Source organism: Nothobranchius furzeri, chromosome 9 (assembly GCF_043380555.1).
Source record: "Nothobranchius furzeri strain GRZ-AD chromosome 9, NfurGRZ-RIMD1, whole genome shotgun sequence".
Taxonomy (NCBI): Eukaryota; Metazoa; Chordata; class Actinopteri; order Cyprinodontiformes; family Nothobranchiidae; genus Nothobranchius; species Nothobranchius furzeri.
The window spans coordinates 48975522-49047610 of NC_091749.1; the positions used below are offsets into that span (position 1 = coordinate 48975522).

Here is a 72089-nt window from a genome sequence, read left to right on the forward strand (position 1 = left end):
GATATGGTCCTGCAGCCACGTCTCACTGAAACACATAACACTGCACTGCCGATACTCTGGCTGAGTCCTTGAAAGGGCTTGGAGTTCATCCATCTTGTTGGCCAGTGATCTCACATTGCCCATTATGATCGATGGAAGGGATGGTTTGAATTTCCTCTTTCTCTGTCTCCGTTTTGCTCCCGCTCTGCACCCACGCTTCTTGCGTTTTAGCTCATTTGGGATTTGTGGCTTCGGTTGAGGTACTATTTCAGCCTTCCCAATGTTAAGCAGCTGCTCCCGATTGTAAACCAGCTTGTTGCCATGGTTACGCATCATAACAAATGCTCAAAAAGTGAAAAATGAGCAGTAAAAATCCTCCAAGCTTCACAGCACCAGAAACAGAAAAGTAAAATGTCCAAAAGAATACCGTTTTTCTTACCATACCATGACATTTTCCCCGACAGCTAATCTGACATCACTACGGGTACTAATGCAACTTGCTGCACAACATAATCTTACACTAAATCAGATGGATGTCAAGGCAGCATATTTACATGCACCAGTCAACTGTGAGATCTATATGGATAACCTGAAGGTTTTCAGCTCGATTCAAAGGAGGGGGTGCAACTTGTGTGTAAATTAAACAAATCTATTTATGGTCTCAAGCAGTCAGGCAGGAATTGGAATATGGTACTCCATGAATTCCTGATTGAAAATGATTTTGAACAGAGCCAAGCTGACCACTGTATCTATACCAAACTGACAAAGAGAAGATCATTCTGCTAATGTGGGTAGATGATATAGTTGTGGCTGCCGGCGATGAGGTGTGTAAGGTAGACCTACACCCAGTGAGATAAAATGTGACCTAGCACCAGATGGCAACAAAACTGATCAAAGAAATTACAGAGAGATGTTGGGCAGCGTCATCTATATCATGACCTGTACTAGACCAGACATCATAAACCAGACATGTATAAACCCTTGCGGTCTCTGCGCTCCTCTGGCAGCCGTCTCCTAGTTATCCCTAAAGTTAAGACTCACACCCACGGCGAGGCGTCCTTCAAGTACTACGGCCCTCGCCTTTGGAACGGGCTGCCGGAGGACCTCAGGTCCGAATGGAACATCCAGGCTTTTAAGAATAGGCTCAAGACCCACCTTTTTAGGTTAGCTTTTAACTGATTACTATTTATCTATAAATACATATTTATCTCTTTTATTATTTTTATCATTTTATCTACATCTTAGTGTTTTTACATGATTATGTTTTCTTTTACTATCTTTATAATCACTTTTTATCAGTTACTTTTTATCATTATTAGCTTTTATTATTTTATATGTTATATATCTTAAATCCTCCAGTGTTTCCTCTGCGGAGCCCTCTGCCTTGGGGCCGGTGGTCAGGGGCGGCGGCGGCCGGAGCGCTCCTCGGGTAGTGCCCGGGTGCTGGTGGGGGTTTCTGCCCCACGCCACTGGGCGTCATGGGCCGGTGTCTTGGCTGCTGCCGTGGATCTGTTGCTGCCAGGGCAGATGGCTCCGCTGATGATGTGTCGTTCATTACCTGACCCATCTGCAGTGTTGCCAACTCGGCGACTTTGTCACTGTTCCTAACGACTTTTTGGCCCCCCTGAACGACTTTTTTTCCAAAAAGCGCCTAGCGACAAACTTAGCGACATTTCTCAGGACCCGTTGCTACTTTCTGTAGAACTTTCATGTAGATATTCCCTACAGATTAGCAACAAAGAAACCGTTTGCACTCTGAACCGTTCTTCCGGGAGTAAGGAAAGAGAACGATAATCTGCGCATGTGCACGAGGACTGACCAATCATAAACCGTTTTCGGTCGGTCTGATTCACTGAAGCTGCAGAGCTGGAGACCGCCGATTTACGTCTGCTGCTTTCATATTGCTGCAGGCTCACGCTTCTACTAGAGACGGCGCGGGCGTCAACCTGCCATCTCTGGTTCTGCAGCCGTCAGACACTTTGGTTTTTCCTGCATTTGGCAAATAAAGTCATCGGGAGTTTCAACTACCGTCCCGTTTACACACGCAGCTCTGTGGCTCATCTGAATTTCCTTCAGTGACACAGGGATGGTTATACTATGAGACACCCGCTCCCTTTTGCTCGGAGCGCCGTTATTATCACGATGGAGAGAATACACAACAGAGAAGTTGAGAAACTATGAGGTGTAAAAAAACAGCTTTTTAGGAAAATGTCTGTGAGAATGAGGAGAGCAGGAGGTCTGAGTTATATCCTACAACAGAACTGTTTGGATCACCACACCATATCTGTTTTAATGCCACTTTATTGGTAGTTTTGGAATTTATTGTACATATCAAAGCAATTTGGGCCATTTTAATCATACTAAATAATAACTTTAACATATAACATAGTATTTATTTTCCTCCCTTTTAGTCCTATTATATATATATATATATATATATATATATATATATATATATATATATATATATATATATATATATAATAGATGCCATAGGGAAAACGAACGCTAATGTGGCGTGATGACGTCATCAATATGTAAATAAGCACGTGACGTCATCTGGCGACATCTAGTGACTTTTGGGGGGAACTTCAGCTACTTTCAGTCAAAAACAGTTGGCAACACTGCCCATCTGAACTCAGCCTATTGTTTCCTCTGGTGTTCACAAGTGTGTGTGTGTGCGTGTGTGTGTGTGTGCATGGACGAGTGTGCGGGTGATTGTATGTCCACTTTGGAAGTTGGGTGCAGGAGGGGAACTGTAATTTTTAATTGTTTTATACTTGGGGAGGGGGGCTGGGATGGGAATGTGGGATCTATGGGGCCATTTTAATCTGTAAAGCACTTTGAGTTACATTTTTTGTATGAAAAGTGCTATATAAATAAAGTTGATTTGATTTGATTTGATTTGATCATTTGGATTGTAAGTAAACTGTCTCAGTACATGTCAGATCCCAGAGAAAAACACATGACCACTTTGAAGCATGTGTACAGGTACTTACAGAGGACCATGGACTATGAACTGTGTTACAACGAATGTTCATCTGATTTGGAACTGGTTGGATACTCGTACGCGGACTGGGCAAATGATGTCGAGGACAGGAAGAGCACTCAGCCTCAGTCAAGAAAGTGTTGTTTCTTTGTTTTCCATGAAATAATGGCAAACAGTGGCACTGTCGACATGTGAAGTGGAGTATGTGGCCTTAGCAGCTACTGTTCAGGAAGCGCTCCATCTGACTCAACTGTTAAAGGACACTGGCTGCAGTTCAAAACAGGCAGCAAAAGTCTTTGAAGATAACCAAGGGACTATATGCCTTGCAAAAACCCTGCGAACCATTAGAGGAACAAACATGTGGACATTACATATCACTTCATTGGGTCTAATGTGTTTCAGGGGAAAGTTGTTTTGGTGTATTGTCCAACTGAGAATATGGTCGCAGATGTATTCACAAAGTCTGCTTCTAGAGTCAAGGTTGAAAAGTTCAAGCCCAATATGTTTGGAAAATAAGGACTGAAGTAAATGACAGTGGCATCATCGAGTGGGGGTGTTAGAATACGATGCTTCTGCCACAATGTCTTGGGCTCTATTGTGTTCAGCGTAAGATTACACGCGATGTGAGTTCTGCGTTATTCAATAAAAGCGGGGCCTCCCCTTTTGCTGAGCTAAGTGGGCATTGGGGCAGTGTGGCTTCTAGAGAGCGCTAAGTATGACTCCTGTGGTTTTGTATAGCTAGTGGGTAACACAAGATCAGCATGACCGATACCGAGACCAGAGATGGTGGTTTGACTCCTGTGATAGGTGGGCAACCTGAAGCTGCAATGTCAACAGGATGTTACTGCATCATCACTCCAGCCACTATTGTGATGGTCTGTGTTCAACAAGACTGTCTTATTAGTTTAGATAATTGTCCTAAAAGAAAGGCAGCTGCAGGACCATGTGTGCACAGAGGACAGAAAAACAGCCTGAAAGGCAGCATGAAAACTGATTTTATGCTTTATTCGTAGGATTTACTCAGTGACCTCTCAAGTGCACAAAAAGAAATGACACATATGGCTCCTACAATGAGTGTCTGGCCTGAGACTGAGAGATCGTGGGACACTGGGAGATCCACGGTTGGGTCATACCAAAGACGCTTGACACTCAGCATTAAGGAGTTCAATTTGGGGGGTTAGATCACCAAATAGTTCCCGAGCGTGGACATGTCTGCAGCTCATCAAGATGTAATTTCACCACACATTGGTGTGTGTGATGACTTATGGGACTTGAACTTTTTGCTCCTTAGTCTCTAAATGTGATCAACAGGCGTAATTTTAACCTGTAAATTAACTGCTTTATAACATACCTTTATATGTGCAACAAGGAGTCAAGTCAAATCTTTTTACACTTGTATTTAAACAGTAAAACAAGAGCACACAAAAGATTAAATACCGGTAGTTATTTTCATCTGTATTTGATAGCAACTTAAGGACATGGACCTGAAAATATACTGGAAAATGCTATGCAAATAAATCAAAGAAAACAAAGGAGACAAAGTAAATACAATTAATAAATAGAAAACATTAATTTTTAGAAAATATTTTCAGTCTACTAATAATCTGGCTTTGGCTCTGAAAGTATTGAGATACTATTATAACTGGGTAGAGTCATTTGTGTCGGTGGGCCCCAGGGCAGCTGTGGCTACAATGTAGCTCATCATCACCATCTGTGTGTGAATGGATTAATGATTCACTGTAGAGTAAAGTGCTTTGGAGTCCTCTGACTCTGAAAGGCACCATACATATACTGTATAGGTGTATCGTGACTATTCCATTCTCTCACAAAGTTGTTGCTTTCTTGCGGTTTTCTTTCCAGACATGTGCAAAAGGAAATTAAATCTTGATTAGTTCTAATGACACCGCCAAAAATATAGGACTGTAAGTTTAAGTTGGAAATTTATCAAAGTATTGCATGTGACTGTAATATAAATCAACAGATAAACATCAAATAGAACATCAAACAATGAGAACCAAAATTTTTGATACAATCTATGTGCTGAGATGCCCCACAACAGTCAAGTTTCAATATGTTTGAATGAATATGAGTTCACCAGTTTCGCTTTAATGAGTCATGCACTAAAGGAAGATAAAAGGAACTATTCAAGATGTCCTTGCTTCCAAGATCAGCCAACTTCGTCTTCAGGTTTTCTCTGCCTTAGGATAAAACTATATCCACACCCTAGTGTAGGTATAAACAAGTGTTTCTTGCTAACAGGTGAATAGTGGGAAAAAATCTATCTGACTTGAGACTAAAGTGAGATTTCAACACTAAATGTAGGGAAACTGGAGCCAAACAGCAAGCAATACAGAGAGAATAAGAGAAATGCCTATATGTCATGTTGATTATAAAATTTGTGATGTGCACACACGGCTGTGATAATTTTACATGACATAAATTATTATTAAATATTCAGAAGATTTCATTAAATGAAGGGTTGTGAGTTAGAGCTAAACCATCTGACTCCTAAGGCTCCACATAAGACTGCAGAGCTGAACAGTTATGATTTAAAAAGTATGTTTAGTGTAAAGTTTCAGCATTTATGACCATGTACTGCACAAAAGCTGACTCAGTGAGTTTCACAATCAAACATAGAATATGATCATGTTTACCAGCTGAACACATATGTTGTGAATCTGTCTCGACGTTCATTGTTTGTCTAGAGGCATGCAACTGAATCTACTTTGAAACCTGTGATATTGTGATAACAATACCTAAATGTGTAGATCCCAAAAAAATAGCACCACTAAACAACTGGTGAAGCTAAATCTTCCATGTTTGACCATTTTATACACTTTCTTTTAAAATCTGACATTTTATTCTCATTGAACTTGTTTACCATGCCCTTCTGATCTTAATCTGGGTTTTGCCTGGTTAAATAAAGGATAAATAGTTTCTAAAGTAATAAGTAAGATAATAATTAAAAAAATAGCGGAGCTTCAACAAGCAGCCAAGGAAGACTGAAAACTAGTGAAGTTCAAAATATCATCTGGACAGTCTGTCCATTTTATTTAGAGATCGCCAGTCTTGGATTAACTTGCCAAATTCCATTCAAATATTAATTATCCCCAGAGCTTTAACTCTAAAATCAAACCGTGGCTGAAATAAAATTGCATCTGTAATCACTAATGCACACCTGCATACCGCAGGGTATGCTATCTTTTCCCTACAGGTTTTCCTGTTAATCTGTATTTACCTTTATGTGAGTCAGATGATTAGTTTTAAGAGAACTCACTTCGAAATTAAGTTTTTGGATTAAAAACATGTGCAAAGCAATGGGACACCCTACTTAAATGACCTGCACTTGCTCCATGCAAGTAAGTGTGGAAACCTGTGGAAATCAGTGCTTTTTACTCTAATGCATCCTAATTAGCTAATTTGGTTTATTTGGACAATATATTGGTCAGTAAATGTAATACAAAACACAAAGTTGTAAATTCTAAATGATTGTATTTAGACAGACGTAGAAGAAACTGAAACAGTGATGAAACTTAACTCATTACTGCAAATTAAAATGCCAAGTCAGATGTTTATTTATGACCAGCTGTCAACATGTGATTTCTTTCTTTCTTTCTTTCTTTCTTTCTTTCTTTCTTTCTTTCTTTCTTTCTTTCTTTCTTTCTTTCTTTCTTTCTTTCTTTCTTTCTTTCTTTCTTTCTTTCTTTCTTTCTTTCTTTCTTTCTTTCCAGGGTATTAAAATTCCGCCTAGGCAAAGAAAAGACACAATTAAAACATTTTATCTGGCCAAATGATCGCTAAAACAAACACTGAATTTCTTCAGAAGGAAGCAGGAAAAAGCAACTGATCCAGTCCAGATCCAAGTTCTGTCAGAATAACATTTGGTAATTATTTCTGTCAGAGTGCCAAAAAAAAACATTGCATGATAAAAACCAGGAAAGGAAAGAAAAGGAACAAGGAAAGGACGTTCTTGACCCTTTATTACCCCACAGTTAGTCACAGGGGAAAAAACTTTGTTATTCATGAGAATTTTTCCCTATCGGGTGCACAGGAAAGGACAAATTAAATACACACTGTTGAAATATATTTTTTAACTTTTTTTTTTTTTTTTACATTTTCAGTTTATTTTGGGCAATAGGGGTTATAATTGCTATGCAAGGTAATAATGTTATAATGATGTTTACAAAAAAGTTTAAAAAATATGAGGCAACAACATTATTTTTATTGAACACACATCAGTTTTTTTTTTCTAGCACATTGTTCAGTGAGTTTGTGACTGAACCACAATGTACTAACAGGTTGACCACAGTGCCAAATGTTCAATGCAAATAAATGTCCATGTAATTGACATAATTTTACTGATTAGGCAAGGCAGCTTTATTTGTATAGCACATTTTATACACAGAGTCAATTCAATGTGCTTTCTAGGACCAAGAACAGCAAAATCAATGTGACAGCATAATAAAAATGCACAAATTAAATTCAGATTTAAGAATCTGAGAAAAGACAAAATTAAAGACTGAGCAGTGCAGAAGGTGCAGCATAAGAAACATTCATTCAAGGTGTAGCGATAAATATAGATTTATATCTATATTTCAAATGTGGAGTAGATTTAGCTTGTTTATAATCTTATATTAATTAATCGGGGCACCGCCAGTTTTCAGAACTGGACCGTTGGATGTAATTTCTATATCTTCGCAATGTAATCAGTCTCAAGAGTTAACACCACAAATTAATCTAAAGGATAAATTCTTGACAGAATGAGCCGATTATTCTCGAGAATTGCTAGACAATGATCAGGCGTTATTTACGTTTTCTGAGTTTATTACAAACATCAGTCAAGGCATGGACCAAAAGGACCAAACACAGCTTATCGTTTCATGCATGGAACTAAGACAATTGTTAACCCAAAGCTTTATGGCAGTAATATGAAATACTGATCTGTAATAAAGTGGAAATTTGGTGACACCAAGATTATAGGAAAATGGGGAATAATTTCTAAAGGGAGCAAAGTGAGAGAGAGAGAGAGAGAGAGAGAGAGAGAGAGAGAGAGAGAGAGAGAGAGAGAGAGAGAGAGAGAGAGAGAGAGAGAGAGAGAGAGAGAGAGAGAGAGAGAGAGAGAGAGAGAGAGAGAGAGAGAGAGAGAGAGAGAGAGAGAGAGAGAGTGTGTGTGTTTAATTGCTGTTTTTGGTTGATTTACTGTCAATAGACCATCATTTTGGGCTTTCTAAGGAAAATGCACTTTAAAGAAGGTTGTAATTTTATCTACCCAATAATTTGTCTTCATTAGTTTTGCTAGCAAACACTTAAGTTGAAAATGGCTGGGACCTGTTTGTTGAGTTTAAAGTCGTTCTGTTTACTGACTGTCTCCCTAAAGCCAGGAGTTACGTCAGTTTTAACTCCTATTCGGTTCTTTAATTAAACCTTGTCTCATGGTGAAAAATGGCACCATCCTTTTTCCTAACAGCTGGAGCTCCACGCAGATGGTCTCCAAACTGACTGGAGATTGACTCTGAATATTACATCTTCTGATGTGCCATTCTGATCTCATGAAGTCTTTTTAACTAGAAATGTATTCCTGGATTTGCAAGAGTTGACAGTTCCTATAGAGTGACATCAAAGCAAACGTAATAATCATGACAGAATAAATAAAAGCTTTTTCTTCTTGTTCTTCTTGGTTGGTTGATTAGTTGGTTGGTTAGTTGGATGGATGGATGGATGGACGGACAGACGGACGGACGGATGGATGGATGGATGGACTGTTGTAGACAATTCCAACCTAAAGAACACACTGAGTTAATTTATCAAGAGACCTAATCACCAATGTGCACACCTTCTAGCACATAAAATTAGTCCCCAAATCCAGTTTTCAAGGGCCACCATCATGCATGTCTAACATGTGAGTCTGCCTCAACACATCTGATTCCGAAGAAAGGCTAATTAAAATGGTTCTAAAGAACTTTTCATGTTGAGAATGTAATTTGAAAGGGTTTCTAAGGTGTGTTTCAGTGGAAAAGCTATAAAAAGATACTGCCACACCAATTGTAAATAACTTCCTTGGCAGCCTCTGTTATAAAAAAAAATACTTTAAAACCAACAGGACTGGTGAGAACCATACTGATGAGCTAAAAACTGGCTTGTCTGAGCAGATCTGATTACTGCCTTCCTAAAACAAACCCATTCTCTGAAATTTCTCAGTAGTTTATACAATTTTTATTTAAAAAAAGGAATTATACTGTAAGAAATTAACATCTTTTCAAAGGGAATGTTGAATAAATAGATAAACATCAGTATATCTCCACTGCATGGCCACGACTCATATTGAGCTTGGTTGGGGGGGGGGGGGGGGGGGGATCATCTCTTAAACTGTCACTGCACTGGACTGCACTAGGACCAATTGGAGCAAAAAACACTGTGACATGTATACAGAAAATGCCACAGAAAACAGTCAACAGTCTGCCCTACATAGTCAAAGAAGAAAAAGCAAAACCATCCATTTTAGGGAAAAAGGACTAAAGTACCTCTACCTGCTCATGCCTAAAAGAAAATCCCAAATCCAAATTATTCAAAGTTGATGCCAAGTTCTCTTCAATTGAGAGCCGTTCCTGAGCCGCCGCCATCATTGTAGTTTTTCTCCATCACAGCCAATGGTAGACCTGGCTAGGATGGAGCATGCTAGACTGACTTGCAGAGATAAATCTTTTGCTGCTGCTATGGTTTGTCTAGATGTCTAGGCTACTTTTTGCTATTAAAACTGTATAATTTTATGTTAATAACCATGCAATGCCAAACTGATGACAGAAAGGTTGATAAAGTAATTTTGCACGAACCACTATAAAGTTAGAGTCGTTTGAAGATGGTGGCTATAACAGTCATGGCTGTGCTCAGACTATCCACTAACTTATCAGTTCTGTGAGGAGTGAACATCATGTAATCTATATAATGGTAAAAAAAGAAAATATTTAATACTTTTAAACATAAAATGGATATTAACCCTCTCAGGCTAAAAATAAGTTTTGTTAAAAGGACAAACAACTAAGTCCTACAGGGGTACTTCTAAGTTAAAAAAATGCTCATGAAATACGTTTGTGGAGTAACCAGGTAGGTGGGTAGGTTTTAACGTGTTACGACCCCTGGGTTTTACCATGGTTGGTCGTATTATTATGATAACTGTTTAGTCAGTGTTTTGCCCCCCTTTTTTGGTAGTTTTCTGCCCATTGTTTTGTTTTCTTTTGGAGTGACAACACCGGACCCTGACACAAGATGCTGTTGTCCAGTATCCATGGAAACCACAATGAGCACCAGCAGCCTCATCACTAGTGGATCCCTCCGCGGTTCTCCAGGTGGAAGCAATTGGACTAATCGTTTTCCCTGAATCTGTAAAGGATAAAAGGCTGGAGGAACTTTCACTCTGGGAGCTACTTGTAACTCAGGCCTAGTCCACACGTAGCCGTTTTTTTTTAAAAACGAATATCCGCCCCTCCAAAAACTTGCATCCACACCACCTCATTTTAAAGGAAAACTCTGTCCACACGTACCCGGATAAATACGTTGTTAAGGACATGCCAGACCTGTAGGCGGCAGTACTTCCCCGTTCTTAACCTCGTCCTTCTTCTGTGGTCTTCCGCAAGGAGCAGTAATTCCGCTTGCAAAAACAAACAAGCAAAAAGCGCTTGGACAATTGATAAAGCGAGTGCAGCTCTGAGGCCATCCATGCTGTCGGCTAGTGTAAACACAGGTCGCACACGTGATGTCAGCATTTTTTGTCGCGGAAAGTAACGCTGCGGACCTTAAAACTCCGGTTTTGTCTGTCCACACGCAGACACCCAAAACGGAGAAAACGCAAATCTTCACATTGGCCGGAGTTTTCAAAAAGATCCGTTTTCGTGTGAAAAAACTCCGTTTTCGTGTGGATGACAGGCCAAAACGTAGAAAAATATCTACGTTTTGGCAGATCCCCGGCTACGTGTGGACAGGGCCCAAGTAGACTTCTTTTGGGCTGGTTTCAGGGTTTAGAATTTTGAACATCTTGAAAGAAAATAATACCTTAGCTTTTAATAAGTCTCTCTTTAGGTTCGGTAATTACTCATAGTAAAAGGACCACAGTGGCCACTGTTTTGAGTGTGAGAGTCTTCTGTGGTTAAGTTGCTGTATTATTATGTAGAAGGTGAAAGCCTCTTTAGGTTTTGGAAATAACCCTGAGTCTTTTAGTTAATCCATCCCACATCTTTCTTTCTTTTGTACCATCCTGTTGGATACTTAGGTCTGATAGGTTTTCTTATGTTGCTGCCAGTTAAAAGAAATGAGCCTTAGCCTCTTGATTTATTTTGTATTAACATTGGACTCTCTGGAAGCAGAGTGTCATGGGCTGTGTTAGTTTTATTGCTGTTAGGATTTCCAGCCCTTGGTTTTGTGTTATCTTCTAATGTTTTAATAAATTTGTTTTCTTTACACAAGTTCCTTGTCTCCCTGGTATCCCCTCCCTGAAGAAGGTAAAGCGTAACATAATGTTGCAAATCTGCAATGCCTGCCTCCAGAGGGCTACATCCTCATAACTCTTTCAGTTGGCTGTGTTGGAGTGGGGATAGTGGCACTTGAGGAGTGGAGGTGAACGATCACGTTGGCTTATATTAACAAAGATCCTAAAACATTAAAATGCTGCAATTTTCCTCTGGTGACAAGAAAACCAATTTGAAACAAGTAAATGAGTTGAGTTGACTTGTTTCAGAGCCTGCTATATCATCACAATGACCTGGAAAAATGATAACCTTCATTAGCCTTCGGTAAGATTTTCCAGACTATTACAGTTGAAACTGTATGACCTACCAGATAATGACAATTTAACTGCCTTTTGAAAATTCTGACATTTTATGGTCTTCTGTTATTGGAGTTTCTTCTTTCACCAAGAACTAAAAAACTCTCCAGGACACTCGCAGATTGACGAGACTTTTTTAGTTTTAATAATCTCGGAATTTTAATAAAGTCAGTACACTTTGGTAACGTTTAATCTCACGAGCAGAGATTTTAAAAAATCTACCACTTCAGGGACATGTCATGTTTCATATAAAACCAATAAAAATAGAAAAGCCAGCATGTCATAAATTCTCTGTACACCTCTCATGGTGATCTGTGTTCTAGGAGAATTGACCAGTTTGGACAAATCAGGGATCAGTTTAAAAAATGCTAAATTAAACAAATCTCAGTTCCTGATTCTTGTAACTGTTCACACACATTCTTGTTCCACACATATATGTGTGAGTGGGTTTACTACATCTGCTCTCCACATAAACATGTTTGCTCGTCTTTCCTGTCAGACAGTGAGGCGTGACCTGATCAGTCAACTAGCTGCCTCCTACTACCAATCCAAGTTTAAAACTGAAGAAGGCTCTTGGATGAGGGGCAACACATCTTCAAGTAAACATAGGTCAAGTTGTTTTAATTTGAAACTCTCAAGAGCTCTCAAAAACAGAGTAAAATGTGTTATTTATCCAAAAAACCCTATATTTATATTTGTTGTGACAAATCTTTGATTTTTACAGGCCATTGCAATTCTGACCTAGCAATAGAAATCATATCAATCAGCAAAATGTCTTGAAAGTACAATTTACCCACTTTCTTTCTTATAAAACTGTGATCAAGTGAAATACTTATGATTATTTACAGAGAATGTGTATTTGCTTCCTTTATTGGCTTTTTGAAAGAAGGCCATTGACTGACCAGACCCCTAATGGTTTCCTCACAAATGTGAAGGCTGCTGTTCAGAGGTTACCGGGCTTAGTTTCCTCATCATTTTAGTCACTGGAAAAACAACGGCTTCTATGAAAAATTAGAAAACAATTGAGCTGAGAAAAAGAAAGCATGGGTATAAATTGGTCTGGAAAGGTCGGTGGACATGCCCTTGTAAAATGTTTTAATTGTTTAGCTATTTGTAACTTTATCATACGAGAACAAAGAAAACTGTCTTTTCTGCCGTCAACAACTAATATTGAGCTGAAGTAAGGTGGTCTGACATGAGGAAAATATGTGACTTACCCCCAAATTATCCACATTTATAAGACATTTGACCAAAGTGCTTGTGTGGAGCCCGTGCCTTTGAGAATCTGGGTTTTACTTTTTTAAGACTTTAGTGCAATGAATTTTTGATGGGAAAACCTCACAACACTGGAGGCTAAGTGTTTGCTGCTTCATATCAAGGACTGCTTTGAAAAGTGAAAACTGAAAAATGCTGCTTAGAGTCCAAACATCAAGGAACCACTCAAGACAGACTAAAGATTCAGTCATTACGTATTTGTTTGAACCTAAAATTCCAAGTATCTCAGGGTCTTGTTCATAAAAGAAGTTTTCTCATCAGGGTGTCTGGGCTCTCCCTTAGAGATAGGGGGTGAAGCTCGGTCCTCCGGGAGGGGAGTAGATCCGCTGCTCATCCACATCGAGAGGAGCCAGTTGAGGTGGCTCGGGCATCTTCTTTAGGATGTCTCCTGGACACCTCCCTTGATTATTTCCAGGTTTGTCCAACTGAGAGGAGAGTTAAAATGGATAGATGGATAGTAGAACGGATGGATGGATGCATCAATATCAGTAAAAACAATGACATTTGGATTAGCTTCATTATCTTTACCACAGTTTGATAAATAAAATAAAAGCCAGACTTTTGTCACCAAACACAGTTTTATTTAGAACTTTAAAAAAAGTGAAAATGCTATGAAATGTCCCATGCTCATCTGATTAGAAATCATAATAAATAAACAACCACTGGTTGGATTTTTCCACAATTGGGAGCTAAATCTTTCACATCTTTCATTGCGTAACTCTGTAAACTCTGCTTTGTAACCTCTTCAGACAAAGCCTACTGTGAGCAATGTCGAGACAATGAATCAATGACTGTGTCTAGCCACCGAAAACGTATGTTTGCACTCTGATGAAAGCAAGAATCGTTTTTCAGCTTTGTCATGACGTGGGGTATCATTGCCAAGACTCTGTAAAATTCCATTCTTAACGGTGACAGAGAGCAATGAGCCTGGGTGTGGAATACAAGCCTGGACAGGAGCTCACCCACACATGCTTAGTAAATCATGATGCATAATGCAACTCCATGTATGCGCCAGATAGCCTGAGGCTGCAGCTCTTCAGTGACGCATCAGTTTTCCAAATACCACCACACAACAACAGCCATTATAAAGTATACAGTACACACGACCTGCATGAGTCTGAAAGTGAGCTGAGTTTATGGTAAAACTTTTCTAGCTAAGTCAAAAATCTCATGCTTCAACAACTTGGAACAAAGCCCTCGGAAAATTGGGGAATTTTAGTTCCTGCTTTTTCCTTAGCATGGAGATAAAACAATAAGCAAATGTCATGAGATTGGGATGTGTTGTTTCATGTGCCTCCAAAACAGCCTGAAATTTATTGTGTGGCATAAAATTTTGATTGGTTTCTTAAGGATGTTTCAGTCAACTGAGGAGACGTTACACGTTTAAGAGTTTAAGTATGTCTCACACACTTTGATTAAAAGCTTAATTGAATTGGATAAACCCAACAATCTCTCATCATATGTTAACGGATTAGCTGGATTATATGTCAGGCTTGACATGCAGGTTTATAATCTTATCAAATCTGCTTGTGGGAAAAGAGAACATAGACAGAAACCTTGAGTGCTTCCTGATAATTTCTTGTGAGCAAGAAACATCCTTTACATTTTTTAAAAATGTATTATTGACTGTTGGGTGAGGTTAATTGTTGGTCGAATATCTAATGAAACACTTGCCAGAATTGAATAAGACCTTGCACACACATAGCCGGGTATCCCTGTCATGATCCACGAGCCGAGGTGAGTGCTCCTCCTCACTAAACCATCTTTGAGGTTCTCTTTCCACAGGTGAGGAGCGGAGGGGACACCAGCTGTGCTGCATTCGTAATCAGAGGCTCTGGTATAAAAGGAGGATGGAGACACCACTCGACGCTGGATGATTGCTACAGTTTTGGTTAGCTCCAGCCTCTCGCATTCACTTGTTCGCTCGTTTTGACTTATTGTGTTCGGATTATTGGATTTTTGACCTTGGACTGTTTTCTTGGATTATGACTTCGGACGCGCCTCTGAACCACTGTCTGTTTGCACCGTTTAGGAATACCATTACCTCCTTCACCTACTCCGCCGAGAAGCCCGGATCTTCAGGACCACGTCCCATCCTCTTCCACGGCTCCTGCTCCTCTCCTCTCCGCTTCCTCACCCTCCCCGCTCTGCTGGACCCCCGCCCTCGCTCACCTCGGCTCATCACCTGCCCCGTTGCTCACTGAGGTGAACTCTGGACTAACGCCTTATGGCACCCTACTCACTGGACTTCTAGAAGGCACTATATCAAACACAGGCCATTTACCATCTTTAGCAGGCTCAAGCATATAGGACTTTCTCAGGCATCCGTGGCATGGTTTTGAAGTTATATTTTAGGCCATACATAACAGTGAGAACAGTAGGTTATCAATCTGCTCCTCTACCTCTATCTTTTGGCGCTAACACATTAGCGTCAGCACGGCCCCAAAAGGTACCGAATGGTGCCGGAATTTGGTTTCACACACAGGTCAGATTAGCCGGCTGAAATTACATCTACCTTCTCTGATCTGCGAGAAGAATGAGCCAGCAGGGGGTTACCCGTATGCTCGATTAATTTTCGTGCTTGATGCTGTTGAGTAAACCTTTGTCTGTAGCATGGAGCTGCCGGTCCGAAGCTGCCGATCAGTGTGGGAACAGGAGGAAAGTATAGCTCTGTGTGTGTGTCCGTTTATCAATTTATGTACAAAAACAGTCATTGGTAGAACCCTGTCATATCTTCACTCATTACTTCCAACGACCAGTGCAACGTTAGTTACTTAATCTCCATGGTTATTCCCAAAGCACGAACCTCCTTTGGTCATCCCTCATTCCAGTTTGCTGCTTCCAACGACTGGAATGAACTGCAAAAATCACTAAAGCTCACTACCTACATTCCATTATCTACCTTCAATAATTCATTGCAGTCAATAGTTTCTGATCAATGTGCTTCTGATTACTTAAAGAGTGTTTTAAGTCTGTTTTGATTGCTTGTACATATTGTAAATGTGAACTGTCCTTTATCTTAATGTCTAACTGTTTTGTTATATTTTGATCTTGTTTATCTGTTTTCTTTGGTGTAAAGCTTATTATGTGTCTGTTGCTGCTGCCTCTTGGCCAGAACGTTGTTGTAATTGAGAATGAGTTCTCAATCGACTCAACTGGTTAAATTAAGGTTAAATTAAATATAGGTTTTGGTGTTTTTTAGACAAAAACATTACACTTGTCGTCGATTACAGTATATTTATTATTTCATTTTCTAGAAACCTTTCATAGGTTTAACACACATACAGACAGCAACTAAAAATCTCAACATGTTTTGTTTTTACTGACATTTCTGAGTGTAAATAAGCAACAATCTAACCATACATATGTGCTGTCTTATTCTTTGATCAATATAATGTTTTATGACAAGTTGTGAGTATGTGAATTTATATGACTTTATGGAAAGCATTGCAGTAATTGTTGCCATGTTAACAAATTTTACATAACCTAAAGGAAACCGCCAAACAGTCTTTTTTTCATGTGTATCTTGTGGTATTTTCCCTGCGGCGCTTGCAGAGGAAGGAAAAAAGCGTGAGAAAAAAATGCAAGTAGGAGGAAGGTGTTCCAGCAGGTGTGTCTTCATGTGCATCTGTGTGTTGCAAGCCGCCATCCTGACATGGCACCTACCTGCTGTTGTGTATAAAAGGCAAAGGCATGAATCGTCTGCTTCAGATTCTCAGTTCAGTGGGTCAGGGAGTGCCGGGTTGCTGATAGTTCTTCGCTCCACCAACATTATGAAGATGACAAATAATCTTTTGTTGTTTTTTCTTGGACTTCTTGCTGCTGTTCATTCAACACCAATTAGTCGTAAGTGTTGTTTAATTATTAATATATTTATCTATGAATGCATTCATTTAGTAAATTTGTCAATTTATAATAGTTTAATCTACATCAACACGAGTTAAATGCTGGGGAAAATAGATCGGTGTCATCTCAGTGTCCTGAATAATAGGTAAATGTAATAAATATTTGTAATGAAATTCTGGAGTTCAAATATTAACATTTTAGATGGCTATATTATTCCTACTATTGGTCAGAAAAACAAAAAAAAATCAGTTTTTTCCCCCCAATTCTACCCTTAGTTGTCCGTTATGAGTCAGCAACACCCCCCCCCCCCCCCCTCTTACCACCTAAGGTGATCTTTATATTTCAGGTCTCCTTTCCAGAGTCCTATTTCATTGCTCTTGCACAGATCTCAATGACACCTCCAGAGAACACACAGGGGCTTTTGTAATACAAAGTGCATCCTGCTCCAGGAGGTGCATTAATGTGTTCATCTTGAGTATCATGAAACCAAAGATCAGCAAATAGCAGCTTCACCAATTTGGGTGACTGGTAACTTCATATGGGGGAACACCTGATCTGAACATGACTGAGCAGAAATCCAGAATGAAAGAGTGTGATTTGATGTGAAGGTTCTCTTTGGGAAAGGCTCAAGCTGTGGCCTGGATGTTAGGAGATCTCCCTCTAACCTGGGTGGGGGGTGGGGGGGGGGGGGGGGGGGGGAGTTGTCAGTTTGAATCCAGGTGCCGTCCGTGTCAGCTGTTGTGTCCTTGGGCAAGATCATTCACCCTCCTTGCCTGCTGGTGGTGGTCAGAGGTACAAGTGGCACTGGTCTTCAGCAGCCTGTGGTCGTGGCAGCTGTGGCTACCACCAGCATGTGAATGGATGAATGATTCACTGCAGTGTAAAGCTGAGTTCTCTGACTATATAAATAAAGATAATACACATTTTTAACCTAAATTTGGCTTAATATTATACATTCTAATAAACCATAGCATAAATCAGTGGTCTCAAACTCTACTCCTTGAGGGATACCAGCCAGCAACATTTGAGTTTTTTGCAATCAAGCAAACCTAATTTAAATAAATGAGTAATTAACAGCCCTAAGCATGGAAAGATGGTGTTTCAATAATTTAACTGAGGTGTGTTGAAGCAAGAAAATAATTAAATAAAACTTGCATGATAGTTGAGGACATGAGTTGGTCTTTGAGGATCCCTGTGCACCATGTTTTAGTTGTTCCCTTGCACTAATACATCTAATTTTATGACTGAATCGTGTGTTCATCAGAACATCAAGCTTTGTTGCTGAAACACCTCTAAAATATCCAGGCTGGGTGCTCTAGGGGACCTGGATTCAAAGAGATGGGTCTAATCCCAATACTCGCATTGCGCCCTATGGCCTACGGCGAGTGCGTAGTATACACGTGTGCAAATAATTGCCAAATTGGGACAGTGAGCATCGTGTCCACAAATGCAATGCATGCTGGTTGCAATTTGTGCTACTTCTTAAAAAATCTTTATTAACAACTTTCAAACAAACACACAATTTCTTGACAAAAATTACATTCATTGCTGTGCACCAAAGATCTTAGTTTAAAACATTCAGAGCATGAATAAATATTATTAATTGTCTTACAATGAAGCTCTTTAATTTGAAAATACATTTCAGAAAGGGCATTTGAGAACTGGAGCCTTCTGCCTTCTTCTCAAAATTCCCATGCAGCAGTGGACAGTGGGTAATACCCTTCATCCAAGTCTGCATAAAAGCAGACTTGGGCAAAGTGTGGATCAAGGGGTGCAAAAGGGGCATGATCAACTTCTGCACCTGAGGATTGGGACACCCCATGAACTTGCACCCCTGGGATGGAACATGCAGTTGAAGGGTGGAAGAGCGAGTATTGAGATTGGGCCATGGTGTGGTGTCCAACCACACCAGCTCTTAGAAAACTAAAGCATTTTTGCTGAATGTCTCAAAATAAATTTGGATTATTATTTTGACTGTTCATTATTGCTCAAAAAACTGAATAAATATATCTTGATTTTCTTAAAAGATGAAAAGTTTGAGAAATTTGAATAAAACACGTTTCACACGTGAGGCTGTTGAATGTTCAGTGATATTAGTTTTGTGCAATCAAGAGGTGGAGTTTAAAGAAAGCGCACACCGAATGTAGTAAAATGAAGAAATAGTGTTATTTCCTTCTACTGATCCTTCTTCAAATCCTTCCTTCCTGCTTAAAAACAGTTTCATCAGTCTTCATTTGCTGATGTAATAGTAATGTCATCCACTGAAACATATGCTTTGATGAAACTCTGCTCCCTGTTGTAAAATTAGTCATACAGGTTAATCATTACTGTCTCTCACCACACCTTATCAAAGCAGGGCGTAAAACAAGCTAGCACAAGAGTCAGTGGCCAAGCAAGTAAACTACGTTCTCTTGTAATACATCAAAAGTGACTTTCCTTTCTGCGTGTCAGGGCCAGTAGGTAAATACTTTAGTTGATCCACAGGGATTTATTTTTTTCTCTCTGTTGTAGCAATTATCGAGGTCCCCGACAAGAGTGACAAGGACATTATCCAAGAGGTCCAAACAGATGGGTTCATTGTTGACCAGCCTGTTCACACAGCTACACCTGTGAATGATACAGGTGCTCAGAACTCTACTTCCACAACAAAGCCTGAGGTCAACTGGAATCTTCCATCTTCCCAAGTATTCATGTTTGCAACTTCCATGGTGGAGGGCAGCGCTGACTCCACACGTTCTACATGGAACGAGGAGGGGAGTGGACAATTTACAGCGACAAATCCCAGTGTTTCACACACTCCCACAACATCAACACAAAATCCTGTGGACTTTGCTTCAACCAAAATTAAATCAACCACAAACATTCAGACATCTCATTGGTCATTCACAGAGGAAGAGGGAAGTGCTGACACCACATTCCCAACATGGACCGAGGAAGGAAGTGGATATGCTGCAGCTACAGATCACACTCCAACTCCCACCCCCACAGACAGCATCATAGAGGACAGTGCTGAGACAGAGTCTACAACAACAGGGCGAGGTCTACAGACTTCATACACCACAGCCCCCACCCCCACAGATAACGTGATAGAGGGCGTTGCTGAGACAGAGTCTACAACTATGGGGCGAGGTCTACGTATACTCCTTAAACCTTCAGATCTCCGTACTTCACAAGCTACAACCCCAACATTCACAGCAGAATCTGAGTCAACAACAACAACAACAACCCCTCAAACATTGCAGATGCCACTCTCAGAAGACATTATTAAAATGGATCGTCAGAATTACCTTCGTGAAATTAAACCACAGTCAAGAGGTACTAATAAAGCAACACAAATTCAGCTCCCTAATGGTAATTTTAGTCAAACTGGAAACATTCATCCATAATGAATTGCATTATTTTGGTTGATTCTTTGTTGCAACAATTCATCTAAACCTATTTTCTTGTTTCTTTTAGCAGACAATGGCCCAAATCTCCATAAACGACACACCACTCCAGGTAAGTTAGAAAAATGTTTTAACAAAATTCAACCCTGGATGATTTAGCCCTGTTTAAGGCTATCCCATCTAAGCACCTTGTTCTCCCAAATGTCTAGACTGGATCATCATCCTTGGATTCATTGTTGGACTTGCAGCACTTATGGCCCTCTGTGCTGCTATCGCTACAAGAGACAAGTAAGACTTAATGATTACATATACATATATCTCTGGCTATACTTCTTTGAATGAATTAAATCTTCACACTCTCTTGTTCTGCAGGTGGAACGGTCCAAACCAGGCATATGAGATCAACACTAACTCCTCAAACCAGAAGATGGAGCTAGAGAAGCAGGCCTTCCTGTACAAGGAAGAGCCCAAGGAGAATGGAAGAGAAGCAGAGTATGCGGTGATCCCTCTGGACGAGCTCCCTGAGAGTTAATCATCAGACTGAGGTTGAGAGACAGAGCCCCTGGAGACACCAGACACATCTGTGAACTACAAAACTGTCGAACTGACAAGGAACCAAACTGTACAGACTGATGTACACACATGTTGTAGTGGAACTTCACAGTTCTTACTTTACTGTCGTCTGAATTTTTCATGCCTTCTTCGTGAAACTTTAATCAGACCATTACCTGGACGACACACTGATATTTTGGTTTTAGATATTTATTTCCATGTCAATTTCATTAGAGATAGAAACATGTTCAGATGAGGTGTTCTTGTGCCATTGTTTCAACTGAAAGTGACACTTTCAGTTTGTTTTAGTTTCTGTTTACAGTTTTGTGAAATTGCATTTCTGAAGTGTGCTTCTGTTCTAACATAACTGCAAAAGGTTTTTAATAATTTTATTTAGAAAAACATGTTGTGGATTTTAACTTATATTAAGCTGCTTAGCTTTCTGTGTTTTTTATGTAAGCTCAGACCACTGAACGGCGCTGAACCCTCTAACTTAATTGCTCCTCTTGACACCCACACAGCACTTGAAATGTAAAATGCACTTACTGAACGTCCGTCGGATCCCACATTTTACAGGAAATAAACACAACAGCGTCTCATCAGCAAACATTTATTTGTTTTTTATTTAATATTTACACACAGGTATTAAAATGCTTACACACTGTTAAGTCCATTTTGTGAATAAAGAGTTTCACACTAAACAAATTACGAGTCCTTTCAATTCAGTTAGCCTTTTGTCCGTGTCATCACAGATCTGCACAGGTGCTCAGAAAATGTTCAGTAATTTTTCTGGAGGAATTTAATGCGAACAAAATCAAAATTATTAGAAAAATAAACAATTGGTTTAATTTACTAATTCTGACCATAGTCGAAAATATTTAAACAAAGCCAGTTGACTAGAGCACAAAGGGAAACGATTGGTTTGTGTGTTTGATTGGTAAATGGTTAATTTTCCTGCAAATAAACTATTTTTTGTTTATGTGCCAAGATGGCAAATCTTCATAAACTGGACAGCTTTTGGAATACTTCACATGAGGTGGGCATTCTGTAGCTGCCGGAAACCACGTTCTCACACATCTAAACCACCTTCAGTATCTGTAAACCAATAAAAGATCAAATCTTCAAGTGGTCAGTCACAAGACTCTCAGTTGGAAATAGTTATATATTGGAATTTATTCATTGGAAATACTTCAGAAGACGATAAATTACTATTATCTAACATTCCTGTTGCATTTGAACCACATTTTAACAAACTATTTAAACAACTATCAGCCCATAAATAAAAATAAACACATCAAATTCCCCTAATACTGTTGAACACTGTGCATATAGGAATAATGTTAATAGAAACACCGAACATAGCAAAAAATTTGTAAATGAGGGCAAAAATATCTAATCTATTCATACAATTTGTACATTTCAGCTAAAGTGGATATATTTACACAAAGTGCAAGCAGGCACTTTAAACATGGTCATAAGCTGTTGCTTATATAAAATGTGCTAGATTTTGTTCCATTTCTACACTGTAACACTCAAAAACATGTAAAAACTACATCCGGTGACCTCTTTGTTACAGTGACAGATTTATGCGAGTGCTGGAGGCAGACTTTTGTGTGCACTTGCTAAACAGACGTGACCATAGCTAATTAACTCTGGATGCAATTATCAGCTTGTTATTTATATGCAAATCTGCTGTGAAAACTCTGCAAAATCTAAATAATATCTTGTGAGACGGCTCTGCCATCCTCACCCTCGGTGTAGTGAAGTTTAAAAATTGGGTTGCTTTGTTTCCTTGTTGGTTTTTCCTGCTAAAAAATGTAAAATCAAGCCTCTACAAAAGTGGGTAGTAACTGTTCATCCAGGAATGTTTAAGTTATGGTTGTGACTGCACTCTGCAGGTGACATCTTCAAGGCAAGGTTGTCATAAATAAACAACAAAAAAAAGAAAACAATTTGAAAAAAAAGAAAGAACAAAGCACGTGCCTGCTGAGAGTTTTCAGAGACGAGCCTTTTAGATTTATCTCACTGATCCACCAGCCTTCTCCATCCTGCATTCCTCCCAGGAACATGATCACAGATCATTTCATGAGCACAGCCATACAGACTCTTGGTGCCTTTGCTTATAAAGAGCGTACATACAACAAAGATCTAGATAAATAAATGATTAAAGAGGGCATCCTTAATGCACTCGTTTTGAGATTTACCCTCTGCATCACATTCTGTACTGTTCGTTGCCACTTTTAGAAGCCACTCCCTCTAAGTCCTAAGCTTTTCCACTTAGGCTTTGAACGTGTGTGACATCCAGGTATAATCCTATAAATCACAGTCAAAGGTCCCTGCACTTTAAACTGTTTCATTCAGTTTGTCCTTTTTAAAGTTTTGTTAACCTTTGGTTTAACGTTTAAGTACAAGATAGCATCCCAGAAATCCTACCTTTAGCCCTTATAGAATTTAAACGTTCAATGTATTTTTTTTTTCTCATCCTTGTTATAAATTTTACTGGCAAGGTCATTGTTCCGACACCTGTATTGCTTTTATTCTCAAGCCTGAGAAAAAGAAAAAAAAATTGATGCAAGAAAAATGAGTTGCAGAATAAAAATTGGTGTTTTTTCTTGACAAGACAGAAGGAAGCCACATTTAAGGCCCTGAGAGTGGTTGTTTAATTTGTTTGCAGAGTTGCATGAAATGCACAAGTTCAAAACAGATTGTGCAGATGCATGACCAAATACAAGGTGCTAATACAAGAAATCCTTCAGTGTCCGCTCAGAAGGTTAACAGATTTCTCTCAAAGACGTGCAGAAAGTTTGTTCTTGCAGTAGAGTACCCATCCTCTGTTGAATTAGTTCACTTTCTGTGTGTACATTTTCTTAGTGTTTGTATAGCCACTTCCACAGAAACGTAATTCTGGCGAAACCCAGGGGGTAAGGTGTTGAACATGTTTACCCAAAGTTCCACGGTTCCTCCTCAATAAGAGAAAACTCTTGAGTCTTGCCATTTTTGCCGTTAGTAACCTGTAAGCAGTTATCAAAAATAGAGGTTTGTGCCAAGGCACCATTTATTATGAATATTGATTGGTTGGGGCAGAGAAGCCATTGATTTGGTACATTCAAGGCCATAGACCTTAGGAATGAATTTCGTATGTAAAATCCCAAATTTTCGACAATTTTTTACCATCATATAAAATTGCAATTGACAAAAATCCTTCTGTTAACATGTCTTTGCCACGTAGTGTACATGAAAACTTCAGCATAGATCTTCAAAGATGGCCATGTATTGTATAGATTCTCTCCCCAACCGAATTACAATACTCTTCATTCATTAAAAGGCAGTGAAATATCAACATTTCTGATTGTATTTTAATTAAGCTACAGGAAAAGAATCTCAGACAGGGATCTCACATATGTATGGCATCTCTTTAGATGCCATGTGGTGAATTAGCAGTCTTTATGCATACCACTAGCAACAAATGTTGTAAAAGTGGCCAATGATTGGAAACTGTAATTTGGTCAGGGCTGCCATAAATACATGTCCAATTAAAAAAATAAATAAATAAAAGAGAGAAAACAACACCACAACAAAATACAACTCAAATAAAACAATGCAAAATAAATGACATTAGGAAAGATTAATACTTAAAATTAAATAAATAAAAATCTGTTGGATATATAAGACCTTTTTTTTAATTTGTACAAAAACAGCAAACTTTGTTAAACCTGGTATCACAAAAACTGCTCTTTCATGAAATGTATTGGTGAATAAATAAATATATGCATATTTATTTAATTTTTTCACCATTTAAAAATATTTTCATTAATGAAAATATTACTTTCACTATGAACAAAGACACAAATACACAAGTCATAAAAAGAAAAAAAAAACACTGACATGCACTCACACACAAAAAAAGAAGAGCCAAGCACAGTTCTGAGGGGGTTCTCTACATACATGTCTCTATGTCCGTTAACGTGACATGTACCTTGCAGTCGTTTATCAAGATTGAGTTGTGGTGAGCATATACATTCTGGTTGGTGTTGTTTTCAAAGAAGGATTGTGTCTTTGCCATCTCAAAGTCATCCATCCGACACTGTTGGGCATCAAATGTGTCCAGTTCATCCTTGGAAAGGTGGTACACAATACCTGCTCCATAGGAGTCCCCTACCACATTGACTGAGGTACGGAAACGATCGCTGTACGATGGTAAAAAAAAAGGAGATTAACAAGATTTAATGGAAGAAATTTTATTTAAAAACTAAATAAACTAACTGATAAAAGAAAAAAAGCTACAATACATCTTGAACTGGTTTTGACTATTCAGTTGAGTACAGACCAAATGTTTTCCAAAAGTGAATGACAATCCCTCATTTTTTATAAAGATTGTTAGTCTTTGTGATAAAAGTTTTGTATTAGTCTGGCCTGCTTTCTGTTGCAATTACATTGCTTAATAATATTTTAACATTTAGTCAAGCAGTAAAACAGTCCCACATTGGATTTGCTGAGCTGTGTCTTGATTGTGCTGCCAATGCTGACCTTTATTTAGGTCAAATGCTATTTAAAGATAGCCTAGAAATCTAGACCGTCATTTACTGAAGCAAAATGAGTTTGCTCTGCATGTCGGTATATCCACGCTCCATTGGAACCTCTGCAGCCCCGGCCATTATTGTGGCTGACCAAATCAGAGTTTTATGCCATGTTGTGGAGTTGCTAATGCTAATGGTTAGTTTCTTCTAGCTGTGATGCGCTCTGCTCTCTCCTGGATGCTAAATTAACAAAAGCCTTCCCTGCTGCACGCCAAGCTGGGAGAGTCCATGAATGCTAATTTTCAAAGTGACGTGGAAATGACAGGCTTTTGTAATCTGAGTATTTCCTATTGGCAGCTAAGGCAGAAAATAGGGGTAGAAGACTATATCCACGTTTCATGTTCAACCTGCGTTTTACATTCAAAGTGACCAACCATATTTCAAAAATAACAAGTCAAAAAACATTTCCCAGTGAACTGGGCCAATTGTTAATAAAACAATAAATTGTTTGAGATTATTTGGTGATGAGACTGAATGTTTAGTTGTGGTACAAACAACCAAAAATATATTTTACCCTGCCTGGGTATTGATTTCTACATGTTAAATAGTAGTGTCAGTGGTGATGTTGAACTCACAGAAGCCAGTCGACAGCAACCAAGAGGCTGATGTCCTGTGTGGGCAACCCCACCGCCGTCAGGATCAGGAGCATGGTCACAAGTCCAGCACTGGGAATGCTGGCTGCTCCAACACTGGCCAAGGTAGCTGTCATACTAAATGGGAAGTAAATTCACCTCTTAAATAGTCAGACCACATTTTGTTTGCCCATTCACTAATTTATATTTAGAATCAAACACAATAGATACTGTTAAACAAAATATTGTGTATTTTATGGAATAATCTGTCAAACTAGGACTAATGACAGAATTAAATGGGAAAATGAACATAATTTTAATTAAAACATAATGATGCACTGAAGTTTCACTGAGGATGTGTTTCCTAGTGTAAATGGTTCAGATCTTTTCAAATAGATTTCAATGAACAATTAATAGCTCACCTGTTGTTGGTAGTTCTTTGACCTCTGCTTGCAGAGACAGATTTGTTCTGATTGGATTGACTTGGCTTGTCAAGAACAAAGTGAATTGCTGCCATCTTAAAGCAAATCTAATCTAAGAAAAGACTTTCACTCAAGTTTGTGCTTACCCTTACATCACCATCTGTTTTATTCGAAACATTTATTTATGTATTCTTTGCAAACGAATAACAAATGTTAGCAAAAGCTAGCTGCAGCACTTTGCTGACTTTTGGCAGAAGTTGGATAAGACTTCTGTCAGAATGATGCAAACATGCCAACATAAAGGCTAGTCTAAGAGTATTCACAGGAACATTCACTTTGGTCTTGATTGTGCTTCTAGCTGTTAGTTCATCAATCCAATCAAACTAAACTCTGTTTCTCTAAACTGAGTTTGTTCTAATTTTCAACAAGGTGTCTGTTGTGAACCCTTTCAGTTGTTTAACCTTCTCCTTGTGAAGCCATTTTTTGAGGGGAAAATACATTTCAAAATGATCTTTAGCTCTGAGAAACAGAAATCTCATTTTAGAGTGGCTCTATTGGCAAACGGTTAGCATCCTGTACAATGAAACATCTTTCTGTTACCGCATTCTCACCTGACAGTGACTATCTGGCCCCAATCCAGCTCAATCCCATTCATCTGAGCAATGAAGATGGCAGCCACAGCCTCGTAGAGGGCTGTGCCATCCATGTTGATGGTAGCACCAACAGGGAGGACGAAGCGAGTGACTCTCTTGTCAATGCCCAGGTTGTCCTCCAAGCACCTGAATGTCACAGGCAATGTACCGGCACTATGGAGAACAAAATAAAATATATTTTGCATAAAATAAAATATGTTTTGCTTAAGGATAACAGTCAGTCACAAATGTGTGTGTATGTATATATATGTATATATATATATATATATATGTATATATATATATATATATATATATATATATATATATATATATATATATATATATATATATGTATATGTATATATATATATATATATATATATATATATATATATATATATATATATATATATATATATATATACATATATATAGTTTCATAGACTGATTCAAGCTGCAAACTGCAGACCAAATTTGTCACAAAAATTTTGAAAAACATGTATTTGGTTACTAATAAATTTTAGACTAATAGATATTGACTTGACCATGGTATACACTAATTTCTCTTCATATTGTTTGAGCTACCTTGTAGGTAAAAAAATTGTTTATTCAGTTAAAACCATTAGCCTTGAAATCTAGAAGGAGTGTGGCAGAAGCACAAATGATTTTGCTCTGCAGGTCGGTCTGGCCAAGCTCCATTTTAACCTCTACCATTGGACTGAAAAGTTTTGTGTTTTACCCATCACAGAGCTTTATCAGTCTGGTGGGTGGGATGGTATTGTGATTCAGCAAAATCACAAAGATGGCGATGGCTTGTTTGAAATGGCTTTGGCATCAACTTTGGACTATTTAGACTTGGGCTTTTCTTTGAGTCAGAAGCAGATCGAGGTATGTAAATCTTTCATTTAGAATTACGTCTTTGAGAGTATATGGCAGACTGGTCCATTGACTGACATCCATAGTGGTAAGTACGTCACTTTTGTTGTTGCTCTGTCTATGGGTTGTGGCCAGACTGTATATTCACATATCTGGGATGGCTTGCCAGGCTATAAAACCATCACATCTAGTATAAAATGTCAATGAAATGAGAAAGAAGCTTTACTGTTTCAGGTTTTAAAATGATGGTAAAAATATTTCACATGATGGCAATTATGCTGTTGCTCTGGGAGACCAATTTCTTAATGATTTATTTAGGTTCTAATCATTTTCAGGGCTTTCTGCAAGTCTTTGAACATTTCTATTCCAACATATGTTCTGGAGAAACACTGTAAGTTCACAAAAGCCATAAAGACATCAGATACATCAAATGGAAACCAAATCCTATCATACCTGGATGCTGTTCCAAGAGCCGTGACCCAAGCCTGGAATATTCCCATAAAGAACGTGAAGGGATTTTTCCTTACTATCACAAAATAGATTAGTGGAAGGAAAATTCCTCCATGAATGATGAGGCCTACTATCACAGTCACCATGTACATCCCCAACTGCTTTGCAACCATCTCCAAGTCAGCAATGGAGATGATCTTTCCACAGATAAGGCAGGCAATACCGACAGGAGAATACCTGAAGACATACACAAGGGTCTTGTTATAAAATTACGTTTCTTTTTCTGAACACAGCAAATATCCATCCAATGGAGCCCAAATCCACTCACCACATAATTGCGCTCACAATCTTCATAATAATCTCATTCAGAACGTTGAAAAACTCCAACATTAGCTTGGCCTTCTCTCCCATTTTCCCCATAATGACTCCGAAACTCACAAAAAATCCAATCAAACCTGTTCAGCACAAAATACAAAAAGACTAATTTAGTATGAAAAAGAAGTTCTTTTGAAAAGGGGACTGCTTATGCATTATTTTCATTACAGTTTTATTCAGGCAAATCAATTTTCATTAGATAAAGCATACCAGCACACGGCGTTACGTTTACATCATTTAGCGATGTCAAACAGGAAATTATCATCATGAAATACGATAAATTGAACCTTTGAATATGTTTATGGAAATTAGTTTGGTGTTCTATAAAAAAAATACATCATGGATACACATATTACAACTAAATCTTCAAGAAAATATATCTTTACTTGGTATTATACAATCAATGTGGAAAGTCAGTTAGTTTCCTTTTCTAACAGCAGCCTATCTCAGACATTCTGTGGGTTTGTGTTTAAATTTCCACCTACCCAGGACATTCATCCCACTTTTGAACTGCAGCGACCTCTTAACTGTGAACTGCGGAGGTGCTCTAGTCCTGTTGGTTGGTACTGGTACTTTAGTTGTTACTGTCTGAATCTGGGCAAGAAGCAAACATGTACACACAAAAGAGAAAAATAAAACGTTGGCGCAATTGACATTTTTCATTATATGGGGTGTGAAAATCCTCTTAAGACGCCTACCTGCTGGAAGCAGGCCTGTACCAGATTCTCCGGGAAAAGGTTTCGAATGAGGTCAAACAAAGCGTCAACGCTGGAAACTTCGTCATTCTTCTTTCCTATTCCGAGGTTAGCCCTCAGTTTAGGATTCCCAGGATGGATAAGCAGCACAAGGATTACTCCCAGGACAGCGGCGATGACTGTTGTTGACATGTAGTACACCATTGCTCTGGAGCCCAAGCGACCACTCGATTTGGCGTCCAAACCGGCAAGTCCTGTTGGCAATAGAGTTCAGTAAGTCTGAAATCTCTGTAGGGGAAAAACTAGAAAAACATCTAATCTATTATTTCTAAACTTCATAGACTTTTCACTTATTGCTAGTAAAGTAATGCATATAGTAGAAGACACAGAAGTTAAGAATTGTTAGATAATTAATGTAATTACATAATGCTGACTTGTGTCACATTCACCTAGCTTACATCTTTAATCGTGCCATTAGAATGTCTGCCCATCTGTTCAAATAATGTCAGGGCTGTTTGTCTGCTTTGCCACAAGCGTGTCAGATTACTTGCAAACACTTAATTAAAGCATGGCTTGTTATCTATGAGACCTGGCTGCTGTCAATCTCTCATCGTCCGAAACTGATCTGTGGGATGGGTGCCCTGTACACTGAGTGGGAGGAGACTAGCCTTGGGTATTAAAATGTACACAGAAGTTAAAGTAGTTACTTCGGAATGATTATTACTAGTGCCAGAGTTCAGTTCTGTGTCTCTTTCTCTGCTTTTTGAGATATAAAATCAAGGTAACTGAAGCTAATGAATCGTTGTCATGATTGGAGTTTATCTGTGCCCCTATCAACAATTCACTGGAATTAAAACCACTGATAGACTGACTGGTTGAAGGAGGAGATTCAACGAGAAAGAGCCCCATGGACTGATAACTTTACAGATTATTGGTGTTTGGTGGTGGGGTTAGGTGCATGTGAAAAGTTGTGGAGGGGTAACGGTCATTGTTTGCATGTTCTAAGGCTTAAAGCTGTTATGGCAAACCTGCTAAGCTAGGTTTTGAACACAAACACGGTCACTGAACACTTAAAATGTTTAATTATAAGTGGAAATTAAAATTTTCGGTGGAAACATAACAGGTCTAAGTTGACCAGGATGACCTCTTAAAGTACAAAAAGCTAAAGTCCATAAATGAGAAATTATTCTATTTATGCAAATATGTATTTGTGAGATATTTTCTCAGGTTTGAACAAATGTTTGAATCTGTGAGCTGTAATCTGTAATGATTTGCGACAATAGTTTAGTTCTGTAAAGTTGATGTTTTAAAAGAAAAACATTTTCACCAAGGAAAAAGATCTGTTCATATCACAAACTTGTTCATATCACGAAATTGTTTAAACTAGGAACCAAGATAGAATTTTATAACACACTTTTCAGTTTGACTCCATGATAATACACACAGTTTTACTGTTTCAACTCAACTTCCAGCTAACAACACACGCTGTGCAACCTCATTTCAGGCCAGTCATTAGCAAATTCAGCAGAACATTGATGCAGCACAGATATCGTAGCTCACCCACCTGTAACCAGACTGGAAACCACAAGAGGTAAAATAAGCATTTTCAGCATCCTCATTAAGATCTCCCCAGGGAAGGCAATGATCATTATAACGTCAGCAGGGAGAGGTGATATGTGCCGCAAGAGCATTCCGGCAATGGAACCAAGAAACACACCTGTCAAATTGAGAACGCACATAATAAACACAAAACCAGGTGACTCTGAGCAGTGAAGTAAAACATTTCAGTGCTTCCATGCACACGTGCTCCAAAAAATATATATATGTCAACACTTTTGCTGCGAGCAGTAGAATCTCACACTAAGCTCATTTGAATTTCTCCTACATCATATCTGTTCTGAGTGAGCTCTTATTCCTATAAATATTGTACTTGTAAAAAAAAAAACTCAAATATAGCTGCTAAATGAATCATGCCAACTAAGTAACTGGACTGCAGTTTTCTACTCAATCAGGCTGCACCTGTGGGCAGGTTTTAAATAGAAGAACACCATTTATTACAGATGGGGCAGAAACAAAGCTTTATTATATGTCAGATAATTCCTGGCCAGTGCTGCAAATCCAGTTTACCTTTTAGGAGATTTTGTAGACATATTAGCACAATGCAGCACAGACAGTGGATCATAATACAAGATGGTCCAATACATAAAAGGCTGAAGTTGCTCTCTGTTGAGCTACTGTTTTTTTATTTTTTATGTGTGGGTGGATTTTTCCTCTGATGTTCCAAGTTCCTCTTACAGCCCAAAGACACGCAGCTGCTCCGATTTTGGGAGCCAGGTGCAGCACTTGCTCTCCACTGATTGCACATGCAATGCATGATAGGAAACACATGGCGCTCACCTGACGTCGCCGGTGGGTTTAAATGCTGGACGAGCATCGCATTGTGTTTTGTTCATTTTTGTTTTGTTGTTTCACAACAAAACATTATTTACTTTATTCCATAAGATCACATTTTCAGAGAATCTCTGAAGACCACAAGAAAAAGTGTGAAGTGTTTCAAAACTTTTGCAGGAACATGAAACATGAAGGTTCTTCAGAAGTACTTTTTTACAGCAATACTTTATGAAAATAAATTGCAAAAAAAGAAAAAGCACCAAATACGTTTTCTTGAATTGGCCTGAATAATGACATATAAACAGATTAGATTATTATAATAAAACTTTAATACATCAGTCTTCTATCTAGTGGGATTTGAGCATCCCTGTGACTTCCTATGCAGATTTTAAAGCCTGCTGGGAACTCTCACTCGTCACTCAAGCGTTTCATCCGTGCACCTGCTCTTGTCCACTTATCTGGTGACCCAGTTCATGTCAAGCCAGTGTAGTGTTTTAAATGTGCTTCTAACCCTAGAGAGCCTGTGAACAGGAAGTGTGGGGACTGAAGATAAATGGAATGTGTGTGTACTGATGCATGCAGCAGGACTATATAAACTTACCTAGGATTGTGAGTGTAAGGACCATGTTCTTCATTATCTTTTCACAGAAAGTGTTACAGGGATTCTCAGGAGTCTCCACGATTGGTTCGATGTGGCTCTCGCTCATCCTGACTTCCACTTGCTTCTGCATTTTGCTGGAACTGAAAAACTGTCAAGAGAGAGGAGTTGATTCTCATAAGTAACTGTAATAATTACATAGGTAGTTATGCTCAGTAGGTTTAAGGTATTTCAGGTCATTCTGCTTTGTGAAGAATTTAACTTGTGTTTGTTTCCGTTTCTAGATGTTCTCATCGTCCCTGATCTAGTCCCTCATTGTTTTGTGACCTTTTCTGTTTCTTGTTGAATCGCACTAAACCACATTTGAACTTTTACAAACTTTGTGGTTTTGTCACTTTTTGTCAGTCCTTCTTGGTTTACCTGGATATTTAATCTCAGCATAGCTTTTGGCCTTTTTGGTTGGACATTTGAATCCTCCTTTGACTACACATCACAACACTACAACATGTGCCTCAGTAAATTAATTTTGAGCATTTTTTTTTATATTACATCTTCTTGAAGCCATAATAGTCATACAATAAAAAAATGAAAGATTGGAGGATAGAAGGGTACATTTCACAGCAGCGGGCCTGCCAGCTTTGGTCAAGCCTAAAAGTCAATGTGAGTTAGTGGAAAGTCATGAGAATAATTAACTGTCATTGAGGTTGTGGAAGGTCAGTCAGCAGCATGTCACACTGGGCCTTCAGCAGAGGATGTGAATGTACATTTTTTCCAGGGGTTTTAATGAATGCTGTGTTTTCTCATTGTAGTCTGTTTTTCATTCAACTTTTGTTAGTTTCTGTGTTTTTCTGTTGCTTCAAACAACAGCCTTCTGGTTCCACTCACGCTTGATTTATGCTTCTCTGTCTATGTGGGAGCGGAGAGGCACAATGCCATGAAGCATCAACGCAAAGGCTCTGCAGCCGGCCCGCATAGGGTGACAGAGACACGCCCAATTTTTTAACAGTCCATTGAAAGCAATGAAAAGAGCAAGCATGTGATTGGTCAGGAAGACACTTTCATAATTCATTAGCAGCCCCACTATCCCCCTCAAAAAGCAAGCGCAATGGTGGTAGTGCCTTCCAGAAAAGCATTACTCCTTCTGGTGTCCTGGCTGGGAGTTGCTTTGCAACAGGAAAGTCCAAAGAGAAAACATCTCCGTCAATGCATGTGCGCGATTCCACACCCGAGCTGTTGGAGATGTATGAATCTGACAGCAGGAGGCTGTTAGGTAGAAGTTTGTCTTGTAATCGTTAGATTACTGGTTCAACCCCAGGCTAATTTCTTGTATGTCATGTGGCACTTACACACTAGCATTGGCTCCACTCCGCCTGGATCGGGTTGGGAGTGTTGTTTATTTAGGTAGTCTTGGATTTTCTAGTGCACAACCGGAAGCCTTTTCAACCCTCTTCCCGAGGCGGTCTACCTGGAGCCGAACAAGGTAGACACAACCACTGCCGGCTGATTCACGCGTACCAATAGAGGGAGACTCCAACTGGAAGATAGAATCAGCCCGCAGGAACTTCCCACATGCGTGATTCATGATCGTTCTGGATGCTGTGGAGTTAATGAGGCTCTGACTGAAGCCCTTTTTCTCTGTTCCTCACTGCTGTGAGGACACACACACACACACACACACACACACACACACACACACACACACACACACACACACACACACACACACACACACACACACACAGTGCTGCCAGACAACAAAGCAGGATGTCAGAGAGTCTCCAAAAGCAAGACTCAGGCTGCCTTGTTTAATAATGTTAACCCTTCTCTGCGCTCTTTTGCCATATCCACGGGCTCAGAGATGTGCTCATGACATCACAGACCACAGACTACTCGTGCTCAATCACATCTGCATTCTTAAGGCAGACACCCTGCGGAGAAAACTAATTTCAGCTGCTTATATTTGCGATCTTGTTCTTTCGGTCACTACTCATAACTTGTGACCACAGGTCAGTAAATCGAGAGCCTTGCCTTCCAGCTCAGCTCGCTTTTCACCACGACAGAGCGATACAACACCCGCATTACTGCAGACACAGCACCAATCTTTCCCTCACTCATGAACAAGACCCTGAGATACTTAAACGCCTCCACTTGGGACAAGAGCTCATCCCTGACCTGGAGAAGGCATTCTATTCTTTTCTGCCTCAAGACAATGGTCTTGGATTTAGAGGAGTTGATTCTCATCCCAGCTGCTTCACACTCGGCTGCGAACTGCTCCAGCAAAAGCTGGAGGTCACTGTCTGATGAACACAAGTTTTATATATTTTGCAATACTTTTTGTTTAATTGCACAACTTAAAAACGAGCAAAGGTTTATGGATTATATTCAACATTCCTCGTTTATATTCATGTCCATGTCATTAGTTCTGCTGTCACTGGCCAAATCTGAAACCGTTTGCATGTAAATGAATCCTAATCTGTGCAGAGAATTCTCAATTCTATATTACCACCGCAATGTAAATCTAAGCCCCTCAAGATGTTGTATGATCTGTGGCAGTTTGCAGAATGACGTAATCTAGACTAATTGTAGCAGTAGCAAAAGATTTTGCTCTGCAGGTCGAGCTAGTCATGCTTCATTGAAGCCTCAGCAGATCCACTATTGGCCCAAACAGTTTTCTGTCTGGCCAAAAACAACATTCTGCATTCACTGGGCGGGGTTTGCACTGCAATGGAGAAAAACAACAAAAATTATGTCGGCTCAAGAACAATGCTTGTTTGGAACCACTTTGGCATCAATTTTGGATTTGAACTTTTGCTTTTCTTTGAGGCATTAGCAGATGGAGGCACTTAAGTCTTTTATTTTGAAAACGCATGTGTTTGCTTCTTCAATGGTGTATATGGTCTGTCCTATTTACTGACATATAGCAATTACTACATCTCATTGTTCTTTGCTCTGGTTGGTCCTATTGCTACTTAAATGTGTGCAGAGACAGTTTGCAAGACAACCGTAGATTGCGCTCCCATGATTGCACTCTTTCAATGGTTCGTGACCAGAATATATTTCAAATATATAGAATGACTTGCCAGGCTAAGAATGAGGGTTTGCGGTAGCGTTCTCAAAGCTTGGTAATTCCTCATGTAAATGAATCCATCCCACTATCTCTTGAACAGAGGCCTCGCTGAGCTTCTAAAGCAACAAGAAGCTCAGGTTTGTTGTGTTCTAAATGAAAGCCTCTTTGACTAAAGATCAGCGTTCTCCTCGGCGGCCTTTAAATCTCTGCAGAACACAGACGTACAACGTTACATAACCACAAAGACCTATGGCAACCCTAACGATCTTGACCTCAGTGACATCAAACTCAGCAACAAAAATCTACAGAATAAAAATTCTCTCTTTTAGGAAAGACTGTGGATTTAAGGAACTCTGCCTCAATTAGAGTACTTTCCTGCAGAAGAAGAACCAGGAGAATTTTACTGGGCTAACAGCAGAAACAAAGTCTTAGTTAAATCACGTACTTGTATAAAATTATACAGAACATTTAATCAAACACTCCACAAAGTATTTGATATGTCAGAATTTGGATTGAATTTACAATAGAAAGTATACAGATAACCTAGGGGCTGAGGACAGATCAACTGCCAAGTCAATGAAGCCTGTCTGATACACTGTGCTCTGGCCTTAATGGGGCTTAAGCTGTTTAACAAGGATAAAATTAGACCATTCAGTACACAGGCGATTGAGTTACGTAACAAAACAGGGACCTCTAAGGAAAAGTCAAGGTGTCACCATCACCTGCATGAAAATGAAGGGCATTGCTAAATTGACTAATTTGAAAGATGTTCTGTTTTTTTTTTTTTTTGGGCAGACTGGGATTAAAAAAAGCTCTAGAAACACTAGCTAAAACCATGTAGATTTAGTGGTAGGATTAGCCTGCAAGCCGTGCAACGTTTCGCACAGGCAAGCTGTTTTATCTTTCTTTTTTGCAGCAATTTTGCATCAGTCGTCATCACCTATTGACCAAACATAAGTTATTCTAGCAAAGAATTAGGATTAGAGGGTGAATTTGTGGGTTCAAAGGGCAGAAGGCAATGGAGTAGCTGTGCTGTGTTTGAAAGCAATTTAAAAAGAACTTTTGTTATTCATCACACATGCCACACAATGAGTATGTCTGGAAAACTAGACTTTTACAACATGCATACAGACCAAAGCTTTTATTGCACCACTGATTAAAAGTCATTCTTTTAGAACTTTAACATCTGTATTTTGCACATGAAAAACACATTAAAACATGCTGCTAATAACACTTACCAGATGTATATTACTGGGGACTGAAAATGCAATTGCAACGAGATATCACACACCCAGTGCACTCGGTGAGAAAATTAACAAAGCCATGGTTTGTGCAGGAGTAAACAACCAAAGAAAATCTTAATCCTTTCGTTTCTTAATTATGTCCAGATCAGTTCCTCTTCAACTGTTGCTGTATATCCACAATCCCAGTCACAGATGCCTAATCTTTCAGCTGCAAAAAGGTGTGGAGAGCTAAAGTGACTGAGCGAAGGTGTGACTGAAGGCTCCCAGACAGGAAGGGTGGAGTCAATCTGCTGGGATTAGAAAAAGGAGTAGAAATCCCTGTTGGCAACTTTTCTTGACTTTGTTTATTTCCCTTTCAGAATAAAGGTTGCATTTATTTATGTATTGTTGTGATTTATCAGTGCAATGCAAATACATGTTAAACTGCTGTCAGTTTATCTCTCTAATGGTAAAAACTCCTAAACTTACAAGACATTAAATATAATCCATTACAGAATGCATGCTAGGGTGCTTGATATGAGGAGGGCGGATTTTGTTCTTCCTGGTGAACATCTATGCCAAGTAAAAATGGTTTTAGGCAGATCAATTATGATTATTTATCTGAACTAACGAGATTAAAATGGAGCAAAAAAAAGTTTTAATGAGATTTGTGCCAACTGATTTATTTGTGATGCCATATTAGCACAAAATGTGTTATCAATGATTTAAGGAACCGAATGTCAGGCTCTAAATAAAAAAGTGATTTGAACACTTGTAGTTCAAATTAATTAAGGCAAGTCTTCAAGGGAAGTCTGTTTGGCAGAATGAATGTTTGCTATCAAAGTGAAAGAATTAAAGATAGAAGTGATTCTTTCTGCTTCATGTTTTGAATATGCAAAAAGTCATGAAGTATTTTTTTGCTTAACAGCTTGATCAACAGTAAATTAAACTATATTTCTTAGAGCTGTGTGCTTTTTGAGCTGCTCTTGGCTGAGAAAAAAATATATTCAATGACTCCAGCTCAGAAGAGTACACCCTTAGTTGTTTCAACAGATGCTGCAGCTCATGTGAGTCTGCATTAGCAGTCACATCTGTTCAGTTCAGCTGAATATGCCCTTTCTGCTTGTAGGTGACCATGGCATCTTTTTGCTCTCATATAATGCTGCATCAATTGGCAATGGCCTTGCAAAGATGCCACTGAATTAGCATTGGCTTTATTACCAGATGCATTTGCTTTCTTGGACATTTTTTTACCCTATATCTTCCAAAAATGTATTACTTTCTGACTAGCTAGATGCAGAAAACACACGCGCGCACACACACACACACACACACACACACACACACACACACACACACACACACACACATATATATATATATATATATATATATATATATATATATATATATATATATACACAGATCACCAAGTGAGAAGATTTCAGTCACCAAGTGAAAAGTCAAGCAAAGAGCACATGGCAAAACATTTGTCCAGCGTCTGCCATGCTAGTTGCTCCGCCTCTCCTCTGCTTTGCAACAAACTCACCTCATGTTGCAACACCTGACAATGCAAGACCACGCTTAGGCAGCAGGTCTCTATAATTAACTAATCTGTCCTGAGCCATCCTAATCACAGCACTACACACCAGGATGCAGAGAACAGGTCTACAGCTGTGAGATCATTGGAGATCTTTAAAACCAAAAGAGAAGCATCACTGTTTAACTGTAAAAAACATTAGGACACAATAAGACGTAAAATTGATCTATTCCCTTTTGTGAGCTTAATCTCTAAATGCCTAATTCTACGGACTTTGTAAAAACACAACATTCACAAGCCAGTGTCTTAAGTTCATTTCCAATAGAGAAAAATCAGTAAATACATAGATGAAAAATAATCAAAGGCCATTTACACCTTCTACGATACTTTACAAAAACCTGAGCCAAAATGCAAAAGCAAGGTGTGAAAACACTGATCACACTTTCACCATTTTCATAAGATTAAGGCAGCAACCAGGTGCTGCTAATCAAAACAACTTGATTAAATGATCATCAGCGAGAATGAGCTTTTTTAACAAAGCAGACATTTTTGGCAGGATTTCATTTGGTGCATTCTGCTGCCAAGAAAGGGAATTCACATTCATTTTAGAGAAGCAATCATTCCCACCCATCAGTTATATGGGTATATATCAGTTATATGACACGAATCTTGAGAAGGTAATGCTTGGTTGCTACTGATACCTTCATCCCTCCAACACCATGGACAACCAGTGTGACATCTTCACCACGAAGGTTGAGGTTGCTTGCAGCTTTTTGGGTTATGTAGTTTGTGTCAGATGCCAGATCAATTAACGTCTCGATTCTCTGTCCATCGTTGGTGGTGACGTCAAGTAGCATCAGGATCACAGGGTACTCTTTTAGACCAGACTCCTCCAAAAGGACTTTCTCTGCAGCCAGAGAGCTGAAGGCTCGTGAGGCGACGTTGCTGAAAGCCTCACGACACTGCTGGGCTAGCTCTGGTGATAATTTGGAGAGGAACTCTTCTTGGACCTCTGTGTACCTCTTCCCCTCAGCTCTCCCTGGAACAGGTTTGGGTCTTTGTGATGAGGGTCTTGGCAAAGGGCAGAGAAGGTAATGATGCTGGTCTTTGCACTCTGGATTTCTACGCAGGTAGGTTATATTTCTGCATGGTTCGTTGTGGATCTCAGGCACTTCTTGCAGGCTCCGAGCTGCTGCACTGCATTCTTTTTCTCCTGTAGCTTTGTGGTAGTTCTAAACCTTCTGCAGATGTACAGTTTTCTCTTGTGCTTTGGGTTGCCACAGATGATGCACCCTGCTGGGTCACTTAGGGATTTAACAGTCTTTGTGCGGGCATACTTTGTTGGGAACTTTATTTTCTCCTTGGCAGGGTCTATGTCTCTTAGCTGATCCAACTGCTCATAGATGGATTCTTGAGATTGGAGGTATGCAAGTAGCTTGCCAAACTGGTTCTTATGAGTAACAGCATGCTTTGGGTCAGCAGCATGGGTAAGCCAGTCTTTCTTCAGAGACTCCGGTAATTTGCTTTCAATAGACTTTATTACTAACAGGTTCTTTATTCCATCTGCTTTATTTAGTCCGTTCAAATCATAGAGGGCCTTTTCAACTGCTTGGATTAGCTCGATGATTCTTCTTGGCTGGTTACTACGAACAGCAGGGATAGCTTGTAGCTCTTCGATGATCTTGACTGCAATGGTGGCTTGATTCCCGTAACAGTTCTCGAGGACTCTGAAGATCTCATCTGTTGATGGGTATGTAGATAGACGCAGATCTCTGGCAATTCTCTCGTCGAGGCTATCAAGTAGTTGGAACTTCTTCACCTCTACAGACCCGGTCGGTTCGCCTTGTCTTTGAAAAGCCTCCCATTCCTTTCTCCAGCGGTAGAAATCACGCTGGTTACCAGTGAACTTTGATAGAGCTGTGGCTTTCAGTTTCATGGCTGCAACAGGGGCTGTGCTGTGGAGAGTGACAGGTGCTTGGATGGAGTCCCTTTTCATTCTTTCTTCTCTGATCAGGGCAGCTTTCTTTGACACCAGCTTTGGAAGGGATGTCTCGAGCTCACTTAATCGACGATCAAAGTATCGCCTCTCAGGAGTAGGAGCCCAACGGTTCCATGACTGGTGTGCTTCATTTGCTTTGTGCACCAGGTCTTCTAGATGAAGAAGCATAAAATCATATGCCTCCACTGGTGTGTCAGGCTGAGTGGAGGAGACATTCTCAACCTCTACTTCTGCAATTTTTAGGGCGAGTGTTAGTTCTCTCTCACCAAACGAGATCCATAATGTCTCTCTGATCAGGTGCTTTGCCTCCTTTAACTTGAGCTCACATTCTTTCTCAGTCTTCTCGAGGTCAGCTCTTTGCTGGTTGCTAAACTCATGTGTACCTTCATCTTCACACTCTGCGATGTAAGCAGCCTCAAGCTCCTCATTCATAGCCATCACTTTGGAGCTCTCTACTGTGAGCTTCTTGAAGGCATCCTGTAGCTCCTCTGCAGACATTTCCATGTGTGTCCTTGTTATTTGGTTGGTAAGTCTGGAGAAAAGTCTTTTTGCTGTGGTTCGTTCTACTTTCAGTTCCTCAAGCGACTTTGACTCAGCCATGTTGCTTTGTTTGTTGTCGGGTTGACAGATGGCAGGTAAACGGTTCCCTCCAGGCCCCCAGATGGAGTCTTCTCCCTCTTTGTGGTGGGCTTTGGTGGAGTCTTCACTGGTCAGGGCCGATTTCCCACTGGCCGGGGCGGTTTTCACTGTCAAGTGTTTCTTCTTTCTGTGAGGTGTCTACACTTGAAAAGACTAGACTTTGGATTCACTCAGATATGTCTTTATTTGACCAGTTTCAGGATCATCAGTATCAGTATCAGGTGAAAACCGATAGCCTTTCAAGATCAAAGTCCTCCTCACAGCTGAATTGTTTGCTTGTTTGTCACACACTGGTTGAATGACTGCTGTATGCACCAAGAAGCCTCTGCTCTTGATTGCCTGATTTGGCTCACCTGGAGGAGCACACACCAGAGTTCACAAGCCCCCTCTGGCCAGTGTGAAAATTGCATGCACAGCTCATGTGCAGACACTGTGCAGCAGAGTCAGCATGAGAAGGAGACAGTTGACAAATGCTAAAAAATCAAGGCAGTCAGGGGTTTTCTGTTCAGAAAACGGTTGGCAGTGAATGAGTTAAGAAAACAAGCTGAAGCTGGCCACGCCCCCATCTCTCACTCAGGCTGCTATGAACTGAGATGCAATGTACCCATGAGGGGCTTGGAGTACAGCCACTGCTCCTTGACCCTGGAGAGTAGAGAGGGGGTTCTATGCAAATTTTCCCATCCGGACATTACTATCAAGGACACAATCAGGACAATTCCTAAAAATAGTCTTAAAACTGCTGGATGATTTATGTTTTACATTTGGAGTGTTTATAGATAGTTGCACATGGCACATGGCAACACAAAAAGATGCAAAAGCTGAATTTTGCATGATATGTCACTTTACCTCAGCTGTGTACAGGTAACCTGAGTGTTTATGGATATTTACACCGCCTCCAAAAGGATTTTTGTTAATTCAAAAAAAGTTGCTTCTAAACTCGTAACTGCACAAAAAGTTTGAATAACAACTAATTATGTTTGCAAGTTACCAAACTGAAGTATCCAAAAACGGAAAAGGCCAATTAAAAGTGTTTTGTTTCATTTATAAAATAGGCAAAAGTAATGAAACAAATAATCACTGTTTTCCAATTTGTCTTAAAACCATTTGCTTTCTGTTTATGATATTTTTATTTATAGTTTTTTGCAACATGTCTGCAACAGTTTATTTAGTCAAAAGACAAATTTAGAAGTACTGTAACATTTTAGACGCCCCATCTTAAATGTTACATTGAATTACATAAGAATAATAAGCAAAGAAATAATATGTCACACTCAACAGATCGCTTAAAATGGCAATTTTGCTAGGAGATGCTAGACATCCACCAAACATATAAAAGCTACATGAATAACAGATGCCAATTTAGGAATTATTTAAAAAGAAACTGCAACCAACTCGTGTAAAAATTGCAAAAGTTCTACTAGCTAAAAACAGCCAAGCATGTTTGCATAAGTTTGTCTAAACATCAGCATGCATCACTGATGATTTTAATGACATCTGTCTCAGAAGAGCATGATTTCAAAGCCTGAGCTCATTTCCAGCTTCTGATTAAAAGAGTTAATTGCTCTTAGTTATGCAAGAGATGTATATTTTTTTTAAACGGAGAAAAAGCACTTAAGTTGCTCTGCCATCATGTGTCCACTTGAGAGTAAGTGGAGCAGAGAAGGACATGTTATTATTTTCGTCACACACTCAGTTCAGCCCTCTCGTCCCTCATCACACAGAATATGACAAAACAAGGTTAAATGATGTGAACACTCTCACTTCATGTTTTAGCAGAGCTTAGGATGGAACTCTGATATTAGCTTCAGTCTCCATGGCTTCAAATGCTTCTTCTTTTTGAAAGTGCTCCTTAGCTGAGTGCACTTAATTCTGATGACTAAAGCTCTAAAATCGGTCGAGTATATAAATATTTCAGTTTGAAAACTAGATCTCAGGTTTTTGTTTGTTTGATTTTGAAATGTTTATCTTTACTCTTTAAAAAACACACACACAAAGAACATAGTAAGTAATAATTTTGACCTCTTCCTTGAGACATTGCTTCATAATATTACTTTTTGATGTCTAAAGGTGCTGCTGTGACTTTCAGCATAGTTAATGTTCTTTGGGAGAAAAACAGGTGAAGAATCGGGGCTTAGAGGCTTCCATAAATTATACTATGGCAAATATAAAAGGGCACTCTTAAAGCTATTTAGCATTTTATTGCTTGTTGTGACCGATGAGTTATTTCATGTTTAAAAGAGAAACCAGCAATCGGCCAAAGGCCTTCATTTAACCCTTGTATTGTGTTAGAAAGCTGTTTACACATGTGGTGTTAGCGGATCCATTTGGACCCATGATTTAAAAATGTTTGAAAATGCTTAAAATCACCAGTTTTCTTAAAATGTTGTTTTTCAGCTAATTGCTGGCTTACTATGTATTCATATAAATGGAACCAGTGTGTGAATGTTTTTTTAGTTGGCTCCACAGACACAGTATTTTAAAATATACCACTAGTTTTTGATTGCAAAAACTGTTTAAATTCACTAAATATATTTATTTTTCTTATAGAATGAGTAATAATAAACTAAATGTGTTAGCACTTTGAGATTTCATTGAAATGTAAAGTGCGTTACAAAATCTATTATTATTATTATTATTATTATTATTATTATTATTATTATTATTATAAATATTATGTTATATTATGTTATGTTATATAATATTATGTTATAAACTAATATTAAGAGTACATCTACAAAAAATATATATAATTTTTTCTACGGTATTTAAAATGATTAACAATAGTGACATCTTTAGTGTTTCGGGTCAAAACGGACCCGCATAGATAAATGGTAGGATAAAGACAACATGCCACTTCTTTTTTTTCCCCATAAAACCAACTTTTATTTAACCAGACCAATTAACCAAACAATTTTACCATAAAATGAACAATGATGAACAACCCTGTGTGTGTAGTTGTGTGCATGCACATGCACCTGCATTGACCATAAATTGAACATTGAAAATAATATGGTGTTAGCGCAGGCATGTTGTTCTGAATTAACCATAATAAACAACTAAACAATGGAAACAAACCATAATTTGAACTGTGTGTGTGTGTGTGTGTGTGTGTGTGTGTGTGTGTGTGTGTGTGTTTGTGCGTGTTGCTGATGTGGGCCATAACTGTACACATTGGGCCTTAATTGATCCTCAGAGCAACCCATAGATAGCAACCGTTGTAGATTTGCAACAGTTAAAACCTGCCTACCTGGTTACTCCACATACGTATTTCATCAGCATTTTTTTAACTCAGAAGTACCCCTGAAGGACTTAGTTGTTCGTCCTTTCATCAAGACTTATTTTGAGCCTGAGAGGGTTAAATGATGCATACAACAGCCAGTTTTCTCTGTCGGGTCATTTTGGACCCGTAACACCACAGATGTAAATATTTTTTTGAGACCTTTCGAATTTACAAAAATGGTGAAAATTGATTTTGCTGCATTTAAATAGGTGTGTCTGAGGATTAGAAGAATCCTCATTCCAGAAAAAAAAAAGTGTACTTTTTACACAGATAAATTTGAAAACGGGTACATTTTGACCCTAACACAACAGAAGGGTTAAGGTGGTCTTAAATTAAGACGGCTGGGGCTTTTCTGGTTACAGTCTCCCTGGGGTCCGTGCGCTCTGGGACAGCTCCTGGATCTCTGGGACTTGGAGCTCCCTCCTTCTCCTACACATCTTTGGGGGACAGATCTGTGGCCCCTCACACTCTCTATTGGACGCTCCTATAGAGAAACCTTACATAAACAAGCACGTGTACACACACAGGTGCTCACATGGTGCTCTCATAAGTACGTAAAGCTGTGGTTGGTACTAAATGCACTGTGATTTACTATCGCCTGATTGTTCAGTAAAACAATGTTGATTTTATATTTCCTCATTAGGCTGACTCAGTGATAGGTTGATGTTGTATTGCTGTGTGTCCCCCCTTTTTTTGGTTTAGTTTCCTCTTTCTGCAGATCTAGAAGCAGACTCTTGTTCATCATTGTCTCTTTCTTTCTTTTTCACCTCTGTCTCCGGTTGGAATGATAAATTATCCAAAACAATAACAATAAAGTTTTAAGTATCAGGCGTGAAATTAAAGCAGAAGCTTTTATGCTCCACCTGAGAGTAAATTTGTAAGGCTTGTCACCAGCATTCAGACATTAATTCTGTTAGCTTCACAGCCAGACAGGACAGAGAGAGAAAAATGAAAAAGGTGGTCTTTTAAAATGTGACTTGAAAAAATACACAACACATAGTGTGTACAATTTAGACAGAACACTGTTTATAGATGATTTCAATCACAGAAATGTCTCATAAAATTATTAAGGATCAAATGGTTTTTATATTAAATTGGACATTTGATGCATGCTCACCTTTTGCATTTTTGGTCTTGCCATGTGGGTCTGAACTGCCCCTCTAAATGTTTGAAAAAAAATCATCCATCCATTTTTTGTCAGTGTTTGGTTTTAGGATTTATGTGCCTTAAATGAGCCATTTCAAAAAAAGGTCCCCGTTTGTGACATTACAAAGATCATTGTGGAAGGTATGGAAAATGTCAAGAATTAAACTGCTGAGATTGCATTATGTGAGAGGGATTTAGTGCAAAGATCATCATAAACATGTTTTGTATCAAAAATACCAATAATTTCTGAAAAAAAGTTATGTTTCATTTAACCCTCTCAGGCTCAAAATAAGGCCTAGTCCACACCGGGGTTTTTAAAAAACGAATATCCGCCCCTCCAAAAACTTGCATCCACACCACCGCGTTTTAAAAACAAACTCTGTCCACACGTACCCGGATAAATACGTTGTTATGGACATGCCCGACCTGTAGGCGGCAGTACTTCCCCCGTTCTTAACCTCGTCCTTCGTTTGTGGTCTTCCGCAAGGAGCAGTAATTCCGCTTGCGAAAACAAATAAGCAGAAAGCGCTTGGACAATTGATGGATCGGGTAGTGACAGAGCGCAGCTCTGAGGGCTTCCATGATGCTGGCTAGTGTAAACACAGGTCGCACACATGATGTCAGCATTTTTTTGTCGCGGAAAGTGACGTTGCGGACCTTAAAACTCCGGTTTTGTCTGTCCACACGCAGACACCCAAAACGGAGAAAACACAGATCTTCACTTTGGCCGGAGTTTTTAAAAAGATCCGTTTTCGTGTGAAAAAACTCTGTTTTCGTGTGGATGACAGGCCAAAACGTAGGAAAATATCTACGTTTTGGCAGATCCCCGGCTACGTGTGGACAGGGCCTTAGTTTTGATAAAAGGGCAAACAATGAAGTCCTTCAGGGGTACTTCTGAGTAAAAAATGCTCATGAAAGCGTGTGGAGTAACCAGGTAGGTATGATTTAACACTGCAAATCTGCAATGCCTGCTTCAAGGGGGTTAATAGTTTGTCATTTAACCTGTAAAATTGTATCTACGCTCACATGACCTATCAAAAATGAGAGGAGTCTTTTATGGACAAATTCACCCTGGCTTTCACCCGGGGGTGTAAGCAGCTTGTAACAAAATAAAGGCACCTTACCCACGAGCTGCCATCCAACCAGTAGCAATTCTGTCGCAAAACGGGTGGGAAAGCAGTCCATGCTGCTGGCCCCACAAAGTCACACGTGCATTTTGAAGTCCATGAAGCAACAAAGAAACAAGCAAGGAGAAAGACAGCTGGATGTATCCAAAAAAGTTATGTGGCTAATTTTCTGTTCTGTTTACATCAGCTACTTTAATAGAATGTCTTTTATCTGCACGCGACTTTTACTTTGAAAGTTTCCAGATGTTTTACACTGCTTCTGTGTTCACCTTCCAGTCTCGCCCTATCTTAGCTGTGGAGTTTGACGTGTTTTGGAAAAACCACGTGTAAAAAAAATAGACTACAAACGTAGTGATAGCATCCCTTCACTTCTGGGATGTGTCCAAAACATTAGACTTTGCTGCCGGTGGAAAGGAATCTGTTCACTATAACGGTGGCTTTTGCAATGTTTACAAATACAATGAAAAGCCCGGGGTTAGACATCTTTCAGGACAAAGTTTTCATACTTAGACTAAGTGTGACAACAAAAAAAATCTCACATAATATTCTAAATCCAAGAAGTACATTTTAGGAATGACTCTCAGCTAAAAATAGAATGTTGCTTAACATCTATAAAATTGACAAAGTTATGGCTTTTGTTTTGATTACTAATGTTAATTAGCCTTGGTGGCCATCTTTTAGATAGACTAAAATCTATTGGGTGGTTCATGCAGTATTTTTATTAACAGGCTCCAACCATTAACTGCAAAAGTTAAAACAAAGATCTGGCATGATCAGTCAGCACCTTAAAGAATGTAGTAGATTAATCACAGTAAACAGCTCTTTGGACAAAAAATGTAAGTTGCCAAATCATCAGTCTGACAAAGAGATAAAGGAGGAGATGAGATGGCAGCTTAACAGGAAGATGGTGATAGTACAGGCTAGCTTAGACTGTTTTCCTCAGAATAATGGAGTGGTGTACTCTCTGGACTCTCAGTTCTGATGTATTTGAGACAAGACATCATTCACTCTAATATACCCATAAACTGTAAGGTCTCAACTATTCATCTTCTTGATCTTGAGTGCAATAACATGGGCAAGAATCATTTTATGACTTAAATGCTTCTCGAGCTTCAGTTTTAATGTGGTATGCCAAAAAAGAAGAAAAGTATGAACATAGCTGGGCTATCATTGAAAGGGCTGACTCACACCTAATAGTTGTGTTTTAAAAACCAGCGGGCCAATTCATTCATAAATGTAGACACAAATTATATTGTGTTGATGCTTCAAATAATTTAACTTTAAAAAAATACATAGTCCCAAAAATGTATGGAAGCCCATTTATGACACTTAAAATAAAATCATGGCCACCACCTATAACACAATGACAGGTTAGAACAGAAATATTATGATATACAAAGTAAAATGTGTAATTATGGTACTGTGTCCAATAATTATGGTTTTGTATCTCATAAGTATGACTGTATTAAAAAATGAACTTTTTAAAGTCATTATGTACCATCATTGCATCTCATAATGAACCTAAAACCCAGAATCATACGTTTCAATCATATAGGTGATTTTGCATCTCATGATTATAACTTGTAAACTCATAACTACTGTTTAACATCTAAAGGAATAATTATGACTTTGGAAGTTAAGTTTTGACTTTGTATCTTGTAAATGAATATCTGACATTCAAACTATATTACACTGACTTGGAAATAATTATGGCATACTGTATGACCACTTTTTGTTCCTTTGGCAGAAATGACCTTCCATGCTCTGTATTTTTGCTTTTTAATGGTTTTATTAATTGATTTGACTAATTGAGAGAATAAACCTGAAAGTTATTTTTATTCTTATTGTATTTAAACTTATAAATCATATGTTTCCTTGGTGTTTATTTGTATACATTAAGAAAAATAACTGCATTATATTCTCAACTATAACTAAAATTGATGCAACATTTTCTGGAATGTTTACATAATTCTTCTTAACATCTGGCGAGTCCTCTGGGGGGAAGCTAACACAGTCCTTCCCTCCTACATCAACAGTAAAATGAAAACAAATGAACAAAATTGAAAGGCAAATTATGGGTGAAGAAGACGGTATTTTGAGTTTGGAAGAAAGGTGCCTTAGAGCCCTCTGCTGGCCAGCTGTCCGTGGTATTAACATTCCTTGACATGCGGCACAGCAAAACAAACAGTCTGATGTGAAATCCATCAAGTTAATTTACTTGGAATTACAGTCTAATCCTTCAGGCTGTTCTTTTGAACTTCATCTTTGCGCAGCCTTGTCTCGAGTTGTGGTGGGAGTCGATCGCACACAGCATCATATCTTTACTGATGCACATGTGGCCCAAGGCGAGCTGTTTTGCATCGCTTTAAGAACCTGTCACTTCCACACTATGCATTAGCTGACATTAGTTCCTGTCTTGAGATGTAACGCCATTAATCTTTTAATTTGACAGTTCACAAATTCCAGCTTACTTCCAGACTTTGTGGACTGATGATTTTCAGTAGAAGCAGTGTGCCAGTATCCTGACGTGACCTAGATCAAGCCGTCATCAAGGGAGTAGGAGTGGGAATACAACCGAGCACCAATCATTACACTCAGGTATGCTCAGAATGGGGTCACATCCCTGACAGCGCTTGTCTGTAGCAATTCCTCTGCTAGACCTTTATTTAGATTTTAAAGTTGAACCTTACAGACTTCTGGAGTTCTAATCTTACAGAACTTTGCACAAGAAAAAGATGAAGATTAACCTTCCTGAGGGGAATGATAAGAGGTGCATGTAAAATTGATCCACATTTTAAATTTAAATGACCAAAACATTTTCTCTTTACCCCCCACAAGTAGTCTGGTGTTAATATCTGCTTCTAAAACTAAAACTGCTCACCTGTGGATGTCTTCGTGTCTTCAGTGCGTGGGATTTGTGGATGAAATTCCAGCTGTGTCTATAATTTAAGCAGCAAGCTCAATTTGCATCCCCTTCCCCAAGTGCAGCAGCAGAATTTTACCACTCTAGGGCAAAGAGTTGTAACCGAGCTAAACAAACACTCTAAGCATGCACAATGTGCTGACTGCTGTAGACACTGGGGTGGGGGATTTGAACTCTTCTCAGGTACAGGTAGGATGTTCTCCTTGTCTAAGAGTGGTGGATTAGTAGAACTTCAAACCATTTAGCTTTATTGTGGAATCCTATTAAAGTAGAAGCTTGTGCAAAGCATGAGAACTCAAATAAATTAACTTTTTCATATTCAATTACAAAAAAATGATATAAAGTTTTCAATGCATTGTTTCCAAAGTTCATTTTTCTTTGCCTTTCTTTAAAAAAAAGAGTGTATTTTTAATGCAACACTCACTATATAGTGTTTTATGTCCAAACCAGCTGCATATATTTAATTGCAGTCATTTCTTTGCTTTTTTGTTGCTATTTGTCTTGTAAGAGGCAGAATCCAAGCACGTAGCTACTCATCGTTTAATTGGCTGGGTTTTCTAGGTGTCCTGCGCAAAGCCCCAGTGATCACAGCGGGCGTCTGCCTTGCAGGAGTAAGAGCTAAGTTTAGCAAATCCTCTCAGTGTGTTTCTCAATGACAGCACATGTTGAACAGTATGCAGAGGAACTCCCAGATGCATCTCCTCACATGCAGAGGCACTGCAGACACACGCGTTCTGGACGTATTCGCTGTGACAGGTGAAGTTTCAGCTCGCACATGGTGTGCTGCCACACACATGCACACATGCATGGCTTAGAAACACATGCAGAAAAAAGTAATGCATTACTTTTTAATTAGGTAATAAAATGTAACTTTTTGCGACAGATATTTAAAAATTGAAACTGTGTGCAGTGTGGATAATCTAGGTCATAATATCAATGGAGAAAAGAAACCTCTACAGTGTGGCTGATTTTAAAGATAATGTCTTGGAGAGTGTTTATCTCAAAGATAGTCAGAGGTAAGAGGCCTGAGGCTCACAAAGCTGCAGCAATAAGAAAGCTAGAGCTAGAAATTCTAGAAAAGCTCATTTTTCCCCCACAAAAAAGGATAGATTAAGGTAGCAGAGGGGTCTTCAGATAACTGATGGCAAAATCACTTGTGGGTTTAAGCTGCAGTCCACACACACACATAAACACACACACACGCGCGCACGCACACATGCGCACGCATGCACGCACACACACACACACACACACACACCAGCGATTATCAGTAAAGATTTCTTGTCAAACTTTTTAATTTTTTTTCCCCTTAAAGCCACTCATGCTATCAGTTAACAACAAAATGGAATGAAGAACAGAGATTTGGAGCACAGAAAAAAATGTTTCAGCCTTTCCCATTTTTCACACAAAAACCTTGTTAAAATCCCTAAAACCCTCCCACTGTCCTAATGGGTGTGACCCCGCGAGGAAAGTTGACCATTGAGAAGGGTTGATGGTTTATCCCTTGGGTCCATGTGGCAGGGGTGAGGTGGTGCTCACTCCTCACCCCTGCCACATGGACCTCAAGGGATAAACCATCAATCCTGCTCAATGGTCAACTTCACTTGCGAGCTCACCCATAAAGACAGTGGGAGGGTTAAAATAAGCTGAAAAATACACATTTGTTTGCATGTTTTGACTGAGGTCCTCTCTGATCCATTCATGTTTCTCCCCTTATCCGGGGTCAGGTTGTGGGGGCAGCAGCCCAAGCAGTGAGGCCCAGACTTCTCTTTCCCCAGCTACTTGGGCCAGCTCCTCCGAGTAAATCCCAGGATGATCCCTGGCCAGCCGAGAGACATAGTCCTTCCAGCGTGTCCTGGGTCTTCCTTTGGGTCTCCTTCCATTTAGACATGCACAGAAAACCTCACCAGGGAGGCATTCACCATATCATACATGGAGAAAACTCATTTCAGCCGCTTGTATCCGTAATCTCATTCTTTCAGTCACTAGCCAAAGCTTGTGACCATAGGTGAGGGTAGGAATGTAGAATGATTGGTAAATCCTACTCAAGACCATGGTCTCGGATTTAGAGGAGCTGATTCTCATCCCAGCTGCTTCACACTTGGCTGCAAACTGCTCCAGCAAAAGCTGGAGATCACATTCTGATGAAGCCAACAGGACCACATCATCTGCAAAAAAGCAGAGACCCAATCATCAGGCCACCAAAATAGATTTCCCCAACTCTTGGCAACACCTTGGGTGTCATGGCTGGCACGTTGGCTGTTCATAAAGGTTTTGAACAGAATCAATGATAAAGAGTAGCCTTGGCAGAGACATATTCTCATTGGGAACTAGCCTAACTTACTGCCGGCAATGCGGACAAAGCTCTGGCATCGGTCATACAGGGACCTAACAGCCTGTATCAAGGCTATAATACATCACAATGAGCAATTCTGTACAATCTGAATCTAATCTCAGTAACTTTGGTTGGGGTATGTCTTGTTGTGTGTAGACTTTTCAGATAGCTGGATATCTAGAATTGCATCTAAATTAAAGATTTTCGCATGAATGTGATGGGAGGGCTCCCTGTCTGCTTGCCAACAAAACTTTACCATGTCTTGCAAATATGGTCCCGCTCCAGGATGTGTGGACTTCTCTGAAGGCCTCTTGTAGCTGCATCTGCTGCATCTGCAGTGACGCAGGCGTTGTACTGATCTGTCGTGGTGAAGAGAGAAAGCTGAGTTGAAAGGCAAAGCACTCAATTTACCAGTCAATCTACATTCCAACCCTCACCTATGGTAGTGATGGAAAGAATAGGATCAAGAGACAAGCAGCTAAAATGAGTTTTCTCTGCGGGACGGCTGGGCTCTCACTTGGAGAAAGGGTCAGAAGCTTCCTAAAGGAAGACCCTGGACACGCTGGAGAGACTTGGGATGATTCTCTATGTCAAGGCACCTGGCCTTACGAGGCAATGTCTTGCAAGGCCAGGCACCTTGCTTACGAGGACAATTCCCTTCCTTGGTCTAAGAAAACGGTTATATGGAGCAGACTTGCATCACGTGAATGTGATGTCCACGGCAGTCATGTAACGTCACGTGACACGGGAGATAACGTTTTATTTTAAATGTATAACTTTCAATATAAATATTTAATGAGCCTTTTACTTTTTAAAATGTGTATATATGTATAAAATTTAATACATAAGCAAGTTACTATCTGCTAGCCACTGAAGCTGAAATTAGTAAGCAACTAACCAACCATAGTTAACTTCTTTGAATCTAAAAACACGTTTTAAATTAGTTGACTTGCTTTTAAACTTGAAATTTGCCCCCAAAGTTGCTGCCAGCTTCTGATTCGCCATCCTTTTGAAAATACTGTGGTGCATTCTGGGAAATTTTGACCAAGGCTAGGCTACAAGACACCTCCCGTGTATCCTTGCTCAGCTAGCTAAACGGCTAAGAAACGGAGAACACACGCCTATTGGAACACGTCTTGGCGGTTCCTGATGGCGTATCTCCTAGGCAACCAGGGCGGGGCCAAGACATCAAGGCGATGCTTCTTGGCATTGAGAAACACCCAGTGTCTCACGGCTGGCCAGGGAATGTCTTAGAGTTCCCCCAGGGAGCTGGCCCAAGTGGCTGGGGAGAGACATTTGGGCCTCCCCGCATAGGTAACTGCCCCATGACCCAACCCCGGATAAGTGACCAAAATAGGATGGATGGCTCTAAATCACTGTTATCTCACTTCATGAGAAGGAAACATGGTTCCCCCTCCTCTTGCTGGCCCTCAGACAGGTACGTCTGCAGTCTCCTGAAGCGGTGTGTGAGATGCACTTAAATTCAGTTCTTGTGTATACCTGGAAAAAGCCTCAAGGCATTTTCTCCAAGATGGAACCATCGTTTTGAGTGGACTGAATGGACTTAGAAAAAGGGGCAGAGATTATTAAGAGTTTCTCTCCTATCTGCTCCCTTCTTTTATTAGACAGAATTTTTTTTTATATTTACGTTTTCTTATGTTGTGTTTTGAATGAAATAAATAAAAACTGTTTGGTGTGGGAGAAACAAACCAGCTGGATACCGTGTGGTAGTGACAGAAGTTTTGGTCTGAATCTGTGGAAAAGCCATGAAGTTAGTCTTTGTTGTTTTTAATGTGAGCTTCGATTAGTGAACTAAAACAGCATTGTCTCAAACATGTGGTAAAAAAACTAACAATGTAAAACCTTTTTTTTTTTTTTACTTTTGAATGATTCCGTAATTCTGGAACTTTGTGAACAGATAAAGTAAATGTGGGTTTATTATCCTTTTCTGGGACTAAAACATCAGATGAGATTGATGAGCAACACATAGATGTTAAACAAGACACAAATCAGAAAACTAACTGGATAATTGTAACTGAATTTTAAATAAAATGCTTTTGCTTTCATTTGATTATTATTGCATTGCTGTTCCATATGCCAGACTCCAGCTGTAGACCAGTTTATTTAAAGGCTAAACCTATTTGACAGTACTGAAATCCTGCGGTGTCTGTTCTTAAAAGTCACCATGCTCTGAATCTGAACATTTCTGAAACTGTTTCCCCCACTGACAGTATCAAAGAGAATTTGACAGATACTAATGCAGGCTGCTGCTGGTGTTGCTTCTATTTGTCTAAAAACTGACGCATGCGCGCACACACACACACACACACACACACACACACACACACACACACACACACACACACACACACACACACAGACACACACATGCACACACACAATTCAGTGAAAGCTAAGGTGGCCATAAACTTAGCCTTGAATGTGTCTCAGATCATTTTCAGGGACCAAAACAGCTTACTTTTTCATGCTTTGTGTTTTATATAATTAAATTACCAACATTCAATTTATTAACTTCTGAACGGTCAATACATTTCACCTTGGCTCATATTTTTACAAATAAAGACATTGCTTGCATTTTCTTTTTCTTGTGCCAAGATTAGCAGAGCATCATCTGCATAAATGAAAAGACCACCTGCCCACACAGATTTTAAAACAGTCTTTAATGAAAATATAATGGCTCATAGATACTGCCCTGGGGAACTTTGAAAGTTAGTCCTTCAACTTATTTGCCGAAGTACTGCTGAGAAGTGCTCCAGCATTCATTGATGCTGTAGCAATGGGATGCACGTAGTATGCATGAAATGCTTCAAAGGCTACAAACTGAGAGGAGTGGGTCTGATAAATCTCTGTCATTGACTGTCCGTCTCACATCGCTGCCCTGAGCGGTGTAATGTACAGACACCAACGAATAAAAGAGAAAGTGCCCAGGGGTATGAGTACATTATGTATGGAGTGCCAGCACAGTGTCAACGTTTTCATTTATTCATGTGAGCGGAAAGGAGATACAGAATAAAATAGATATAGAGGGACTGTTAAACTTAAATGTGTGTACATTTTGTTTGTAAAAATCTGACACCCCTCATCTATAATAACAATGTTAAAGTTATTCTAGCCTGAATACATGATACTGGACTTCTATACCTAAGCTGTGCTTTTCATCTGAGGTGAACAAAGGTTGTGCAAGCTGCTGCTGGAACTTTTATTAGAGAATACTGCTGATCTGAATCAACCAGTCACAGAAGAGTTCAGGTCACGCGCCTTAATGCAGTCATAACAGATGTGTCCAAACAGAGAAAAGAATACCTGAGAAATCCTGAATTATCATATTTCAACAACAACGAAGTTTAAATTTGTTATAATTCCCTACAGACACATGTGTCTTTTATATGTTCTAACACCAGTTTTGCGACAAAGCTGTTTTTCCACCGATATAATTACTTATTGGGAAAAAAAATCATTTGTGGATGAGGAACACACATTGATGAATGAGACCTTCAGTTGCGGTCCCCAATTCTACCACTAGATGCTGTTTGTGCACATAGTGTGAGCTGTTCTTATATTTAGGAGCATTACAAGTACAACATGGAAAATACTACACTATGCGTAAACTTGTTCGAATGCACAAGATATGCACAGATGTACACAGAAGTACAACTGATGAGTGGAGCCCAGGTTGAAATGTGCCAGGGCATTTTATGCACAGGCATGTCTGCTTATCCAATCCTGATTTTAATGTAAAAGAATATACACAAATATGCTGGTAAAACGCCTCAAAAATGCTATTACAGAAAACCCATTTCATTGAGTCGTAGCTCTATTCTACAGATAGTTTTAACAATCGCCGATCTTCAGGTCATTTGGTATTTCTTTATGACATAGTCATTAATGCTCAACATTTTAAATAAAACTACATTTTCTGCCAAGAAAAATTGAATATTTTTGTAATTAAATTTTGTATCAAAGCCATTTAATTCTTTACCTATGCATGATGATAAAACCCCACTCACATCGCCCATTTGTTGGGTAACATATCATTTCAATGTCACCCTGAGCTTAAAAGAACTGTAATTACCTTTCACCAAGTAAGTGTGCCTTCTCCTTTAATGTGTATTTATCCCAGCACCACTGATGACAGCAGCATTCTGGATCTCTAATGTGACATGCTGTGAATAGCAGCAGATAAAGGCCTAAATAACCATGAGGTGATCGGATCCAACCAGACACTTCAAAACCCATGATTAACATCACACTGACCTCTGAGAGGAGGAAGAAATCTAAAACACGATTTTGCAGAATGCTAACAGTCAATCAAAATGGATACGGTTTGTTTTTTAATACTATTTTGATAAAAATAACAATCTATTCAGGGGGATTTCTGAAGGTATTGCAGGGCCCGAGATTACTTTCAAGCCTTTTCTTGTATGGTTCAGTTTATTGTGTGATAGAATGAAATTCAGAGTGTGCGTCATTTTCTCTGGGCACAAAAGGAATGACTTAAGCAAACACCCTGGAAGTTAAAAATTGTAGCAAGACATATGTACCTGTTAGCGCTTTTCTTTTGAAAATACAAATAAAGCCCGAATAGAACTGGTTAGGGGTAACTGCAGTTAGCTTTCTTTAAATTAAGCAGAGTGCTTCATTAAAAATCATTTGAGAAAGTTCAGATTGGTTAGTTGTGTCTGTCGTATGCAGTATTACCAGATGTAAATACAGGGTAAATGGCCTGTATTTGATATAATGCCTTCTAGAGTCCTAGAACCCCCCCAAGACGCTTTACAACACCATCAGTCATTCACCCATTCCCACATTCACACGCTGGTAGGGATGAGCTACAATCAGAGGTGGAAAGAGTACTAAAATTTCCTACTTAAGTACGAGTACCAATAATTTGATAATTTTTTACTCAAGTACAAGTAAAAGTACTTGCCTAAATTTTTACTCAAGTAAAAGTAAAAAGTATCGTAAATACTCAAAGTAAAAGTTACGTAGTTACATTTTTGTCAGCGTAAGGATGGCTACATCTAAGTAGTGCTACATCACAACGCCAGTTCACAATTCGCTCGTGTGTGCACACAAGCCTAATAACATTCAAACATTTCTAATAGACCAGATGTTAACGTTGGCCCTGTCCTACTTTACCTCTACAACAATTCCTTTATCCATGTCCATCCTAGAGCTCCTCTCTGACCTTCATGCTTATTTAGAGCGGCTGATTTTTAAATTTAGCAGAGTTCATCGTTGGTAGTGGGTTCACTCACTCATTTAACCCTTCACCACTGAAATCAGTTTGTTCATTCCAATCCTCTTAAATAATCCTTCAATCATCCAACTGGAATCCTTAAGTGTCCCGTAACGTCCATCCTGTCAGAATAGGCCTTGGGAGTCCAGGTGTTACTAGAACTAACTGTGTCTCCTCACCAGCGTGAGCCTCCAAACTGTGAAGGTTGGTCTCTAAACATGAACTAAATTCCTGCATTTATCTGCTCTTGTAACACTTTAACATGTTTTAAAAGGCTTGAATCATATGTTGCACCGCCCAGACCAAAGATAGGCCCACTATAAGATAAAACATTAACGTAGACACTATTGAGACGCCATTTATGAAATAGAAGTTATTTTTCTTCACCATTACTTCAACCAAGAAATAAGATGCATGGATCTGATGAAGCCACGCTGTCTCAGGCAGTCCTATATGTGTAACACACACACACACACTTACACACACACACACACACACACACAGCAGCAGCAGCAGCAGCATTTTAGAACCATTTGAATGACTAATTTAACTACACTGAACTGCTTTTGTAATAATTTAATTTCTCATTCTGGAGTAAAATAAAGAAACAATCTGAATCATCATATATGTGGCATCAAGAAGCAACTTCTGAGTTCACAGGGATGGAGCACAATGTTTACAACTGAACAGTATCAGGATGTTTTAGCTCACAGAGGCCTGCAGGTCTTCTGTTTTATGAGCAAACCGCTGAGAATCCGCTTGCTATGAGCGCTAAACATTATTTTGCCGCTGCAGTGTGGTGCGGTATCATTTAAAACACGGAACCAAGTCTGGCTACCGAACCGAGCAGAATTCCGATGATGTCACACCGGTGCACGAAGGTGCATGTTCCAACCCACAGGAGATGAGGGAGAGAGGAGGCAAACAGCGAGTGGATCGCAGGGACTGAACTGATTTTTTTCAGCAAAACTGCCGTAAAAATGGCTGTTTGTCCTCATTATCATGCAGGTGTCTCTTTGTGTTCCGACGCTTCGACAGGTAATATTTTTAATTCATCAAGCCTACAATTTATTTTTACTCAGTAACGGATATGATTTAAAATGTAGCGAATTACAATTCTCTTTAAAAAAACATACTCAAGTAAAAGTAAAAGTACAGATTTTAAAAACGACTTAAAAAGTATAAATACACAAAAAAGCTACTCAATTACAGTAACGTGAGTAAATGTAATTTGTTACATTCCACCTCTGGCTACAATGTAGCTATGGCTGCCCTGGGGCACACTGACAGAGGCGAGGCTGCCGAGCACTGGCGCCACCAGTCCCTCTGACCACCAGCAGCAGGCAAGGTGGGTTAAGAGTCTTGCCAGAGCTTTTTTCGCCCCAAAAATAAATAAATAAACCTCACAAGGCATTCATCAATACTAGAGACCTTTTTTTTAAAAATAAATAACAAGTATACGCCTTCTTTAGGCTGCACAGTGGTGCAGTGGCTGGCGCTGTTGCCTCGCAGCAAGGAGGTCTTGGGTTCAAATACCGGTCCAGGGTGTCTCTGCAAGGAGTTTGCATGTTCACCCTGTGCAAGTGTGGGTTTCCTCTGGGCACTCCGGCTTCCTCCCACATTCAAAAAAAAGGACTGTCAGGTTGGTTGGTTTCTAATTGGTTGATTGGTTGTTTGTCCTGTTTGTCTTTGTGTTGCCCTGCGATGGACTGGTAATCTGTCCAGGGTGTACCCCGTAAGTTTCTCCAAAGACAACTGGAGATAGGCAACAGCCCCCCGTGACCCTGTGTGGAAAAGTGGGTTAAGAAAATGGATGGATGGATGCCATCTTTAACAGATTTACTTTCCCCAGGAGGATGGCACAAAAACCAGTTGAGAACCACGGAGTTAGGGAAACATTCTTAGCTTGTTGAAACAATCACTTGTGATTCCACCAGAGAAATGCTTATTTTTCTGTTGTCACCCACAAACTGAACAACAAAATAACAGCACTCACGTTTTCAGAAAAGTAAAGCATATTTTATATGTAATTAGGAGGAATCAAGCCACAGTCGACTTGTTCCAAGCTTACTGGATGAAAGCTTCTGACACTTTTTGTCCAATGTTAATCCAATGTCCAATGATACATTTGCACAAATAAATTAAATATTAAAATTAAACTTGGTACTTTTGGGTTGAAACCTCAGACCTCCTCTGTTAACAAAGAAACCCCTAAGGGCCTTGATAAACTTGCTGTTTGACCTCAGGTTGGCGCAGGCAGCAGGCTGCATCTTTGTTCATATACTTGGTGTTGCATAGCACTGCACGTAGTATTGGGGAGTTCCACTAGGGGGCGCACTAGACTACTCAAACCGGACAGGGAGCCGAGTTTGTGGGTACAACCAAAACGTCAATAGAAGAGATCGGTAACTGGTTAATTTTGAGTTCACGACAGAAAAAGAGACAGCAGCGGTAACAAAGACCTCTAAACCAGAGACGGTGGTGAATATGTCTCACTCGTTTAGTGAACTCCACCTACTGGTTAGTCGTATATTGCAGTGTTTGGACACGTTGGGTTAATTTTGGGGCACACGCACAAACAACCCTTCAAATCAATGCAACGCGTGGCATCCATTTTAAACACACTTTGGCTTTGTCAAACAGCAAGTATATCACTAGTGCTGGATAGGGATGTAAGAAAATATTGATAGAGCAATATATCGTGATTTTTCCCTGGCAATATTAAATCAATATTCAAAAGCTGTGTATTGAAAATATCGATATGGCAATATGTCATGATTCTTTTTCCTGCCAAAATATGTCGATATTCAAAAGCCATGTATCTAATTTTTGGAAGAATTTACATGCAAACATTTGTGTATTTTCTTTTCTTTTGGTGTAATTCAAACAGCGAACGTTAGTTGGCAGCAGTGTGCAATGGGTTTTGTTTCCACCATTGAAATGTAAATCCCTCTGTTATGGTTCAGATACCTCATGTTAAACATTTTTCTGTTTATTGAATTCTCCTATATTAAATTCAGTCTAAAAATCACTAAAAACATCTGACTGAATGTAATGCAATATATCGTGATGAATTGTATCTTTTCCCCTGTATCGTGATATGAATCGTATCGCTATAATTTCACCAATACACATCATCACGGCGATAAAAGTTCCTAACACACAGTTTTGAAATACTTTTTGAAGTGTGCAACTCTGAGAAAATCACCCCACAGTCTCTAAGTAGAAGTGTTATTGAGGGTGGAATCATTGTACACGTGCCATTAAAACTTCAATATTCTAGAAAATCCACAAACTACAAGAAGTGTGGCTCATGGAGCAACAAACAGGCGTCTGCAGATAAAACATCATCATTATGACTCAGCAGTTTATCAGAGTTTATTTATGCAAATCTCACTGCACAGTTTGCATCATCAGTCCATCAGGAGGCTGCATCCTTTAAATATAAGGTAAGATTAGCTCTTTTGCTTTTCTTTTTGATCTCTTTAAAGATGATCTTGATGCCTGAACTGTACTTTTTAGGGGTTTTGAGGTAGACATCCAAAATTTCTTCCTTGCAAATGACACATAGAAAAGCTGCTATAGCTGTCATACTGTTCAGACCTGCTGCCTTTGGTTTAGGGCAGAGATGAGTAGACGTAAAAGCTTTGAACATCCCAATTAAACAAATGGAAAAGGCAGTTCTGGTAAAAGAACACAATTTTGTGAAAATAATACAATGTGAGACTTGTAGCATTTACTGACCTTTGTACACAATAAACAGCTTTAAGTATTTATATTCTCTATTAGAAGAGCAAGTAAACCTTGTGATTTTCGTTGGAGGCCTACGATGACACACATTTTCCTAGAAGTAATGATGGTTTTACTTTCATACATTTGATCAAGAACAGTGTCTACACAGCAAGAGTTACCATGACAAGAAAATGACCAAAATAGTAAATATTTAAAACATAAAAAATTGTTTTTTCCCCTTAAGATTAAAAGGAAAGCTTTGATTTTTGTAATTATTTATTTATTGGTAGATTGAGACCCCCAGAATGCTAAACAGAGCGCCACCGTTGGTCTGTTATTATCTTGTTACACGCTAACATCCGAACTACTGTATATTCAATAGGGAGCCTAAGTCACATCTGCATCATGGGTCCCCGGAAGAACAAAAAAAAATGAATGCAAGTCAATGGGGCAAAAAGCTATTTTCTAATCCGCTTGTTTTGTGTCATGGATTTCACATATGATTTCCGTGAACTTTAAAGACACATTTTGATACCAAGAATACACTTATTTTCAAACAGGGGAAATGCTATTTTAGGTTTTGTGTGAAAATAAGTCCAGGACTACAAATGTGCTTCACGAAAGTGACGTCATTGAACCAGACACAGAGAAAACTGAGGGAAAATGGCTGTATGTTCAGCAAACTTCCCACAGGAGGAAAAAACCACCATAAATCTGTTCATGTGGTAAGCAGCAGCTATGTAGGGGAGAGGAGAATATGTGGTGATGTCACATGTGCAATGTGCCAATTTCTGTTGTGTAGTCATGCTAATTACAAACTTTTACAAGCTAATAAATCTCAAAGTACGTGGCTGGCGTGGTTGAAACTCCCATCATTAGTTTTCATTTAAATTGCAGCACAACATATGTGCGATCCAGGGCGTAAGGCAAAGCAGATTAGAAAATATCGCTTTTAGCCCCGTTGACTTGCATTCATTTTTTCCTTCTTCCGGGGACCCTTGATGTGGAACTGACTTAGGCTCCCTATCCCTGTGCAATACCCAGATGCACATTTGCATGTCAGTGTCTTTTATGCTGTTTCTTCTTGAAAATGCTATTTTCTGTTTTTAGTCAATTTTTATTATTTTGTAAGGCCTAATGTTTACGGTAATATATATGACTACCGTATTTACCTAAATTATTTTTTCCTGATTTCTCTAAATGGCCTGTATTTGATACAGCGCCGTCTATCGTCCTGGAAGCCCTCAAGGTGTTTTACAACAAAATCAGTTATTCACCCATTCACACACATTCACACCCTGGTGTAGCCACAGCTGCCCTGGGGCACACTGACAGAGGCTAGTCTGCCGTACACATGCACCACAGGTGTATGTGTATGCTGTATGTACTGTGTATGTGCTGCCTTGAATAGTGAATTTTCCCACTTTGGATCAATAAGGTTTATTCTATTATATATGACTAGTATACATTCAAAAGATCAGCCCAACCAAAATAAACCTAAATAATGGTCCTTGAATGCAGCTTCTAAATGACCAGCAGAAGTCCATTTTTACATTTAATTACATTTATTGTGTTTAAACTATTTAACCTCTTCAAATTATCATTTTATCTTTATCGATAATGGCCTTCATGTGGCCATGAATTAGGATGGTGGAAGACTCTACCATGCATTTATGTGGAGATGTCATCCACTTCAAATAGTGTTTATATTTGTTATGCAGCTGCATCTCATCGCTTTTGGTTGTGCTTGATTCAAATCCTGAGCACATCACCCGTCCTATCAAAGTGCAGTTCTTTAACCAGTATGGCTTTTATTTTTAATTTCATTTACCAATTCTTTTTGCAGAATGACTGATTCTGGAGTTTGTTTTTTTAGAGATTGTCTGACAAGAAAAAAAACTGACTTCTTGATCTTTCTAGGGACAAGAAAATATGAGGACAGCATCACAGTTATCCATACTATTCTCTGAAATCTAGCTCAAGGCTAAAAAGTCTAGAGAAAACATCTCTTTCCTCATGTTTATTCTACCTAACTCCATGTAAAACAATAAATGCATAAATATTTCAGTTAAGCGGCACCGATGAGTCATTGTGACATAAAAACGTCAGTTACTCGGAAACAAAAAGTCAGTTTCTTCTTGGTAAACATCCCCATTTTCACAAAGATAAATATGTAATCTTATAACTTTTAACAACAGGATTCAATCAAACTGCATGGTTTACTCATCATTTACACATTCTGTTTTACCGAAACAGGTTAGAGGTGAGAGTGTTTACCTGCAGGAAGCTTCTTTCTGGAGAAAGAAGCATGTTGGCTGTTATCTCAGTGAGTTTGGCTGACATAATTATTTCTCCAACCTTCACAGCTAGAAATAACACGTTCACATTTAATTTGTGAAAGGCGCTTATAAAGGATGGTGCTAATGAGATCTGCTGTATGGTTTGTAACTTGTTTGTCTTGTACCAGTCTTAGATCTCACATTAAAGAGGAACTTTACTCATATGTGTGATACATTTGCAATGGTCGCTAAAAGGAACTAATGCCTTGCCAACCAATCTACTTGTGTTGTGCGGATTTGGAAAAGGTGTTCGACCGTGTCCCTCGGGGGGCCCTGTGGGGGGTACTTCAGGAGTATGCGGTACCAGGCCTTCTGAAATAGGCCGTTAAGTACCTGTATGACCGGTGCCAGAGCTTGGTCCGCATTGCCGGCATTAAGCCAAGGCTGCCCTTTGTCACCGATTCTGTTCATGACTTTTATGGACGGGATTTCTAGGTGCAGCCAAGATGTTGAAGGGATCTATTTTGGTGGCCTGGGGATCAGGTCTCTGCATTTTGCAAATGATGTGGACCTGTTGGCTCCATGATATCACGATCTCCAACTTTCACTGAAGAGGTTCGCTGCAGAGTGTGAATCAGCTGAGAGGAGAATCAGATTCTCCAAATCCGAGACCATGATCTTGAGCCGGAAAAGGGTAGAATGCCTTCTCCAGGTCAGGAACGAGGTCCTGCCCCAAGTGGAGGATTGTTAATATCTCAAGGTTTTATTCACGAATGAGGGAAAGGTTGAGTGTGAGATTGAAAGGTGGATTGGTGCTGCATCTGCAGTGACACAGGCTTTGTACAGGTCTGTCGTGGTGAAGAAAGAGTTGAGCCAGAAGGCGAAGCTCTTGATTAACTGTTTGATCTACGCTCCACACCTACGGTCACGAGCATTGGGTAGTGACTAAAAGAATGAGATTGCGGATACAAGCAGCCAAAATGTTTTTTCTCCACAGAGTGAGATGTTCGGTCATCTGGGAGGGGCTCAGAGCAGATCCGTTGTTCCTCCGCGTCGAGAGGAGCCAGTTGAGGTGGCTCGGGCATCTGATCAGGATGCCTTCTGGATGCCTCCCTGGTGAGGTTTTCTGGGCACGTCCAACTGGGAAGAGACCCAAGGGAAGACCCAGGAAGCACTGTACGAACTATGCAGGGTGGCCAGGGAACGCCTTGAGATTCCCTCAGTGGAGCTAGCCCAAGTAGCTGGGGAGAGGGAAGTCTGGGCCTCTGAGCTTAGACTGCTGCCCCTGCGACCCCACTCTGGATAAGTAGCTGAGGATGGATGGGTGGTTCTTCAATTAACTGCTCCCTTCAAAGAACTATAAGTTCCATCACTAATACTAAATGTAGAGCCACTTGGAGATGGCTCCCTTATGGCAGTTGAGCCAAAACAAAATATTTGAAAGGAGCAGGAAGTCCCTTCACTAGTCAAAACACATAGAAATAAATGTCATTCATTATGTATGCTGAAAAATGTTGTTTACCTGGTGAGACCCATCATCTATGCAGCAACCAACCACTAGGAGGCAGTTAATTTTGTTTTGGCTTTGATTATTTTATTAACCTGTGCCTAGTTAAATGTTGATGGTCCATTCGGACAGAATTTGAAAATGAGTTTTAAAAACTACCTTCATTCAAAGTAGATGGCTGTTTTTTGTATAATTGAAATTTAGATTTCCATTCATGCAAATGAGTATAACATAAACAGTTTGTGAATTTCACACTACAGTTATTTAGATCACTAGACGACCACTCGATGCAGTGGTGTATTTAACTGCTGAACAAGAATAGAGTGCATTTAATGCCAGTTTTTTTTTATCTGAAAATATAGCTGCATGGATTATGACAAAATTTTAGAGGACAGATATATTAATATTGCAGCTAAACATTTAAATTGTATAGTTGTTAGCTCATCGGGTGTAAAGGAAGTAAACTGTTCCACCACAGTCATCATACATGACGTTAGTGAGTAGTAAGCAAGTAAAATCCATAACCTTCTCAGTGGCCTAGTGGTATAAGTTGAGTGTCCATCCTTGCACTAAGGGCCATACCAAAGACTTTAAAAATGGGACTCAATGCCTCCCTGCTTGATGAGCTTGGACTGGGGTGCTAATCCAAATATAATCCCAAATAGTTCCTGAACGCAGCCACTGCTGCAGCTCATCACTCCCTATAGGGCTGGGTCAAATGTAGAAATGTAATTTCACCAGCATGTGAAGATGACTAATTGGACTTTAAGATCTTTATTACAAGATATTTTCTTTTACAAAGAAAAACTTGAAAGTGACAGAAATACCCCTTAAAGGACAATTACTGATAAAGAACATTCACCACTGCAAGCGACAGGTGTTTTATGGCTAATTTATCATCCACCAGCTGTCATATCAGAGACAAAAGTTTCATGTTAGACAGATAACAGATGTCCCCTTTAATGATGGTATGAAATGTCTGATCTGTCTACTTATATATTCCTGTAAATTGACAAGTTAATCTCAGCCTACTTTACATTTTAAGTTTTGTTTCCTTTTTTAGTCTCATTACCAGTTACTTCTGCATTTTCAAGTTTTGACACACTATATGGAGTCATCTTCTCCATTCCAGCAGGGTGAGAGAGGAACATCTAATAATTAGCACTTAATCTAAAAGCTTCAATCAGTATTTGGTGTCTTTAAAGTCTGCTGTGTTGGATATTTTTCTCTGGATTTTACTAATTTTAGATATATTTCAAAGTTAACAAAGATTAGAAGCTCATACTTTTTTTCTTAACATAAATGAAACCACTTTGTATTTGTTTGAAATGATCTCAGAAGTTATCCGAAGTGGTAAGAATTAGTTTACACAAGACACCATCACTGGAAGAAGATTTGTCAAGTTTTAGTCTGATGGTTATATTTTATTTTGTTTACTGAAAAAAATAAAATAAAATAAAATAAAATAAAAATTATATATATATATATATATATTCTATTTTTGTAGTCTTCTTTTGACCTTTGAAATTTCTTTCTTTGTCCATTCACCATTTCAGTTTGCATTGTTTTACCCTCAGATTCCAAGTAGTTTTTTCTCAGCAATCCCTTTAATAAGTTAAGGTATTTTGTCTCTGAGTTTAAAATGACTGTATATTTATTTGCTCTTATTTCTTTCCCCTTTGGCCTCTTTTATCCTCTATAGGTCTCTGTTGTTTACAGTTAAGTCACTTTTATTCTTGTTATTCACTATTGGTCTCTGTAGTTTTTCATCACTGTTTAGCACTGTTACCCCTTGTTCTGGTTATTCACCTTTAGTGTGCATACTGTATCGTTTAATGTAGATACCCGTTGTTCACTATTGGTCTTTTTTGTTCACTGTTGGTCATTGTTATTCACAGCTGGTTCTTGTTATTTAGCATTAGTGTCTGATAGCATTCAATCAGTCATTTTCTTACAAAGTTCCTTCTATTTTAGGGAGGGTCAAAGGCAGCTGGTACCTAAATCAAGCGGTCCCCTGGTGGGAGGTCGGCTACACTCAGACAGGTAGCCACTTCATCGCAGGGCCACACAGCAACGGTTTGGGGTAGGGGGTCCAGTACCTCCCTGACCACAAGTAAATGGTAAATGGCCTGTATTTGTACAGTGCCTTCTTAGGGTTTTATAACCCCCCCAAGTTGCTTCACAACTCAATCATTCATTCACCCATTCACACACACATTCATTCGCTGGTGGGGATGAGCTACGGTTTTGCCACAGCTGCACTGGGACACAAGGCCTGCTAAACACTGTCACCACTGGTCCCTCTGACCACCACCAGAAGGCAAGGTGGGTTAAGTGTCTTGCCCAGGGACACAACAGTAGTTATCTGGTCAGAGCCGGGATCGAACCAGCAACCTTCCGATTACTGAACAACCCGTTATACCTCCTGAGCTACCGCTGTCCACAGGGCCTTGGAGGCCCAACCCCACCTCTCAGAAGGCAGACCCTAAACATTTTTTAATAAAAGATTGTTTGTGATAAGATTTGAATTCAAACCTATGACGTCCTTGCTACAAGATAACAGTACTGCATACTGCACCACCATGCAGCCCACTAGTTTCTGCTGTGCACTGTTGATTTTTATTGTTTACCATTGATCTCTACATTGTTGTTCACTGTTGATTTTAGTTATTTTCCATTGTCTTCTGTTTATCATTGGTCTTCGTTGTTTTTTATTGACTGAGATGGACTGACAACCTGTCCAGGGTGTAGCCTACTTGTTTGTCCGAAGACTGGTGGAGATAGACACCAGCCCCCCACGACCCTAAATGGACAACTGGTTATAGAAAATGGATGGATGGTTTTCATTGATAAATGTTATTTTCTTTCATTTACCACTAGTCTATGTTATTATTATTATTATTATTATTATTATTATTTTATCACTAGACTTCACAGTTCACCATTGGTCTTTTTTTATTACCACTAGTCTTCCTTGTTTACCATTGATACCTGCTGTGCCTGTTATTGACAGTTGGTCTCTGTTACATTGTGTACTGTTGGAACACTGACACTGATTGTTCATCATTGGGTTCTTGTTATTCAACCAGAGACAAACAATATTTACTATTGGTGTCCATAATTCAGTGTTGGCCCGCCTGCTCCTAGATACCAAGGATTTTAGTTTGTCCTTGAATTCACTTTCTAACTGCGTTCAAGTCTGCACGCTGAATCAGATGGACACCATAGTACCCCCAATGTTACAAATAAATAAATGTGTTTTTAAGATGTTCTGTTGAAATTATCTGAGTATTAACACAACTTACACAGCCAGAAGGCACATGAACAAGTTTATAACAGGTTTCTGTGTTCAGTTCCTTGTTTCAGTTCCTGCAGGAAATTGTTAATTCAGATCTCCTGGGTCTCATTAGCATCACTGTTGTGTGCAGCAGCTTGTTTTTGCAAAAGCTGACTAAAACTTTGTATTTTCTGCAGAAAACGCAAATAATTGTTCAACAGTTGCATTCCTGTTTGTTGTCAAAAACTAAGCCTCAACAAATTTAGATCCTGAACTTATTTTCTCAGGTGATCAGAATCTTTACTGTGACATCTGACCATGCTTTCTACAAGTACTCATGTTTTTTTTTTACATTTTAGGTGATGATGCCCAGCATAAGGGTGAGGCTTTCAGCTTACTTTGCTGCCCTCAAGTGGCTAAAAATCTTCAAACATGGGTCCAAAAACAACTTTCACAGCAAGGCTGATGGCTTTAAACCAGACTAAATAACAAAAACAAAACAAAGAAACACCATGTGAATCTTCCAATGCATGTTAAGAATTAGTTTTTACACATATCAGCCAAGTTGTTTAGTCTTCACTGAAAATCGCACGTCAGTAATTAGCTCTCTCACCAATGAAGTGACAGCCATATTTTTCCCATCACTTCGAGCTGACAGATATAAAAGAAACATGATTGACTACATTTGATAGAAGCATCCTTTGAACTGTCAATCATGGAGGAAGATTTTGCCTCATCCTGTCAAAAAATGAACCTGACACAGCCTGAGATGAGGGAGATGGATGTGGAGCGGGGGTTGTTAAGCATTCCATGTTATGACACAGTTATAAAACTTTCATCAGGGTCACAAGGACAAACTAACTGTTGAAATGAGTTCCTGACATCAGAGACCCATGTTTTTTTCTGGTTTGTGTAATTACCCACAGTGCTCTGTCAGCTATTTTTAGTCCTCCAGTTGCTCAGATAAGTCATTTATGAGCAGGAGACTTGACTCATCCAATCCTGCCCTACCATTGATGACCTTCCTCACCTCCATCCAGGGACAAAGACCGAGCTGCCCTTATTAAGAATGGTGAAGTGTATGAAGAACACTTGCTGGAACACACTTTAAACCCATGGAACAAGGCCACAGGTTTGAAAATCATAAAAAAAAAAAATGTACTGTCAAGGCAGACTGTAGATAGGCAATGTCAGATTTTAGTTTTGATTTCACTATTTTACTCAACATCTTGGGGAGAAAAAGGCTTTAATTTTCTGCTTTATTATAGCAATTTTAGCACAATGGAGGAAATGCGTATGATTTAAGCTATAGACCAACAGAAACCTTTTTAAAATCTAAACCAAATTATATATTTTCTCTTATGTTTTATTTATACGGGTGTTCATTTGGCTAAACAATTTATCTGCAAAGATTTGAATGCTTTTGCAGTGAACTATGACATGATGCAGATGAAACACCATCAGGTATTTAGGTTGCAAACTCAAACCAAGATACAGCAAGAACATGATTGGTTGTTAAAACCAGTTTGGTGTTAAGAAAGCCAAATAATGTAAGCCAAGCAACAAAAGGTTGTATTGAAGCCAATAGAGGATACTAATGGGAAATATATTTTTACATGGTAATAAATTACAGAAATGTGAGAACGTTTTAACCTAAAATCAGAATGCATAAGCTAACTTTAATTTTGAGACTCTGTACCATGATCTAAAGGCCAAAACAATGCTTTAAACAATGCCTTTGGTGGTAAACTCTATCCATCTTGCTTGGTAGAAATGGTGTTAATACATAGTCTTTCCAGTTTAGGATTACATATATTTTAACACTCGGACTCGCCAAACTACCCAAACCTGATTAAATGAGTTTAATGTTTTCCAAAATGATCTTTTTAGCCTTCATCACCATGCGTTCTAGGGTTTTTTCTTGATTTGTCATCCAAAAATTCATTAATTATATGTTGGATTAATGAAACTTCAAGAAACTAAACAATTATTTTGTGAATATCAACAAAAATTAAAAGACAACAAGAAAAAGTGTTTCAATTCAACAGAATAACCATTGCTTTAATAAGATGCTTTAAAATGAACATATCAATCAAAAATTGAAAGTATAAAAATAAAAAGAGTTTCATGTGAGAGTAAAGAAAACAAACATATACCAGTCAGGAAGCTAGGAGACATACTTTAAAATTAAATCGCTAAAAAGGGGAAGACAGTGAGGGGGAAAAAAGGATAATTCAGACAAAAGCAGTGGGTGGGGCAGCAGGGACGTAGTCCAACATGTTGCCAAACAGAAGTTGAAGGATTTTTGTAGTAACTTGACCGTTTCTACTACTGCCACCAATCATTCTAACTGTGGTTGTACGGGTAATTGTCGGCCATTAGGCAAGTTATTCTAATGTACATGCTTTTCGTCTGTGGGAGGAAACCTGACTAGGAAAAAACCCACACATGCATGTGGAGAACATGCTTACTTTGCAGAAAGGCTGCACTTCTAACCTGCATCCTTCTGACTGAACAACAGTGCTACTAACCACACCCCACTCAGCTGGAAAATAATTGTATACATTCATATTTAAAACCCAGTAAACTGGTTAAATTAGTTAATATCCTGCAAAATCCAAACGTTTCCACATATTTTTCATGTAGCTAGCTAGCCTAAACATGTCCGCCATTAAAATGTATGTTTAGAAAAAAACCTCTGCACATTTTTGATAACAATGACATAACAAAATGTAATTATTAGGGATGCACGATATAGCTACATCAATATCTCTCTGACCTGCTCACTCCCTATGTACCCACTCGCACGTTGAGGTCAGTTGACCTGTTGCTTTGCACTCCCCGGATGCATTAGAAATCACGGGGTGAATGAGCATTTGTACATGCTGCCCCAACGCTGTGGAACTCTCTACCTACTATAGTTCGACAGGCTCTATCATTGGCGGTTTTTAAATCTCGTTTAAAGACCCACTTGTACAGTTTGGCTTTTAGACTGTGGCTCGTTTTATTGTGTTCTTAGTATTCCTCATTTTTTATTTGCTTTTATTGATTGGTATTTTTATCTTGTTTTTGTTGCTTTGATTGGTCGTGATTTGGTCCAGCCTGTGCAGCAGTTTGGGCAGCTCCCATGCTGTGTTTTAAGTGTGCTATATCAATAATCTATGATATGGTATGGTAATATCGATATCGGCTGATGTTAGCCATTATTTTACCTTATTGGTATCAGTCCTATAAGTAAAGCTGGGCTGATATTAACAATGTTTTTTTTCCATCTTGTTTCCATTCGTGTATCGGTTTCAGAGAGTGAGGGGGGTGATGTGTAATGTAATTGTTTAGTCACGTGACAGTGATGGTAATCATCTCAGAACCATACCACACACACACACACACACACACACGCACACACACACATGTATTTTATTTCCCTTGGATTGTAATACATGTTTTTCAACATTTAACATCCAATAAATCCATCTGTATAAAAACATGTGTTGGTTTAGTGACTAAAATATAACTTCTGTACCAAAAGTCACAAAAATCAGGTTACATAATTTTTTTAGGGGAGAAAAAACAGGCTTGAATTCATCATCCTGAAATCTAATAATTCAGATTTCTCTTTTATCCAAGCATGTCTTTTGTTGTGGCATCTGAATTGTCTCTAGGACTCGGCTAGTGATTTACAGTACAGGCCAAACGTTTGGACACACTTCTCATTCAATGTGTTTTCTTCATGACCATGACCATTTACAAAGGGGCCAACAAGTGCTCAACACCTCTGGGAACTCCTTCAAGGCAGTTGGAAAACTATTTCAGGTGACTACCTCTTGAAGCTCATCAAGAGAATGCCAAGAGTGTGCAAAGCAGTAATCAGAGCAAAGGGTGGCTAGTTTGAAGGAAATATGAAATAGGTTTTCAGTTATTTCACCTTTTTTGGTTAAGTACATAACTCCACAGTTTTGATGCCTTCAGGGAGAATCTGCCAAGGTCATGAAAATAAAGAAAACACATTGAATGGAAAACTTTTGCCTGTACTGTACATTAACATTTAAGGTTTTTTTTATAAAAATGCCAAGATACCATAATTATCATAGAGTACTTTTAACACAACTATGTGCATTAAAAGCAAAAGTACATATGATTGTTCATGAGAAACTGAATCTTGTGGATGTGTAACTTAGTTTTCTTTGATAATTATATACCAAAGAAAATAATTTAAGAACAGAGCAGATAAATGACTGTTAAGCATTTTTTTTTATTTTCCTCTTCAATTAAATTCTTGACATATATGCCACATTTACTTCTGCTTTACATCCATGTTAAAT

The 72089-nt window shown here is 39.1% G+C and overlaps 3 protein-coding genes across 5 annotated transcripts in view; 1 reads left to right on the plus strand and 2 right to left on the minus strand.

The window, feature by feature from the left end:
* The first annotated feature begins 16678 nt into the window (after positions 1–16678).
* Positions 16679–21550, plus strand: LOC107381802 (mucin-2). The gene is made up of 5 exons (XM_015953688.3): positions 16679–16904; positions 19416–20219; positions 20361–20402; positions 20500–20578; positions 20663–21550. The coding sequence occupies exons 1-5, from the start codon at positions 16679–16681 to the stop codon at positions 20820–20822; spliced, it is 1311 nt and encodes a 436-aa protein (XP_015809174.3). The 3' UTR covers positions 20823–21550.
* A 233-nt stretch (positions 21551–21783) lies between these two features.
* Positions 21784–49489, minus strand: LOC107381801 (excitatory amino acid transporter 2). 2 transcript variants are annotated; one of them, XM_070554522.1, is made up of 11 exons: positions 49336–49489; positions 32437–32584; positions 31009–31161; positions 29448–29698; positions 29235–29343; positions 28703–28829; positions 28378–28611; positions 27025–27219; positions 25995–26129; positions 24819–25029; positions 21784–23853 (listed from the first exon to the last, which is right to left on the minus strand). In XM_070554522.1, the coding sequence occupies exons 2-11, from the start codon at positions 32564–32566 to the stop codon at positions 23782–23784; spliced, it is 1617 nt and encodes a 538-aa protein (XP_070410623.1). In that variant the 5' UTR covers positions 32567–32584; positions 49336–49489; the 3' UTR covers positions 21784–23781. The 2 variants fall into 2 exon arrangements, with proteins under 2 accessions (XP_070410623.1, XP_015809173.1); XM_015953687.3 differs by lacking the exon at positions 49336–49489 and adding an exon at positions 36739–37084.
* Positions 49490–71999: 22510 nt separating this feature from the next.
* Positions 72000–72089, minus strand: part of slc35c1 (solute carrier family 35 member C1) — a 6228-nt gene continuing 6138 nt past the window's right edge. For both annotated transcript variants that reach the window (XM_054732228.2, XM_015953689.3), the window contains one exon: positions 72000–72089. This exon is cut by the window's right edge and continues 1078 nt beyond it. The gene's annotated coding sequence lies outside the window, so the exon portion shown is untranslated.

Excerpts from the sequence above, each read along its gene's own strand:
- LOC107381802 (XM_015953688.3), top strand. The coding sequence starts at position 16,679 with ATGTGCATCTGTGTGTTGCAAGCCGCCATCCTGACATGGCACCTACCT. Across the intron at positions 20,220-20,360 it reads AATTAAACCACAGTCAAGAG|CAGACAATGGCCCAAATCTC; the intron begins GTACTAATAAAG and ends TGTTTCTTTTAG. Across the intron at positions 20,403-20,499 it reads TAAACGACACACCACTCCAG|ACTGGATCATCATCCTTGGA; the intron begins GTAAGTTAGAAA and ends CCAAATGTCTAG.
- LOC107381801 (XM_070554522.1), bottom strand. The coding sequence starts at position 32,566 with ATGCAGAAGCAAGTGGAAGTCAGGATGAGCGAGAGCCACATCGAACCA. Across the intron at positions 29,699-31,008 it reads GGTTTCCAGTCTGGTTACAG|GACTTGCCGGTTTGGACGCC; the intron begins GTGGGTGAGCTA and ends TATTGCCAACAG. Across the intron at positions 23,854-24,818 it reads TCTTGATAAACGACTGCAAG|GTTACTAACGGCAAAAATGG; the intron begins GTACATGTCACG and ends AACTGCTTACAG.